We start from the raw sequence: 52,428 nt of genomic DNA, 5'->3' as shown, positions 1-52,428 counted from the left end.
ACGTGGCAAAATCACCAATTAGTAAACCCCTCTTGGCACACACAAATTATTAGTAACCCACTCTCGGGAACCTGTGAGAACCTGCTGGATCCCACCTCTGCCTGCGAAGCTATGCATGTGTTGCAGGGAATTTTTTTTAAAAAAGAAGCGTTTTTGTGCAAAGGCATGAAAGCACCCCAGATTGTTTCCATGGTCTCCAAGCACTGTCTGAATGGGTAAAGTCGCACCTGCGAATGGGGAAAAGGAAATTGGGTGCCTTTATAGTCACTGCAACCTGTTAAACAAATGTTGTGCAGAATCCACCATTGGCTATCAATCAACAACTGGAGGGGGGGGTCTTTACCCATACCAAGTGATCTAATCACTAATTTGATGGAATCTTGTTTTAAACTAATTTCCCTTTGTAGCACACTCCCCTAAAAAAAAAAAAAATCAGTGACAGTGATCAGTGGCGATGGACCCAGCAACGACATTACGACATTATCAATGCTCTAGGAATCTCCCACATCTCTATGGCTTTTGCAATAGTGACTTGGGGAATTGTGACAAGCCAGGATCTCACTTTCTGGATCTAATTTTCCATCCCATTCTGCTCCAAGCAGTGGCAGTAAGAGCACAGACCTTGAAGACAGGAAATTCTCTGTCATAGTGGGCAACACAGAAGCTTTCGTTACAAGTATAAAGCATCAGCCTGCTAGATGTACATCTCAATCAATGATTCTTGCTTTATTTTGCTTTTGAAGATTATCCTTCTAGAGTTAGATCTATTGCACTTGCTTTAAAAGCATAATACTGGTTGTCGCTGAAGGGTGGTGAACGGCAAGGCACTTTGGGACGAGCGGAAAGAAAACCTATTCCTTTGCATCGAAAAGTCTCAGGACATCTCGAAGATCAGCATCTTTCAATTCACGCTGATAACTGAAGAGACAGCACTTCCGCATTTCAGGAGCCTCCAGGGCTTCCATTCTCTGCAACCGTGACGGAGGCAGGCTACACAGCTCCATCCAAAGAGATCTGTGACATGGTTTTCATTCTCCAGAGCAGCACAGCGGCAGGAGGGAGAAACATGAGGAAACTCATTACCAGCACTGCAGCAAATATGACCAAGATGATTGTCCACGGAGCCAGGACAGTCTGCACCATGGCTCTCTGCTCCCGTCTCCCTTCTCAAGATACGAAATGGATCTGTAAATAGGGAAACACACAAGTTGAGGAAAAACACACCCGTCTTTCAGATTTGGAGACCTGCCAAACCCTGTTGTTTTGTCTTAGTACAGGGGTAGGGAACCTGCGGCTCTCCAGATGTTCAGGAACTACAATTCCCATCAGCCTCTGTCAGCATGGCCAATTGGCCATGCTGGTAGGGCCTGATGGGAATTGTAGTTCCTGAACATCTGGAGAGCCGCAGGTTCCCTGCCCCTGTCTTAGTAGCTTTGGAAGCTTCGTATTTCTGAAAAATCACGGCAACCCTTGGCTGTTTCTACACAGGGGTGAAGAAAGATGTGGCAGGGGCGACTTTCACACACACTATCCCAGTGGCATGGCTAGGGCGGCCAGGGGGACTACCGCCGTGGGCACCACTGCCCTATGGTCATGTGGGGAGTGCACTGCAGGGCGGCGTCCTCTCTCTGCAACTGAACCCCGACCCTGAACTCCCCATGGTGTTCAGGGCAGGGGGTGCAGTTGAGTGCTGACCAATGGGGCGGGCTCTACGAGGGTCAGCTGGGCTCACCTCAACCTCAAACTCCACGTGGGGTTTGGGAACAACACAGGCCCAGTGGCGTAATGCCCATTGGGCAAGGTGGGCAGCTGCCCAGGGCACCACCTTGTGGGGGGCATCAAAATGAAGGATTCGTTTTTGGGTATTTTTAGTGGTTTTCAATTTTTCAATTATTAGCTCCTATTGGAAAAAATGGGGGATGGGGCACCCCCTTTTGCAGTCCATAACTTTGGACTCCTTGAACCAAACCTCACCAAACCTGGGGGGTAGCATAAGGACAGTCTCCTAATGATACGCTGAAATGTTGGAGCTGATATGTCTAAAAATGCACCCCCTGCTGGCACCAATGTCCTGGTGCAAAAAACATTTGGTTGTGGTGTAGTGGCCGCCCATGCATCCAACCTTTGGGGGGGGCATTCAACTCAAGTTTTGCCCAGGGCTACAGTTCGCCTCGTTACGCCCCTACACAGGCCCATTTGATTCTGGCCTCAGCTCACACAGGTCCAGCTTTAAACCGGGCTAGCTGTGACCAGGGTGGAATCCCCACGGTCAATTAATCACGTGATACTCACGCAAAATATCCAGGTTTCAGCAAGAACTTCCCACTGCTCAACCACCGAACACAGGTTCATCCCGGTTCTGGCGCTCCCTCGCCCCCTTATCACATGTTTTTTAAGAACCTGCACGAAGGTGCACCTTTTAAAAACACACATGCCGAATCCAGATCGGTGGGGAGGGTTGGGGTTTCAATCTACATTTGTTTTTCCCACCGTAGGGAGTGACACGGAGCCTTTCAGCCAATCAGAGTGCGGTGGGCTGTGGACGAAGTGCGTGCAGCCCTTTTTTGTTGTTTCACGCCAGTGGAGGCTACATGGAAACGTGGCTGTGTGAAATGTGATTTCTGTGCCAACTGTAAACTAAAATTAGACTTTTGTGCCAGCGAGGCTGCGTGGGTAAAGAGTGCTGAAGCCGCGCATAAACGTCGCTTAGCATGAAAAAATGGCTACCATCCTATCTACGCATGCACATGGTGACGTAGCTGCGCAAAAAAAGTTTTTTAAAACATTCCCGCCCCAACACAGTGCAATGGCCAATCAGAACGAGGAAGAAAGAGCCACTGAGCAGACCGCGCGTTCGATCGCGCAATCGTGGAGATTGCTGCACTATTTGAAAGCGTGATAGACCTGGATGTCCTCATCACACACACGCTGCAGTGGGGAGGGTGAAACCCTGATGAAAAGGTGTGGTTTCTTTTGAAACCTGGTTGTATCTGGATTTAATTTCTCAGTGGGGAAATGGCCCAGGATCAAACTGAGCAGGGGAGTTGGCCGGCTCCAGTTTTATACCATTAGTTCTGCCCCTCAGGTGAGTTCAGGAGGCAGCGTACAGCAGGGGGAGTGAGCCCCAGGTGCCATTTTATTCAGTTACACACTATCCTTGAGTCGATCACTGCTGGTACTGTCCTCCCCCCACCTTCTTCTTTTTTTGATAAACACACTTTGTTAATAGTCTGATATTCCAGAACTGAGCATTGCCATTTTAAAGGTATTGATAAACTCCAATCACCTCTCCAGATTGACTGCAGGCAGAGCAGAGGTGGGATCCAGCAGGTTCTCACCAGTTCCCGAGAGGGGGTTACTAATTATTTGTGTGTGCTGAGAGGGGGTTACTAATTGGGTCTGCTTTTCCGTTAGAAATTCCATTAGGTCCAAAAATCATAAAGTCCTGTTGTTTCCTATGTGGCTGGGTAGCGAAGGTAGAAAACGGGATAATTCTCCCTGTTGGGCTGTTTTAAAAACATGTTTTAGAAATATGGTAAAGTTCCTTGTTTAAGGAAAGTATCCTTCTTTTGATTTCTAGAAACAAAATTAAGTATTTGAAAGTATTAAGTATTTGACAGGCAGTCAATTAGAGGCGAAGCAGTTGTTTCTGTTGGCAGTAGACGATAGGACTTGTATAATGAGTTTAAATTATGGACAGAAAGATACCAGCTGGAAATTAGGAACTTTTTTTTTACAGTAAGAATTTTTTACAGTAACAGAGAAATTATTAATGCCCTGCCCTCAGAATGCCCGGCCACGCCCCCGTCGTGCCCCGCCTAGCCCTATTGGCGCTACGCCACTGTTTGAATCCCACCACCATGGGAACCTGTTACTAAAATTTTTGGATCCCACCACTGCACCTACCCCATCACTTTTGATCTTCAGAAAGCAGTTGAAGACGACATTTGACTACTTCAGTTTTTATTTATTGGCAGTCCTGATTGAGATTTTAGAACTCAGGTGAGTTCAGGAGGCAGCGTACAGCAGGGGGAGTGAGCCCCAGGTGCCATTTTATTCAGTTACACACTATCCTTGAGTCGATCACTGCTGGTACTGTCCTCCCCCCACCTTCTTCTTTTTTTGATAAACACACTTTGTTAATAGTCTGATATTCCAGAACTGAGCATTGCCATTTTAAAGGTATTGATAAACTCCAATCACCTCTCCAGATTGACTGCAGGCAGAGCAGAGGTGGGATCCAGCAGGTTCTCACCAGTTCCCGAGAGGGTTACTAATTATTTGTGTGTGCTGAGAGGGGGGTTACTAATTGGGTCTGCTTTTCCTGTTAGAAATTCCAGCTTTTAGGTCCAAAAAATCATAAAAGTCCTGTTGTTGTTTCCTTTATGTTGGCTGGGTAGCTGAAGGTAGAAAACGGGATAATTCTCCCTGTTGGGCTGTTTTAAAAATATGTTTTAGCAATATGGTCAAGTTCCTTGTTTAAGGAACGTGTCCTTCTTTTGATTTCTAGAAACAAAATTAAGTATTGGAAAGTATTAAGTATTTGACAGGCAGTCAATTAGAGGAGAAGTAGTTGTTTCTGTTGGCAGTAGATGATAGGACTTGCTATAATGAGTTTAAATTATGGACAGAAAGATACAAGCTGGAAATTAGGAACTTTGTTTTTACAGTAAGTTTTTTTACAGTAACAGAGAAATTATTAATGCCCCGCCCCCGGAATGCCCAGCCACACCCCCATTGTGCCCCGCCCAGCCCCATTGGCGCTATGCCACTGTTTGAATCCCACCACCATGGGAACCTGTTACTAAAATTTTTGGATCCCACCACTGAGGCAGAGCCATTCAGATAGAGGCTCCACCTGCAGCTGGAAAACTGTTTTGGTTTTCCCTGTAAGTCAGAGCAAAGGAACCCTTTCTTTGCTCTATCTTAAAGGACAGGGCCTGGAAGCCATGATCAGAAAGACCACAATGCCTTGGGAAGCTCCAGGGGTGTGATAAAAAGAGTTCCTTCTTGCTTTCTTTAGCACTTTAGCTTTTAACTTTCAAAGACCTCCATTTTCATGAGTTATGTTTTTAAAAGTAAGGATAAGAAATCCGTTTTCAATAAGCATTTGCTGTGAGTTTCCAGAAATTCCACATTTCAGAGGTCGGTGGTTACTTCCTAAGGGAAGAATGAGAGCGCTTTGGTAGAGCTCCAAGCAGGGCATTGAGAGGCCTTCTCAGATTCTACAATTGGCCGTCATTTCACCTCAAGAGAAAATGAAGAGGGGAATTATGAATTCTCTTCAACAAGTCATGCGTAGAGGATTCTGGCAGCTGTGCAGTCAGTCTGTGGGAACAAATCCTGTGCGGCCGACCGAAATCTGCTTGAAGATGTGCTTCTTGGTAACACAGTTGTTGGGAAACCCCATTACAGATGGGGGTGGGGTGGGGGAACTTTACCAAAGGAGCATTCTCACGGGCAAAATGGGTAAGTCTGTTCTTGAGAAGGAAAGAGCTATTTGCAAAAAAGATCAGTTTACAGCCTAGACCAAGAATTCACCTTGGCAAATTGGGAGACATCGACTTGCTTGTGTTGGACCACCGCCAATCAAACTTATTTTCTACATGAGCTTTGGCATGTGTTCGACACCATCTCCAGTTGTATAATGTTCTGCAATGTTGTGCTCATTGGGTGAGATTTTCCGGGAATTGGATTTTGCACTCCTCATGTGTCAGTCTGTGGTCCACCAGGGGCGCACTCAGAGGTGGGATCCAGCAGGTTCTCACCAGTTCCCGACAGTGGGTTACTAGTTATTTGTGTGTGCCGAGAGGGGGTTACTAATTGGGTCCGCTTTTCTGTTAGAAATTCCACTAGGTCCAAAAATCATAAAGTCCTGTTGTTTCCTATGTGGCTGGTTAGCGAAGGTAGATAATTCTCCCTGTTGGGCTGTTTTAAAAACACGTTTTAGAAATATGGTAAAGTCCCTTGTTTAAGGAAAGTATCCTTCTTTTGATTTCTAGAAACAAAATTAAGTATTTGGCAGTATTAAGTATTTGACAGGCAGTCAATTAGAGGAGAAGTAGTTGTTTCTGTTGGCAGTAGACGATAGGACTTGCTATAATGAGTTTAAATTATGGACAGAAAGATACCAGGTTGAAATTAGGAACTTTTTTTTACAGTAAGAGTTTTTTTACAGTAACAGAGAAATTATTATGGGTAAGCAGCAGTGGTGTAGTGGCTAAGAGCAGGTGCACTCTGATCTGGAGGAACCAGGTTTGATTCCCAGCTCTGCCGCTTGAGTTGTGGAGGCTTATCTGGGGAATTCAGATTAGCCTGTGCACTCCCACACATGCCAGCTGGGTGACCTTGGGCTAGTCACAGCTTCTCGGAGCTCTCTCAGCCCCACCTACCTCACAGGGTGTTTGTTGTGAGGGGGGAAGGGCAAGGAGATTGTAAGCCCCTTTGAGTCTCCTGCAGGAGAGAAAGGGGGGATATAAATCCAAACTCTTCTTCAAACTCTCTATTAATGCCCCGCCCCCGGAATGCCCGGCCACGCCCCCGTCGTGCCCCGCCCAGTCCCATTGGCGCTACGCCACTGTTTGAATCCCACCACCATGGGAACCTGTTACTAAAATTTTTGGATCCCACCACTGGTCCTGCCCAATGGAGAGCTAGCAAGTAACTTCGCAGTGAGGGGGTTTCCCTTGCATACTCTGGCAGGGCAGGCTCTTGTGTTGTCTGTACATCCCTAGTTGGCACCACTTCAACACTGGTCCCTCCCTGGCCGTTGGGTCCTCCTCAGCCATTAGCTTAGGCTGCTCAGGTGCCTCCCCTGAAGACTGAGTCAGAATCAATGAGCTAAAGGGAGGGGTATCATGACGCTGGAGGGAGAACTTGGTCCAAGGGGGAAGGCTGCTTTCATAACCCCCAGCAGTTTTTCCAACTGGAAGCACCTTCAGGAAACCACTATAGCAGGTATTTATCTATCTATCTATCTATCTATCTATCTATCTATCTATCTATCTATCTATCTATCTATCTATCTATCTATCTATCTATCTATCTATCTATCTATCTGTCTGTCTGTCTGTCTGTCTGTCTGTCTGTCTGTCTGTCTGTCTGTCTGTCTGTCTGTCTGTCTGTCTGTCTGTCTGTCACCATCATCATCATCATCATTAATTATTATTAATTATTATTAATTATTATTATATTATTATCATTATTATCATTATTATCATTATCATCCTCATCCTCCTCATCCTCCTCATCCTCCTCACCCTCATTATTATCATCCTCATTATTATTATTATTATTATTATTATTATTATTATTATTATTATTATTATTATTATTATTATTATTATTATTATTATTATTATTATTATTATTAATTCAATTTAATACACCTGTCCTACCCCCGAAGAGCTCAGGGCGGTTCAATCAATACAATCAAACACGTAAATACATTGATAATTTCAATTAAAACAATAAATAAATTAAACATTAAAATACTAGCAGCAGTCTGTGTAATCATCAGTATCTGTACATTTCTGTAAAGGGCAAATAACTCTCCAGGGCAATTTCAGGACAGGAAATTGGCACGGAAGAGGGCCTGTGCATCACTCTTCCAATCCAAATCGGCCACTCACGTTAATAGGAATGAAGTTATGTGCTCCGAACTCCAGGTGCGCATCTAAGCGGAAGGCCCTGCGGTTGTCCCAGGGGTTCTGTCATGGGTGAATCAGCCCAGGGGCCTTTCACTTCTCAAGCGGGAAAAGTCCCCGTAAACCAGTTTTCTAAATTAGGTGAACAATATTGTTCGGAGCTGTTGTCCTTTCAGCGACTCTAAAGGTCTCTTGGACTGGTTTTTTTTGCCACTGAGTAATGGCCTCAGGCTGGGAATTTACAGAGGTCAACCATAAAAAGGATCATAAAGAAGAAGAAGAGTTTGGATTTATATCCCCCCTTTCTCTCCTGCAGGAGACTCAGGGGCTCACAATCTCCTTGCCCTTCCCCCCTCACAACAAACACCCTGTGAGGTAGGTGGGGCTGAGAGAGCTCCGAGAAGCTGTGACTAGCCCAAGGTCACCCAGCTGGCGTGTGTGGGAGTGCACAGGCTAATCTGAATTCCCCAGATAAGCCTCCACAGCTCAGGCGGCAGAGCTGGGAATCAAACCCGGTTCCTCCAAATTAGATACACGAGCTCTTAACCTCCTACGCCACCGCTGCTCCGCCTCCTACGCCACTGCTTATATTGTTAATGGAAATGAGCAAATCATCTGTGACAAGTTATACATGGCTGTGTATTGCAAATTTGTTCTTTTGTTCCAAGCATTTCTGTAGTGCTTTCTGCCCAACAGTGCCCCCAAGGCAGCAAACATCGAACAGAAGCAGAGGCATATCGGGAGGGGAAATGGTGCCTGGGGGCAAAACCTGCTCAGGGAGCCCCCTGCCCCCCCTTGTGGCCCACTTGAGCCCCCCTCAACCTTCATCGGCAGTGGCCCTGCTCCACCACCCCCATTCAGAAGTCTTCACCTATTGGTGGAAGAGAATGACAATAGGAGAGAGAGAAGTCTTTTTCATAGAGTTGCCAGTTCTGGGTTGGAAAATTCCTGGAGATTTCAGGGTAGAGCCTGAGGAATGTGGGGGAGGGGCTTCTGTGAGGTATAATACCATGGAGTCCACCTTCCAAAACAGCCATTGTCTCCAGGGAAACCGATCTCTGTCCCCTGATTATTTATAACCCCAGGACAGCTCTAGTCATGAGTCTGGCAAACCTACCCTTTCCCCAGAAGGGTTCTGTAGAATCGCTCACCAGGACATCCTTTCTAGCAAATCAAATATGTCATATTAAACAACGCCTGACAAACTGGCCTTACAAGCCGTTGACGCAACCTTTCAGAAAACACGTAAAAACCATCCATTTCCCACTAATTTCAGGGTGAGAGTTCCTCGTTCAGTCTCCAGTGAGGATGTAAACACTGCTATTTTACTACCCCATCATTGTGCGGCTTGCGAAAAGTGTTGGAGCAACAGGTGTGGATCGACAAGAAGTAGGTAAGGAAAAGGTGATGGCCCCTGCTCCCTCATGTTCTTTTGCTCTAGCAAAAAGCCCCCTCCCCAAAGTAACTGTGCATATTGTCAGGCTCTCGAACGTGGAAATAACAGAGACCGTAGGAAAGTCCCAAAGCAGTTTATTTCTACAACGCGTAGAGTAACAGATAAAGCTGAATCTAAGCTTTCTGCTTAGATCCCGCAATTATATCCTTCAATCCCCCCCCCCATTTGATTCCCACCAAATGGGCTTCAGAGAGAGAGCATGACATTTGCACTACAGAGCTTCAAGAGCCCTGGGAACGTTCGCACCTTCTCGCAGGAGGGCTGGCGCCGGGAAATTGCCAGGGAGGGGAGGGGGGAGCCGGAAAGCATTTACAGGAAACATTTGCAATCTCTACACAGCAAGACATCTACACACTGAGACATCTACACACTGACAGGCATGAGCCTGACACATATAATATTAGTGAAGATATTGCATGGAAGAAAGTCCCACTGAAATCAGGGGGATGCCCCTGGGAAAATGTGGAGCAGTAGCTCAGTTATGCTTGGGTCATACCTATATTGTGGGGCTGTAGAAAGAGTGGTGAACTACGATCTGGGAGACCTTGGGCGTTTCCCCACTTGCCACGACCCCCCTATGCCGCGCGCTGCTCTTAGCGCGTGTCATTTCTGGCGCACGCCCAGGCTTCCCCACAACCCTGCACTCTGCGCAGGGTCATCAAAAGGCACCGTTTGGAAGAGCGCCAGGAATGACGCGCGCTGAGGGACGCGACAGCGTCAGCGTCAGGGCAGCTGCGTTGTCGCCGCCCCAGTAGTGGGGAGTGCCAGGGGACCCCGTGCTACTTGCCTACAGTAGCACGGGGCAGAAGGTAAGTGGGAAAACGCCCCTTGATTTGAATCCCCACTCAGCCACGGAAACTTGCTGGCTGATATTAGGCCTAGTTATACCCTCACAGACTAACCTGCCTTACAGGGTTGTTGAGAGCATTGAATGGAAGAAGACGAAGAAGAAGAAGAAGATGAAGAAGAAGAAGGAGGAGGAGGAGGAGGAGGAGGAGGAGGAGGAGGAGGAGGAGGAGGAGTTTGGATTTATATCCCCCCTTTCTCTCCTGTAGGAGACTCAAAGGGGCTTACAATCTCCTTGCCCTTCCCCCCTCACAACAAACACCCTGTGAGGTGGGTGGGGCTGAGAGAGCTCCGACAAGCTGTGACTAGCCCAAGGTCACCCAGCTGGCATGTGTGGGAGTGTACAGGCTAATCTGAATTCCCCAGATAAGCCTCCACAGCTCAGGCGGCAGAGCTGGGAATCAAACCCGGTTCCTCCAGATCAGAATGCACCAGATCTTAGCCACTGCTCTTAGCCACTATGCCACTGCTGCTCCTGGAGAAGAGGAGATATTTGATAATGAAATATTTGGGGATATGTTTATTGATGCTGCTGTTTTGCTGTTTTGATATTTGTTGGTTTGATAGCTGCTGTTTTGATATTTGATTCGTGTTTCGATGTTATTTGCTTGTCGTTCGCCGCCCTGAACCCTACGGGGCAGGGCAGGGTCTAAATCGAATAGATGAATGAAATTAAATAGATGAAAAAATAAGAATGTAAGGGTGAAAAAACCACAGATTCACTCTTTAAAAATAAGTTATCATTCCCAATGTTCTTGAGCTGTTCCTTCTTTAATGACTCTCTCACATACACCTTCAACAACTTGGTCCACTTTACAGTAGTGCAAATTTTAAGATTCATTCAACAGCTTAATCATCTCTAATAAATTCTGAGGTTTGATAAGAGTATTTGCACTGTTGCCATTGACTAAAGCAGAGGAGGTGAAAATAAATAACTCTTTAAAAAAATAACGTATGTATCTTTTTTTAAAAAAATAACGTATGTATCTTTTTTATCAGATCTGGCTGGACGGAAAGCTAGTTTGCTCAGAGTATTTATTGCTCTCATGAAGCGTGTGGCAAACATTGTTATCTGCCTTCTATCTTTTCAATTCTGAGCCGTTCTGTTTGCTGGAAACAGTTTTCTTTCATCAAGCATTGACTTTCGCAGGGGGAAAAACACCTCTGTTTTGCCTATTAAAAGGCAATAAGATAACACGGCAAACAGAAAGACAGTCCAAGAGAAAGACAGATTGAATTTCCAAGCTTAGTCATGTTCTCCAGACGTACATCAACAATTATTTTGTTAGGGTTCTCTGCTTGTTTTGCAGCTATTCCCTCTGCAAGCCATTCTACCCTTTGCTTGCGGGCATGCTTAAAGCGGATTTGTACGTTGGTGTCCTTTTCTGTATTTGGCCCATAAGGAGATAATCATGGGAAATGGTGCAGAAGCCCCAGGGCAACAAAAGGACACTTGCTCTAGGCAGTGGCGTAGGAGCAGCAGTAGGAGCAGCAGTGGTGCAGGAGGTTAAGAGCTCGTGTATCTAATCTGGAGGAATTGGGTTTGATTCCCAGCTCTGCCGCCTGAGCTGTGGAGGCTGATCTGGGGAATTCAGGTTAGCCTGTGCACTCCCACACCCTCCAGCTGGGTGACCTTGGGCTAGTCTCAGCTTCTCGGAGCTCTCTCAGCCCCACCTACCTCACAGGGTGTTTGTTATGAGGGGGTAAGGGAAAGGAGATTGTGAGCCCCTTTGAGTCTCCTGTAGGAGAGAAAGGGGGGATATCAATCCAAACTCTTCTTCTTCTTCTTCTTCTTCTTCTTCTTCTTCTTCTTCTTCTTCTTCTTCTTCTTCTTCTTCTTCTTCTTCTTCTTCTTCTTCTTCTTCTTCTTCTTCTTCTTCTTCTTCTTCTTCTTCTTCTTCTTCTTCTTCTTCTTGTGGCAGGGACTGACCACGTAAACCACCTGCTGCAGGCTTCTGGTTTCTGGTCCTCTTGTACTAAATACAGCCCCTTCCCAATTTCAATGGCAGTCATCAGTGGCATAGTGTGGGGGGGGGGCAGAAGCCTAGGCAGAGGCTTCCTGGGGTCACATGGGGGGGCTTTGAAGGGCCACCCTCCTGCAACTGTGCTCTGCCCCCAAATCCCCTTTAGAGTTTGAGGCAGGGGTGCAGTTGAATGCCAGCCAACGTGGCTTGCCCTGCCCCCAAACTCCATGTGACATTTGGGGTGGGGGCACTGTTGAAGGTTGAGGAGCAGGACTTGCCCTGCTTCCAAGTTCCTTGAGGAGTTCAGTGGCAGGCCGAGCTCCACTGGGCACCATTCAGCTGCACCCTTCCCGAATTCCATGGGAAGTTTGGGGGTGGGGCACAGTGAGAGGGCGCAGGGCACAGCTGTGAGAGGGGTGCAGTACCCAGGGTGAGCCCTGAGCACTGTTTTACAGAGCTATGCTGCTAGCAGCTGTCTCATACTGTACCCGCATCCCTGGCCTGGAATTCCTCCATCCCACCACTGGGATGCTGTAGCTCCAGTTCTGGATGCTACCGAGTGTCAGGCTCTCGAACGTGGAAATAACAGAGACCGTAGGAAAGTCCTAAAGCAGTTTATTTCTACAACACGTGGAGTAACAAAAGAAAGCTGAATCTAAACTCTCCAGCTTAGATCCAGAGATTATATCCTTCAACATCCCCCCATTTGTCCCACCCCAAATGTGCCTTACAGATTCTACAACATTTGCACTACAGAGCTTCAAAGAACCTGGGAACCGTTCACACCTTCTTGCAAGAGAGCGGGTACCAGGGAGTTGCCAGGAAGGGAAGAGGGAAATAGAAAAGCAGTTACAGGAAAACATTTGCAATTCTTACACATCAAGACATCTGGGCACTGACAGGATTCGTCCTGACACAGAGAAGAGACTAGAATTGCTTCCACAAGGAAGTTTTGCTCTGGCTTGGCTTCCAAACAAAAGTGGGTTTTTATGGAGCATCCGCACAGCATAGTCTTTAGACACCCGCTATCCAGACTTTCTCCTGCTTTCTTCCTGTCTTTCCCCAACCTGGTTTGATACAGTCGTTCCATACATTCAGAATAATGCACTTTCAATCCACTTTCGCAATTGTTTGCGTGTGGATTTTGCTATTCCTCACAGCTGCAAAGTGCATTGAAAATGTTTTGAAAGTGCATTATTTTGCATGTGCGGAAGGGGCCAAAGTGTGTCCATGCACCATGTGGATAGGAAAGGCGATCCCACTGGTATCATTTTTCTTATTGCAGTCCCCCGTAGCCACTACTAAAATCAGTAATTTCTGCATTGCCATGACTGCAGTATTTTATTTATTTAAACGTTTATTTGCCATCTTTCTATTTCACACAACTCAAAGCAACTTACAAGGTGCTGTACAAAGTGGCTTACAAGGTGCTAGAAAAGCACATATAAGACCTCATATTAAAATCTCAAGTAAAAACTAAATTGGCTGTGTTACCATGGTCCAGAAAACCCACAACAGCCAGTTGATTCCAGCTGTGAGTACCTTCGACAATTCAAACACTAAATTAGTCAAATGCAGACCTAAATAAAACTGCCTTCAGCTGCCTTCTGAAGATCAAAAGTGAAGGAGACCGGTGCCCTTCCCTGGGGAGGTTGTTCTATAATTGTGGGGTTGCCACTGAAAAGACCCGTGTGTCCCGTGTGCCCACCAGACGCACGTTTTTGATTGGTGGAACAGTCAGAAAGATCTCTTCCAGTTATCTTAATTCCTGGGCAAGAACATCTAGGGACATCTGCTGAAATCCCCAATTTAAAAACCCTCCAGTACCACAATGATGGGAAAATGGAAACTGTAGGAATGTGTGTGAAACAATAGAAAGTGAAGGGTTTAAAAGATGTCCATCCCGATATGTGTCAGGGGAATGCTATCTAGGTGATTGAGATATATTTCCAGAATTGTACAGTCTCTTGAAATAACGACTTGCTGCTGCTATAAAGATATATGTAACCAGCCTGCTATATGTATCTTTTCTTGATCTTTGCTTTATGGCTTCACATGCTTGTAGACAACTAGGCTTCCCTTGGTCCTCCTGTTCCGTGGGAACTATGTTACACCTGTTATCTCATGGGGCAGGAAGCCAGGTGGCTCTCTCTTGCTATCTGCCACCGACCTTGGGGCGCCTCAGCTCCAAAGGCTGTTTTTCACAAACTCTTGGAAAACGGGAGGGGGGAGGGTTTCTAGGGAGGATAAAGGGGACTGTGAATGCCAGCTGCGTCAGAAGTGGCTTTACCAGTGTCGTGCTTCAATGCCTATTCAATAAATGCTACTGATCAATACTTCAGAGTCTGTTTATTAGCTTAAGGTTCCGAGACCTAACGATATGAGGGCTTCGGGTTTTTTGGCTTTTTTCAAAAATTTGGCCATGCTGGCAGGGGCTGATGGGAATTGTAGTCCATGAACATTTGGAGCACCATAGGTTGACCACCCCTGCCTCAGATCATGGTGCTTTGTTGAACAGACAATATTTGATTAATCTTTATAATGCCTATGTAATTTAGGACAGCATTATTCTTTTGATCATGGGAAACTGGTGAACTGATGGCACAGGTGATATTTCAAGAGGAGACCTCCTGACTTCCAGCCGCTAGGCTGTTCCCGCTTATCGACAATGATTTTGAATCACCTCCCTGACCTCCAAAAATTTACTTTGTAGACTTTTGTTTGCTGTATCCTTTTCGCTGCCCCATGCTAAAAGAGAGATGAAGACAAACTGGAATGGGTTTCTAGGGGGGCAACAAGGATGGTGGAAGTTCTGAAACACAAGATGGTTGAGGAAAGGCTGAAGGTATTGAGCTGCCTAAATAGCCCAGTTTAGCCCAGGCTTATCAGAGCTTGGGAGCTAAGCAGCATTGGCCAAAGTTAGAACTTGGATGGGAGACCACCAAGGAAGACTGGCATTACTAAGTGGAGGAAGGCAGTGGGAGACCACCTCTGCTCATCTGTTGCCTGGAATGCACTGTTGATGGGGCCACCATAAGTTGGTTGTGGACTCCGTGACATGTTCTTCTCCTTGAAGGAACTCAATATGTTTAGCCTGGAGAAGATGTTGACCAATCTGCATATATCTTACAGAAACCGGATCTAAGGATCCACCCAGCATCACAGTTATATGCAAGTTTCTAATTCTCCTCAGTTCCTGCATGAGTGGTGCACAATTCAGATCACATCTGTGGCTCACACTTGGCTTTCTAGACTGAAGAGGTCTTGTGGGAGATTTCTTGACCCGCTGGGGAAAAAAACTTTATGTACACATGTTGGTTTGCCCAACAGGCCAAAGTGTGTTGCCAAAAGGCCATTCACACTGTTCAAGCACTTGAACATCTTGTCATATTGGATACTAAAGACTTGTTCTCTGTTGTTCACAGATGGCAAGACTAGATTTGAGGTAATAAAGTTATAAGAGGGTAGACTGAGGTAGAACATTAGGAGAAATTAAGGTGGATTCCATACAGCACAAATATAATGTCTTTAGGATGTTATAAAAAGCGTTTTGGGGAAGAACTTCAGACAGTTCTCTTCTCCAAAATGAGTTCAGCCCATTATATTTCTCTGAACTCAGATTTTTCAAAAATTGCTACACTGGCGATCTTTTTCCTCCAACCCGGGTTGAAGACTGTGTGAATGAGTGAGTGAATGCAAAGCAGGCAGGAAATGCTTTATTTCTCCCATCCAGACCTCTTACTTCTGTTTCTGCAGCTCACACCCACCACACCATTTTGTGTGCTGCAGCAGATTCTCTGTGAAGATTCCCCACAGAGGTTTCCTCTGCTCACAGTTCATCCATTTGCTATTTCACTGCAAAATGTAGATGAACAAGGTTTGTTTTGCCTAACGATCCCCTGTAGGTGTCATTTTTCCTGTTTCTGTTTTTTGTTTTGAGGAGAATGTCTGAGAAGCTACAGGGACACAATTAAAGAAGCTGAAATATGCACACGTTTGTGCTGCAGTAGCTTCGCAGACATCCCCCTCAAAACAAAACAACTACAAAAAAGAAAAAAAAACGACAAGTGCACGGGATCGCTAGGCAAACCACACTTTATTCATCTACTTTTTGCAGTGAAATAGCAAATGGATGAGCTGCGAGAAGAGGAAACCTCCGTGGGGAATCTTCGTGGAGAATCCGTAACAGCAGAACAGACTGTGAACCTGGCAAGAGTTTTGTGCAGCAGGGAAATAAAATATCTGTTTTTTTCTGGTAATGCTAGGCTCATTCCGCACATGCAGAATAGTGCACTTTCAAACTGCTTTCAGTGCTCTTTGAAGCTGTGCGGAATAGCAAAATCCACTTGCAAACAGTTGTGAAGGTGGTTTGAAATTGCATTATTTTGCATGTGCGGAAGGGGCCCTTGTGCTGTGGGAACACAAAATGCCCAAACTGGTCTTTTTATCACATTCTAAAGATGTCAAATTTCTGCCGTGAGAATCCACCCATGAGAGTTTGATAATAAAACTGAGTTTCCCGCAGAACGGGTGGACTCTTCTTCACAGGAAATTTTTGGGCAGAAACTAGGTGGCCATCTGATGGAAATATTCCAGCTTTTGATTTCCAACATTGCATAGGGGATGGATAGTTGGTGGCCCTTTCCCACTGTAGGACTGTAGGACTCAATACCATTTTCAACCCAGGGTGTATTTTCAACAGCATAAATTGAATAGAATTTAGAATTGCCAAGAATCGTTTCAAATGTACAGTGAGGTGTTTTGAAACATAACCACACACATCCTTTAAAGCTAATAGAGAATAAGAAGAAGACATTACAATAAGCAGTGTCGTGGAAAGCGGTGAATCACTAGCTGTTCCACGGCTGTAACAGCACAAACATCACTTTCTGGTGCTGACGGGGAGGATACAGAAGAAACACAGAAGAACTTGTCCCAGAACAATACATCTCAAAGTCTATGATCTACGTGATCCTCACAAGGTATTTTTAGCCGCAGGCAGCAGATAAGGAAAGACCACATTTCCTTCAGACACGCTGGCGTGGCTGCAGAGAAATTCCTGCCATGCTCTTCCCAAACCACACATCACCGTCTCAGCTATTATGATGCACCAATTCACCACTCTACAATCAGTACGATTGGTTTTTTTTTTTACAGCGCTACATGGGGGGACGTTCTTTCAGTACACAGAAGAATCAATGTTTTCACAATCATTTGGCTTACCGAGAGCCGCATGCTTTGGACGGGATGTCTACTGTTGAGCCATTTGCGAAGCCGGATTGTATACGCACCATTAGTCAACTCGGCGGAAAGGTGTGAGGTGTATGTTTAACATTCGTGCAGAAGGTAGTCCTGGAAACTTTGCTCAGCCTTTCAAAACTTCTTCTGGATAAAAAGTCAGCTCTGAATGCCTTTGACTATAATCCAGACACGTTTCTTCGAAACCTGGCATTTTAGGAAAGACAGAATTTCCCTTCTCGCACACTCGCTGCGGACAAGAAAAGCATTTCACTGTACAATTTACAAGTCCGGTCTTTCTGGTCTTACCTGCTATTTAATAAAAACTTGTCACTTCCACATACTGGGCTCCTGCGGGTTTCTGTTCATGGCTGTCAAGCGGAAACACATTTTTCTCCCCTCGAAAGGATCTGGGTACAAGCTCTCTAATAAAGCTGTCAAAGCCAGGAAGGGAGACTAATCTGTAGAGCACCAGAGATCAGGCGCTTGCTGACATGACAGTCCGAACAGGTAAATAATAATGTACCACCTCCCACACTGGATTTCTTAAAGTGACACAGCCCTTTTAAGGAAACGGCCACAGAGACTTCCAATTGGTTTCGCTCTGTTTACTTTATAAATCTCATGACCTTCAGAAGGCAAAGGTTTTGGAGGAAAGACAAATGAGGGGTTTTTTTTGTGCATCTCCAGGTAATATCCACTTGTCTCAGTTTGGGTGCACTAGATATCATTGTTGCTACTGTGATCAAGAGCATGATGTGCCTTTTGCTCTAATTATTTCTCAGGACAAGTTAATGCTAAAGTCAACTGTAGACATTTCCAGTGCTTTTGTTTTTTTTATTTTTTAAAGGACCCACACTCATATATACATTTGCACTGATTTCCACCAAACCCACATAAGAACAAGCCAGCTGGATCAGACCAGAGTCCATCTAGTCCAGCTCTCTGCTACTCGCAGTGGCTCACCAGGTGCCTTTGGGAGCTCATATGCAGGATGTGAAAGCAATGGCCTTCTGCTGCTGCTGCTCCCGAGCACCTGGTCTGTTAAGGCATTTGCAATCTGAGATCAAAGAGGATCAAGATTGGTAGCCATAAATCGACTTCTCCTCCATAAATCTGTCCAAGCCCCTTTTAAAGCTATCCAGGTTAGTGGCCATCACCACCTCCTGTGGCAGCATATTCCAAACACCAATCACACGTTGCGTGAAGAAGTGTTACCTTTTATTAGACCCAATTCTTCTCCCCAGCATTTTCAATTAATGCCCCCTGGTTCTAGTATTGTGAGAAAGAGAGAAAAATTTCTCTCTGTCAACATTTTCTACCCCATGTATAATTTTATAGACTTCAATCATCTCCCCCCTCAGCCGTCTCCTCTCCAAACTAAAGAGTCCCAAACGCTGCAGCCTCTCCTCATAGGGAAGGTGCTCCAGTCCCTCAATCATCCCCGTTGCCCTTCTCTGCACTTTTTCTATCTCTTCGATATCCTTTTTGAGATGTGGCGATCTCCCTCCCCGGAAGCTGGGAATGCTCCCTGAAAATGTGGTTGTACTTAGTACTGGTGAATATACTGCCACACTCACACACAACACACAGACCCAGGCTGGTCAACTACCAACAGATATAACCGGGTTTCATCATGTACTGATGAAAATGCAGCCCAAAGCTCCTGACTAGCTGGTCAAGGGTGAATGTATAAATGTTCAAAAGCATTGGCAAGAGGATTGCCCTTGGTGGGACTCCACCTACCAAGGAGTAGTGACTTGATATCCTCTCCCCGAGTGCTACCCTTTATCTCCAGCCTCGGAGAAATGAGGTGACCCATTAGAGGACTGTCCCATGAAATCCAGCACTGGTGAGGCGCTGAGTCAACAACTCATGGTCGACCGTGTCAAATGCTGCTGAGAGACTGGGTAAAACCACCAGCGCAGACCTGGGTAAAACCACCAGCGCAGACCTGCCTCAATTCGACTGTCTACAGCCGTGGTGGCGAACCTTTGGCACTCCAGATGTTATGGACTGCAATTCCCATCATCCCCTGCCAGCATGGCCAATTGGCCAATTGGCCATGCTGGCAGGGGCTGATGGGAATTGTAGTCCATAACATCTGGAGTTCCAAAGGTTCGCCACCACTGGTCTACAGGGATAATCTATCAGATTAAGCAGCACAGTCTCCATTCCATGGCAGGCTGGAAGCTGGGCTGAAATGTATTCAGAGTTGTTGTATCCTCCAGGAAAGTCTGTAGTCATCTCTTTGGTTGACTGAAATGTGTTCAAAATGAACAACTTGTTGTTTTAATGGACACCTTGTTGTTTGAATGGACAATAGAACACCTTGTTGTCTATGAGTCACACTTCTGCTTCATTCCATGTTTCTAGTCCAACTTTTTGCTCAAAATTTGATTTCACTTTGTTTCCCAATTTTGTGTTCCAGTCACCAGTGATTATCAACACATCTTGCTTCCTCTTCGACATCTGTAGTTGGGTATAAGCTTAAATGATGGTTATGTTAGGATTCCATGAAGTCTGATTAATATTCCTTCAGACTGTGCATTATAGCTCCTGATTTCTTATGGCACGACTAGCCTCACTATTAGATCAAACCAATTTCTTCTGTGTTTGTCCTTCCCTGATTAAAACACTGTAATTTTGGGACTGAAAATGTCCTAACCCAGCCCACTTCAGTTCACTTGCTCTGAGGTCTTCAATGCTTAAACTGTTCTTTTCTCTGGTTGTGGTGGGTTTTCTGGGCTGTGGTGGCCATGGTCTGGTGGATCTTGTTCCTAATGTTTCGCCTGCATCTGTGGCTGGCATCTTCAGAGGTGTATCACAGAGGGAAGTCTGTTACACACTGTGAAACGTTAGGAACAAAATCCACCAGACCACGGCCACACAGCCTGGAAAACCCACCACAACCAGTTGAATCTGGCTGTGAAAGCCTTCAACAATACATTGTCCTTTTCTCATTTAAAATTTTTAAGGATACCTTCGTTCCTATTTCTCACATTCCATGTTCCTATTATGTTTATTTATTTTATTTATTTATTTCTATACTGCTCCTCCCCTTCCAGGCATTGCAATGAAAAGCTCTGGACTTTCCATTTGCATTCATTTGTTACCTGAAAAAGTGGGAGACTCTCCCTTTTGGAATGTGGAATTAGCAAGAGCAGACTCATGGCTTAGCTAAAGGTTGGGCAAGCTTGAGATCTTGGTTGCTTATGTTTACCAAAGCCAACTTTTGCAAGAAATTCTACAGGAGAGCAATTACAGTTTAACAATTTTATTAAGGGATAATGGGGGTCAACAAGCACACAATAATTAAAACAGCAGAACACACACACAGTCCTAAGACATAAGCAGTGTTGAGTCAATAGATCTGAGTTAGATGAGGGAATGGGGGAGTACGAACTACAGTCACCTGATCGGGGAGCAGAATGATCCAGTGAATAGAGCTGAGTGGCCCGTGCTTAGCTCTGGTAGAAGAACAACGCATTGTGGAACAACATCACAGACAAAGAGGTGTCCAGAGATATTGAACAAGGACTACTAAGAGAGGGGGCTTCTTATATGGGAAAAAGGACCCTTAGGGTTATGCAGTGGCTGTAAGGATGGCAGTTTTGCCTGTTTCTCTCCCAGCCACCTGGCCTTGATAGAATGCTTCCATCCGGGCGACGGGCCAGAACCGGCGGCAACAACCTTGGTGGACGGCTTATCTTGCTGTCCAGGATGAGCATTCCGTTCCCATGAGATGGGCCTGGATGGCCAGGGAGGGGGAAGGGATTGAGTACGTTATAATCTGTAGTTTGGGCGGGAGGTCTCATTCCTGTCATGCCGTGTGTGTGTGCTTTCTAAGATGTCTGAATAAATGGTCTTACATCCAAAAGCCTTTTATTTCTGCTCTTTGGAATTCCTTACAGTGGCCCTTAATTTCCCAGGACAGTCCTGCCTTTCCAGGGAAAGACAAAAGGAAGACATCAACCTTAATGGTTGATTCATTAATCTAATGGGTTGAGGCATCTGCTTGATGGTCCAAGCTCAGGAGTGCCTGAAAGGGGGATGGTAGCTGATAAAATTGTAGCTATAGAACAATGCCAGTGCAAATGAGGCAGTCATTAGAGTGGTTAGTCAGAGGAAGAAGCACTGGGTTAATACAAAACTGGGCAGGAACACTCAGGGCAAACACTAATATGTCAATTGTCTTTGACTTACATGTGTATAGTCCAGGGCTGAAGATGGAAACACTCTTCAGGGCAGAATCATTGTGCTCTCTTAATCCCTTCAGGAAGGGTGTGAGATAGTTGCTTTGCATGGCAGATGTGGGTGAAAGCAAGTCCAGACAAGCTTTTACTTACTATGTGTCCTTGTGGGTACACTGAGTCAATGCAGAGAATGGACTTCCCATTTTGGTACTGCACTGCTAGGTATCCCAAGGGTTGGCAGAATGGGTAGGGGCATTACTGTCTTAAAACACAGCCTTCCACCCACCCACCATGGGTTGGTCTGGTAACACATTCACATCAACAACTGAACCCCAAGGCAGGCTCAGAAGTACTGGGCAGAACAGATGGGCCAGACCAGTTGTCCAGACACTCTGGACATTGAATACTGGGGGAGGGCCTATTTTAAAGGGGAGATCAGGCCCTGTAGCCATGCTTAATCTCACAGGAAAAAGAGGAGTCCTACCTTTCTGAGGAAAGACAAGGGACAGACATCAACCTTAATGGTTGGGTTGTTAATCTAATGGTTGAGCCATTAGCCTGATGGGCCAAGATCAGGAATGCCTGTAAAGGGGGAAAATAGTTTATGGAATTACAGCTATAGAATAATGACAATGAAAATGAGATCATTGTTAGAGAGATTAGTCAAAGGAAGAACTATTACACCACTAGGCAGGAACACTTGGGGCAAACACATTAACAAGTCCTTTGTCTTTACAGGGTGTATGATCCAGGACTGGAGTTGGGAACACCTTCCAGGCAGGGGTATTGTGTTCACTTAACGACTGCCTCATTTGCATTGTGATTGTTCTATAGCTGTAATTCCATCAGCTACCTTCCCCCTTTCAGAAACTCCTGAGCTTGGACCATCAAGCTAATGATTCAACCCATTAGATTAACAACCATTAAGGCTGGTGTCTGTCTCTTGTCTTTCTCCAGAAAGGCAGGACTCCTGTTTGTCCTGGGAGATTAAGGACTACTCTGCATAACCATGAGGGCTCCTTTTTTCCTTTTGAGAAGCCCACTTTCTCAGTAGCCAGTGTTCGATATCTTTGGACACCTCTCTGTGATATTGTTCCAGAACACATAGTTCTTCCAGAGCTAAGCGTGGGTCACTCAATTCAGTTCATCAGACCATTCCACTCCAAGTTCAGGTGACTAGAATTCTTACTCCCTCATTCCCTCGTCTATTCCAAACCTATCCCCTCACAACTGCTTATATCCTAGGACTGTGTGTGTGTTTTGATTATTGTGTGCTTATATACCCCCTCATTATCCCTAAATAAAATTGTTAAACTTTATTTGTTCTCCTGCGGAATTTCTTGCAAAAGCTGCATTCTGTAAACAGAGAAGTTTGGGATTTATACCCCACCTTTCTCTCCTGTAAGGAGACTCAAGGTGGCTTACAAATTCCTTTTCCTTCCTCTCCCCACAACAGACACCTTGTGACGTAAGTGGGGCTGAGAGAGTTCTGAAGAACTGTGACTAGCCCAAGGCCAGCTAGCAGGAATGTAGGAGTGTGGAAACACATCTGATTCACCAGATAAGCCTTTGTTACTCAGGTGGAGGAGTGGGGAATCAAACCCAGTTCTCCAGATTAGAATCCACCAGCTCTTAACCACTACACCACGCTGGGTCTCATAGGAAACCAAGATCTCAAGCTTGCCCAACCTTCCTTCCTTCCTTCCTTCCTTCCTTCCTTCCTTCCTTCCTTCCTTCCTTCCTTCCTTCCTTCCTTCCTTCCTTCCTTCCTTCCTTCCTTCCTTCCTTCCTTCCTTCCTTCCTTCCTTCCTTCCTCCCTCCCTCCCTCCCTCCCTCCCTCCCTCCCTCCCTCCCTTCCTTCCTCCCTCCCTCCCTTCCTCCCTCCCTTCCTTCCTCCCTTCCTTTATATTTATTGATTGATTGATTGATTGATTGATTGATTGATTGATTGTATTTTTATACCGCCCTCCCCCGGAGGGCTCAAACAGACAATAAAACAAAATAAAATTAAATTAAGACTTAAAATGCAGACAATAAAACAGACAATAAAACAAAATAAAATTAAATTAAGACTTAAAATGCAGCATTTTGCTAAACCGAGAGTCTGCTCTCGCTAATTCTCCACTTTAAAAGTGAGAGACTGACACCACTTTGGCTAATGCAGCGACAGAGTGTACGTTTGCCGTAAGTGGGGCAGGGGGCCCAACAGGTGTTTTTCCTGGTAAATCCAAGGGTCAGTCTGCCCTTGTGCATAGGCATGAACATCCCCAGAGTCTGTCATCAGTTATATTACATAACGCTACAAATCATTTTAATCAGCATGGACACACAAAAGAAGTTCGCTGTGCTTGACAGAGAACGAATCAACTGTAAATACTAACACAGCTGCCAGCATGTCGGAACAGGAAAGCAGTCCTATTTGATAATGCAGCAAACTGCCCTGAACAAACAGACATAAATCCCTGAGCAAGTAAACCATTCAGGTGCCCCAGACAGCAAGAATACAGTGATATATGTGCTGTGGAACAAAGCTGCGTTGGAATGGCAAAAATGCTGTGCCACAGCAATCTGTGCCCAGCACAGGTGGGAAAATCCTGCCATTTGGTTGGTGCCGAAGCAGACCATGTTGGTGCCGAAGCAGACCTTGGTGAGTTCCGCAGGGCCTGTAAGACTGTGTTGTTCCACTGGGCCTTTGGAGTGCCCAGCCGCTGATGTGGTGCCCCTCCCACTGCTCTTTGCCTGGCACTTTACATCAGAGCCCCTCATATTGAGGGGCCTACCGTCCCCCTTTTTTGGGGGGTAGGTTTTAATTGTGGTTTGGACGTCTCTTGTTCATTTGTTAATTGTTTATATGACCGCTGTTTATATGAAATTTTAAGATGTTTTACTGATGGAGCCTATGTATTGTATTTATAGGATTTGCTCCTGTTAATGTTTTGAATTACGTTGTTCACCGCCCGGAGCCCTTCGGGGATAGGGCGGTATAGAAATTGAAGTAATAAATAAATAAATAAATAAATAAATAAAATAAAACAAACCTTTCCACTGATCTATGTTTAACTCACATTCCGCTAAGGTTGGCACATAGGTGATTGTAAAGCATTAAAGATGTGGTTGTTTTGCCCACAATTGCACTTTCTGTATATTTCCACATTTTCATTTTGTTTAAAAAAAAAAGGGGGGGGGGAAAGAGTTATGTGATCTGAAGAGAAACCAGCCTCTTTCATTTTGGGTTGGCAGAAAGAGGGTTGTAGAATGCTAAAGCAGGGCTTTTCATGGGCTGGAAATGAAGAAGTAGCTCCAGCATGAGAGCCAGCATGATGTAGTGGTTAGGAGCAGTGGACTCTAATCTGGAGAACTGGGTTCGATTCCCCAGTCCTCCACATGAAGTCTGCTGGGTGACCTCATCACAGTTCTTTCACCCCCATTTAATGCACAGGTTCCCTGTTGTAGGGAGACGAAGAGACTGTAATCATAAGCTGCTTTGAGACTCCTCAAGGTAGAGAAAAGCTGGGTATAAAACCCAACTCTTTTATTTCTTACTGATTGCAGGTGCTAGCAGAGGCGTAGCTAGAAGGGGGCCGGTGGGTGCGTGTTGCACTGGGCTTGTGCCTGGGAGTGGGGGAGCAGCAAAAATTTCAGGTTTGTTTTTTGTATTTTTAAAGTGTGTTTCAGTTTTTGGCCTGCAGGGGGTGCAGTTTTTAGGCTAGCAGCATACACATTTCAGAGTATCTTTAGGAGACTCTCCAGATGATACCACCCAAGTTAACTGAGGTTTGGTTCAGGGGGTCCAAAGTCATAAACTCCCAAAGGGGGTGCCCCCATCCCCCATTGTTTCCAATGGGAGCTAATAGGAGCTGGGGGCTACACTTTTGAGAGTCCATAACTTTGGACCCCCTGAACCAAACTTCACCAAACCTGGCTGGTATCATCAGGATAGTCTCCTAAAGATACCCTGGATTGTGTATGCTGCTAGCCTAAAAACTGCACCCCCTGCTGGCCAAAAACTAAAAACCACTAAAAATACAAAAAACACAAATGAACATGGGGGGGGGGGGCAGCAAAACTCAGATTTTGCACCGGGCGCCATTTTCCCTAGCTACGTCTCTGGGTTCCAGGTCATTGATTGAAAGAGGAGAGGGGAGGGGTTATGCCAGTCTTTCCCCTGATGCTTTCTTCCAAGGGTAGCCAATCTTCAGGTGATAGCTGGAGGTCTCCTACTGTTACAATGGATCTGTCAGGAGTTATTTCAGTTCTTGGGATTCTGACAGGATCTTGATGTGACAGAGATCAGTTCCTCTGGAAAAAAACACTGCTTTGGATTGATTCTATGGCATTATATTCCATTGAAATCCCTTCCCAAACCCCACCCTCCTCAGGCTCTGCCCCCCCCCCAAATCTCCAGGACTTTCCCAACCTTCAGCTGGCAACCCTATTTATCACTACTTCAGATTACCCCTCTTTAAGTAGCATTTGTTTGCATGGCACTTGGGTACAGAGACACAAAGACATGTATGTTTCTCTCACCCAGAGGCATAACTGGGCCAAACTGTGCCAGGTACACATTTTATATTTTATGCCCCCCGTGGCGCCCCCATGGTGCCTCCTGTGGTGCCCCCATGATGCCCCCCGTTGTGCCCCCATGGCGCCTTCCCCCTTCTTGCACTTACCTTCGTTCCTTTCCTTTTTGAGAACTTTTTCAGGCTGCAAAGGCCTGTTCTCAGTAAAAACGGCCTGATGGGGAGACCTTGTGAGCCCCAAGGTCTCCTGGGAACTGTAGTTCCTCAGGGTGTTTTTACTGCGAGCAGGCCTTTTGCAGCCTGAAAAAGTTCTCAAAAAGGAAAGGAACTAAAGTAAGGGGGGAAAGGGGGGAGCCATGGGCGGGTGCTGCAAGGGGGAAGGGGGGTGCCGCAGGGGGAGGGGGAAAGGGGAGGGGCCTGGGGGCGATTTCTGTGCCCCCAGGCTTGCGCCTGGTGCACGGCGCACTCCCTGTCCCCTTGGAGCTTCTCCACTGCTGTCACCCCGATGGGGAGTGGGGGAGTCACAGGTGGGGCTGGCAGGAAAATAACAGGGAGGGAAAGAACTAACTGGCACTCTCCACTTCACCCTGTTCTCTTTCTCTAAATGACAACTAGCTCTGTGTATTCTGTGAAATGACAAATGGCTGTGGAGAAATCAGTCAACTGGCCTTTGTTAAAGCGTTTTCTCAACAAACACGGTAATCTTTTTTTAAAAAAAACCCTGTTCCTGTGGGTTTAATAGGCAGCCTGAAGAAGGTTTTCCCAGCACAATGAACAGGGATTTGAAAAAATATTTTTAGTAGATCAGACTGCTCTTAACTAGGAAAGAACGGGCCCAACAGAAAACACAGTATGCTAAAAGGGATGCATCCAAAAAGCACAAACCCCTTTGCTTCGCAATGTCTACTACTCCTATTTTGATGATACTATTTCCCACCTCCCCTATCATCACAGAGATCATGGCTCGCATTTCCCTAAAAACCAAAAAAGAATAGTAGCAGCCTGCACAATATTGATATAAAGAATATCAATGGTCGATTCCGCACTTGTGTTATTGACCTAAGTTTGAGCTGCGTTCGACCTAAGTGCTCCGCACAACCACTGGGATCGACGTGGTTTTGTACCAGCTTCGCCCCGTGTAACGGTCCAATTTCCGACTCCAGTTGGGAACTACTACTTTTTCAGGGAACCACGCTCAAACTCAGCTCGATTCCAGTAAAGTGCGGAGTCTCTGGTGCCAGGAGTCCCCCATTCAGCCAATCACAGCTGAGTGTTTCGAGCATGCGTACAGCTGGCCAATCAAAAAACGCCACCTTCGTCCCTCCATTCCTGTAGCAGTTTTTTAATAACGTGTGTGGGGATAGACGGAACATGGCTGTAGAACAGTAGCCAATCGGAACGGAGTGCCGAAGAGGCACAGGATGATTCCGCCCTCCGAGCTGGGATCAAGCTGGTTGCAGTGGGGAACAACAATGGCTTCGACCTAGGTCAGTACCCTTCTCAGGGAACTGGGTCGAACCTATTTTACTCGTGTGTGGAATCGCCCAATATTACATTTAAAGGCCAAACCCCACCCCCAACCCCCAACCCCACCCCGCCCCGGCAATCTTTATTCTTGGCTTGGGTGGGTGTGCGACCCAAAAGGAACAAACCCCAAAGCAAGAGGAGACATTGAGGGTTTCCTACTCTCACTAATAGTGGGGCTTCCAGGATCAGCGGAGCCGTAAGTGTGAGCACATCTGTACAGAAATCTCTACCGCAAAGGAGATGCTCCCTCACTGTGTGGCAGAGCAGCAGTGCATATTCAGTCACAGTGAGTTGCAACGAATCCTTCTAAAATACATTTGTGACTTTTGCGTGTGTTTGTGCATTGGTGTGTTTTGCATTTTAACCCTGACTGTATCAAAGAAAATTACACCTTTCTAAGCAGAGACAATTACATCTTTGCTCCAACTCGGCTTGGGAGATACCTGAAGATTCAGGGGTGGAGCTTGGGAGAGGTAGGATTTGGATTGGGTAGGAATTTCCATGGGTTTTAATGTCAGAGACTCCACCCCCTGAAGGAGTCATTTTCTCCAGGGGAAATTCTTCCTGTAGTCTGGAGAACAGCTGTAAATCCAGAGTCCACCTAGAAGTTGGTTACTGTAACTTTAAGAGAAACACGACCTGCAGACATTAGCAAATCAATCTGCTATTGAATTACCAGAACAGAGAGATTTCAGGTCAGGTGAATTTGAACAGATCTTTGGATTCTACTGGATTGCTCAATGTATAAGATGAAAATCCACTCCCATAGCTCACTGATGTCATCATACCCATGTATATGTAATGTTGTCAGATGGATTTCATGCCAGTAATCAAAAGCTACAAATTCTTAATGTATTGTCGAAGGCTTTCACGGCTGGAATCACTGGGGTGCTGTGGGTTTCTGGACTGTACGGAACATCTCTACGGGGAGAAATTTGAACATCTCTACAGGAGCAGCAGTGGCGTGGGAGGTTAAGAGCTCGTATATCTAATCTGGAGGAACCGGGTTTGATTCCCAGCTCTGCTGCCTGAGCTGTGGAGGCTTATCTGGGAAATTCAGATTAGCCTGTGCACTCCCACATACACCAGCTGGGTGACCTTGGGCTAGTCACAATTCTCGGAGCTCTCTCAGTCCCACCCACCTCACAGGGTGTTTGTTGTGAGGGGGGAAGGGCAAGGAGATTGTAAGCCCCTTTGAGTCTCCTGCAGGAGAGAGAGGGGGGATATAAATCCAAACTCTTTTTTTTCTTCTTCTACGGGGAGAAATTGTTCCAAGACACACGGAAATATCAGATCCTCTGAAGATGCCAGCCACATATGCAGGCGAAACGTCAGGAGAGAATGCTGCTAGAACACGGCCATACAGCCCGGAAACCACACAGCACCCCTACAAATTCTTAATTTATATGTGTCCAGATACAAAATTACTTCATCTCAAAAAAGGCAGCATGTTTAGACATAACACAGTCTTTATCAGCAATAAATCAAAAGAAAGACAAGTTAGATGCATCGTATTTTATTGATTTCCCTTTACTGGCACAGAATAATCAATCATTAATCAGTCTCTTCACAAGGAACCTTCAATTATGTATTAATTTCACTTCCCCCTAGCCCTTCCTTTGAGGACTGCAGGTCAGTAAATACGGTCCTTTCCCTTATTTATCCTCACAACAGCCCTGTGAGGTAGATTTGACTGAGAGAGAAACTGGCACATGTTCACTCCATGAGTTTCATAGTTGAGTAGGTAGTCCTACCCACTAGGCATTATACCATGCAGGGTGTCCGCAATGACACCCCTAGGACAACCCCCGAGGTCTGTGATTGGGTGTGACTTAAAATTCACAGACAGTGAGGCGGGATTTGCTGCATATTTTGTCATTCCAGGTGCCATCCAGATACATCTCCACACACTTCTCTGCCCCTTTCCCCTTTGGCTCGCCCTCGTACCAGTTGGTGTAGTTCAAAGGAACCCCATTCAAGAACTGGAATTCCCCAGGAACGTGCCCTTCTGTAAAGCCCAGATAAGCGTACGTGTTGGCCCTGATCACGAAGCTCTTGACAGCGTTGTTCTCCTTTTCGTTCCGTGGGGTCGCAATGGTCCCGTGAGCTGCTTTGCAAATCTTTACCGTGTTGTCAAAATCATCTGCTACCTCCGTGCTGGCGAACAGTTTCCCCCCGACGATGACAATCTTTCCGTTCAAAGTCAAGGCTGAAAAGCAAGACGAAAGATTCTGAAAAATTTCATTAGACATCCTCACTTCTTGTTGGGCCCCATCTAAGAGGAGGGAGATTCGGGACGGGCTTTTCTTGGTATACCAAGACCAAACTTTGAACCAGCTGTCAAGCCCAATGCAGCCGACCACCTGCTTGAGTTTCTCCCTGCTTTTACACACTTTGTCTGATTCCGCACGGGGCAAATATGGCAGGTGTAGGGTGCGATACAAAGGAACAACTTCGGACAGGCCTCATTCCCCAAACGAGTTTGTCCCATTTTATTTCCCTCAACCCGGAATTTTCAAAAATCTTTAAACCAGCGATCCTCTTGCAAAACCCAGTGTAAGGTTTCCAAGGTTCAACCTTGGAAAAGTTCCTGCTGGAGTTTCTGGTGGAACGTCCGGGAAGGGGAATTTCACTGTTGTGGTTATCTTGCTTTCGCTCGCTTGCCTGTGTGTAACTGTGTGAGATTCTGTATGAGAACCTGAATTGTTGATCTTCTTTTGGCGGGAGCTTGCCTGAAGCCCGTATAAGCGGCTGTTTGAGATTTGGGGGGTTAGTTCTCGCATTGCCTGTGCCTGACTAAGAATGCCAGCTCAATAAAGAACTTAACATGGTTACTTTTGACTGGACTTTACTGGTTCATTACACCCAGGTTGGAGCCACTCCTGAGCAAAAAGTCAGGCAGGAGGCGCTTTAGCTCCCTCCCTTGCTCCATGCTGTGTGCCATCGGTGAGAATCCACCTGCCTGCCGTTCTGCGCAAGTTCCCCAGCAGGTCGTGGGTAGATTCTCTGAGGGCCGCACAGGGCGCAAAGTCCCCCAAACATGTTTTCTCCCTGTGGCAGCAATCACGACCAATCCACAGCAACACATTCATTATTGCCCTGACATTGCAGAGAGGACTTTTTTGTATTATTTTGCACGTTGCACATGCACAGCTCTGCAGGCGCAGCCGATCGTATTGTGAGATGATCGTCATGGCTCCGGGGATTCATTTCTGTATCAAGAGACAAGGAACAAGGTTGGCCAACCCCCCCCCCAAAAAAAACTTGCCACACAACAGGGCTTGCACAAGGAAGTGTTAATACCAACAACGACTAATGTGCATATATGCAATATTCACAAAATAACATAATCAAGAATGAAATCGTTCCATGAGTCCATGAGGTTCTCCCGACCATACTTCTATAAATATTTCATTCACCGTCCAATGGAAAAAAGGCGGAATCTGGTGGAATCGCGGTCCACTCGCCACACCGCCAAATGGCACCGGTTCAAGAAACAGCAACCTGCCGCCAAATTGTACAAGTTCAAAGGAGCAGCAAGGTTCAAAGAAGCAGCAGCAAAAGCGCACTTCAGCGTGCAGGCCATTTGGCGGTGTAGTGAGTGGACCGCGATTCCACCAGATTCCGCCTTTTTTCCATTGGACTGTGAATGAAATATTTATAGAATTACAGTTGGAAGAACCTTATGGACTCATGGAATGATTTCATTCTTGATTATGTTATTTTGTGAATATTGCACATATGCAGTTTAGTCATTGTTGGTATTAACACTTCCTTGTGCAATCCCTGTTGTCTGGCTAGTTTTTTTGGGGGGGGGTTGGCCAACGGGGGCGCGGCCGGGCATTCTGAGGGCGGGGCATTCCTGGGCAGGGCTGTGGCAAGGACGCAGCCGCTGTGCCAGTCCTTGGGCGGGAAACAAATGCAGCGCGAGGCGCGGAGAGTACTTTTGCCACATACGCTGGTGCACCTCCTGCTAGACTGCTTCAAGTTCTGCGCGCTACTGCTGAGAGGAGGGGCGTAACTAAGGCAAAAATCACGTGGCAAAATCACCCATTAGTAACCCGCTCTCAGCACACACAAATAATTAGTAACCTACTCTCGGGAACCTGTGAGAACCTGCTGGATCCCACCTCTGGTTATATGGCCGCTGGCATCCCACCAAAATTACTCCAGATGTGGTAAACCTTCTGCTCCTAATCTTGTTCTTACAGAAAAGGGATGGGGCGAATTCAAATGGAAAGAAACAGGAACTTTGCACGCTGTACTACTTTGGACACTGTAACACTAAGCCCAATCTCCACTTTTGTGAAACAGTCAGCGTCAGATGCTACCACCTTTATTACAGAGCCTGATCATTTGCAAGAGTTCTGGTTGGTGTGGCAATATTTGTTCTCAGATCTGGACTATTGTCTGGAGAACAGAGTGGACTTGGAGAATATCCGTGCTCTAGAAGTAACCGGATGCCGTGGAAGTTGAAGGTGCTGGGATTTAAAGTTACTTAACCAGGGGCAATCTAGCCAAGGAAACCTTTTGCACCCTTGCGTGACCATAAGGGTTGTTAAAGGTACAAGATCGTGCCTTCTTTCTCCACATGCAAACCCAGATCTCACTGAGGTTGTGGACTTGTGTGTGGGTGGAATAATGTACTTTAGACTGCAAATACCCCATAATTTCATTGTAGTCCATAAAAAAGGCCCATACATGCAGAAAAGTATCTGTCTAGATCGGAGAAGGGTTCTAGCCCTAACTTTCTCCTTGTCTTGCCTCCTTTCTAAGCATAGAGGAGTCTTCCCTTGTGGGAGAGCATTCTGCCTTGGGAGGTAAAATGACACCAAATACAGACCAAAAAATCATGTGACGCACGTGTGCTGCACAGTGGCTTGTGTATATTACAATTATTTTTTACAGTGTATAAACATACATAAAATGAAATTGCTATTAATAATCTCTACTCTCATTACAGATATCTCCGATGGAATCTGTGTGAAGCCAAATGATGAATTTACATTCTGCACGTGCTCAGATGCTACACATAAACTACCTTTACCGGTAGTCAGGCCAAAAGGTTGAACAACTGTCTTTCTTACAGTGGTAATGGGATGTGCAGTCCAGTTGCATCTGACTGACAGAGACCCTGTAGGGCAGTGGTGGCGAACCTTTGGCACTCCAGATGTTATAGACTACAATTCCCATCAGCCCAATTGGCCATGCTGGCAGGGGCTGATGGGAATTGTAGTCCATAGCATCTGGAGTGCCAAAGGTTCGCCACCACGGCTGTAGGGTTTTCAAGGCAAGAGATCAGCAGATGTGGTTTGCCTAGCAACCCTGGAATTCCTCAGCAGCCTCCCATACTAACCTGGGCTGACCAGTTTAGATTCTGAGATTTGAAGAGATTAGCCTAGCTCAGGTCAGGGCTGTTTCCCTTTAATCCTCTGAAGACGCCAGCCACAGATGCAGGCGAAACGTCAGGAGAAAATGCTACTGGAACACGGCCATACAGCCCGGAAACCCCACAACACCCCATCTCTGCTTCTTTTTCTAACCCCTCATTTGAGACTTACAATTTCTTCAAATGAACTGTAGGCAAGGATGAATTGCAAATTAAATAAGGCATCACCCGCTGACCAACGAAATGGCAGAAAGCTTTTTAAAAAGTTGTTAAAAATGTACCTTTTTCCAGCCGGGTAATTCTGTGTTCCAGCGCCCAGAGTTTGTTTTGCAGATTAGGGTCCTCATATGCAGATAGGCCTATGAGCAGAATTAACAGTTGGTTATTTTGCAATTGATTTCTTAACTCAACTCATTTGTATCCTACTCTGGCCATACTTAGGTGGATCAGGTTGCACCATAATGTAAAACTCACTGGATGAGATAATCTTTCTAGACTTCAAATGTGTGCATTTGATTATCCAACCCAAATAAACAAGTTTCAATATATGGAGTGACCCTGTTATTCATCTGATGGTTAATAACAATGGAAAGATATATCATTAAATTGTGGCCATGATTGTATCACTCTGCGATCGTTATTATTCTGTTTGCCCATTTTCATTTGCTCCTATTATTAATTGTACTGTTTATTACACCGATAAAAGGTTTTTTGATTTGAGTTAAGTGTTATTGAGGATTCTCAATTAACAAAAGAAATCTGTCATGATAGACAAGTTTCTACAGAACACTGTTTTGTCCACCATTACTATAAGGTGACCAGACGTCCTGCTTTTGGCGGGATAGACCCGACTTACACCAATCTGTCCTGCGTCCCGCGGGGTTTTGTACCTGTCCCGATTTTGCCTTCTGGGGTGCTCCTGGTTCCCGCCCTGTCACAGGGGAAGCGAGGAATTAGCGTAAAGGCGAATAGTGTATAACCTCCCCACACTCCACTACTGACGCCAGGAAGGCGCACTGCCTTTTAAAGAGCGGCTCCGGTCTCCCTGCCCTGTCATAAGGGCAGCGAATCCAGAAGCTTGCCCAAAAGGCGAGTTATTGCTCCTCTGCACGTACCAGCGCATCAGCGCACCACCCTACCCGGTTTGAAAAGGTGACAATCTGGTCACCTTACATTACTGCAATCTGGTGGTTTCTGCACAGCACACTAATAATCTGTGTAATGTGTTATTAATAAACCTGGTTCCCCATTTGCCTTCACACTGGAGATTTCACCCCTCTGTGAAGCAATTGCAAACAGTCCGGGTTGCTGTGGCTCATTTCTCCAAAAAAAAAGGCTAGTATAGCGATTTTTGTAAAACCTGGGTTGAGGGAACTATAATGGGCTGAACCCGTTTTGAGGAATAGCCCTGTGCAAAGTTATCCCAAAATGGGATATATAGCTTCCCCAACCCATTATATTAGGGCTTTGTGAAAACCACCTCTGTGTAAGAGACTTTAGGAGATGCATTTTAAAGGACATACTCTGATACAGTGATGACACAAAGGCCTATTTCCCAGTGGTCACAGCTTATGTGAACATTGGAATCCAAAACCACTTTTGTGAGATAAGTTCATCAAATAAAATGTTAAATACTTCCAAGTAGCAATCTTTGGCTTGCTCTCACTCTTGTGTTTTACAGTGTTAAGGGACTGATAATTTGTGGGCTTGTCCTAAGATCACATAATTTTGGTGGGTTTGAGAACAGGGACCAGAGACCGCTGAATGAGATGTTTTAGTTGCTCTTCCCATTAAAGGTTGTTTCAAGCCCATTCCTTATTGTGGTAACCTATTTCTGAAGATTCAGAAATATTACAGTTTCCATTACAGAAATTCAGGAGGCAGACGTGGCATAGATTCTTTATGTCCAGTTTATTCCAGGTGATACGAAGAGTAACAATGTAAAGCAGGATCTGAGCTACAGAGCTCAGATCCAGGACTTATATCCTTTAATCCCCCCCCCCATTACGCCCCACACCAAATGTTCACTACAGTTTCTACTACAAAGCTACAAAGAACCTGGGAACCTTTCACACCTCTTTGAAGATGGGCAGGCGCCAGGAGATTGCTAACAGGAGATTGCTAGGAAGGGAAGAGGGAAACAGGAAAACAATTGCAAATCACACACAGCAAGACATCAAGATACTGACAGGCATGGTCCTGACACATTAAGGGTCAAAAGTTTGAAAACCATGGATCTACCCCATCATCTAATGGGAGTCTGGATGGGCTGAGATTTCAGAATTAAAGGGCCCTTCATGATGTTTGGCTGGTGGAAGTCATAGTATTATAATTAAGTGCCGTCAAGTCACAACTAACACATGGAGACCCCAACCACAGAATGTTGAAGGTAGGAAATGAAAAGAGGTGGTTTGTTATTGCCTTCCTGTCTTTCTTAACGGTCTTCCATTCATGGCCAACCCTGCTTAGTTTCCCAACTCTGCTAAGCTTAGGCTAATAGGAGCTACTCGAGCAGCTAGATGATTTAATTAGAGCTGCAAATACTTCAAAAAGTTCAGAGCAAGTGAAATAGGCTGTTAAAGTGTATGCTGCTCTCTAGTGGTTCAGTGATGTTACAACAGCTCAGTGATGTTACAACAGAATGCACATTTTGCCTTAGCCAGGGGTCTGCAACCTGAGGCTCCAGAGCCGCATGCGGCTCTTTCGTCCTTGCACTGCGGCTCCATGTGGCTTGGGTCCTCTCAGCCTCCTTCGGAGAGTCGCCCTAAGGGTTAATGGGAAAGAGCCTCTGTTCCTAGAGAGGCACAGCCTGAGACAGTCAAAAAGTATTTGCGGCTCCAAGTGTTTTCTTTTCTGTGGAAAACGGGTCCAAATGGCTCTTTGGGTGTTAAAGGTTGCTGACCCCTGCCTTAGAGCTAACGTGCAAGCAGTTTTTTTCCAGTTCAGGAACATTTTCTCAAGGGCAGGGATTCTATTTTATCATAGAATCATAGAATTGGAAGATACCAGAAGGGCCATCAAGTCCAACCCCCTGCAATGCAGGAACACACAATCAAATCACTCCTGACAGATAAGAACATAAGAACATAACAACTAGCCTGCTGGATCAGACCAGAGTCCATCTAGTCCAGCATTCTGCTACTCGCAGTGGCCCACCAGGTGCCTTTGGGAGCTCACATGCAGGAGGTGAAAGCAACGGCCTTCTGCTGCTGCTGCTCCTGAGCACCTGGTCTGCTAAGGCATTTGCAATCTGAGATCAAGGAGGATCAAGATTGGTAGCCATAGATTGACTTCTCCTCCATAAATCTGTCCAAGCCCTTTTTAAAGCTATCCAGGTTAGTGGCCATCACCACCTCCTGTGGCAGCATATTCCAAACACCAATCACACGTTGCGTGAAGAAGTGTTTCCTTTTATTAGTCCTAATTCTTCCCCCCAGCATTTTCAATGGATGCCCCCTGGTTCTAGTATTGTGAGAAAGAGAAAAAATTTCTCTCTGTCAACATTTTCTACCCCATGCATAATTTTATAGACTTCAATCATATCCCCCCTCAGCCGTCTCCTCTCCAAACTAAAGAGTCCCAAACGCTGCAGCCTCTCCTCATAAGGAAGGTGCTCCAATCCTTCAATCATCCTCGTTGCCCTTCTCTGCACTTTTTCTATCTCTTCGATATCCTTTTTGAGATGTGGCCATTGGGCTTCTCTTTAAAAACCTCCAAAGAAGGAGACTCCACCACACACCGAGGTAGTGCATTCCACCGTCAAACAGCTCTTACTGTCAGGAAGTTTTTCCTGATTTTGAGGTGGACTCTCTTTTCCTTCACATTGAACCCATGACTCCTGGTCCTAGTGTCTGGAGCAGCAGAGAACAAGCTTGCTCTTGCACCAATATGACATCATAAGAACATAAGAACAAGCCAGCTGGATCAGACCAGAGTCCATCCAGTCCAGCTCTCTGCTACTCGCAGTGGCCCACCAGGTGCCATTGGGAGCTCACATGCAGGATGTGAAAGCAATGGCCTTCTGCGGCTGTTTCTCCTGACCACCTGGTCTGTTAAGGCATTTGCAATCTCAAATCAAAGAGGATCAAGATTGGTAGCCATAGATGGACTTCTCCTCCATCAATCTGTCCAAGCCCCTTTTAAAGCTATCCAGGTTAGTGGCCATCACCACCTCCTGTGGCAGCATATTCCAAACACCAATCACACATTGCGTGAAGAAGTGTTTCCTTTTATCAGTCACTAGACTAAATTCTTCCCCACCCCACCATTTTCAATGTATGCCCCCTGGTTCTAGTATTGTGAGAAAGAGAAAAAATTTCTCTCTGTCAACATTTTCTACCCCATGCCTAATTTTACAGACTTCAATCATATCCCCCCTCAGATGTCTCCTCTCCAAACGAAAGAGTCCCAAATGCTGCAGCCTCTCCTCATAAGGAAGGTGCTCCAGTCCCTCAATCATCCTCGTTGCCCTTCCCTGCACTTTTTCTATCTCTGAAAATGTGGCGGTACTTCTATCCTTTTTGAAATGCGGCGACCAGAACTGAACACAGTACTCCAAGTGCGGTCACACCACGGCTTTATATAAGGGCATGACAATCCTTGCAGTTTTATTATCAATTCCTTTCCTAATTATCCCCAGCACAGAGTTTGCTTTAGGGAAAACACATCCCTTCAAATATCTAAACATGGCTATCATGTCACCTCTTAACCTTCTCTTCATCCAACTAAACATACCCAGCTCCTTAAGTCTCTTCTCATAGGACATGGATTCTAGACCTTTTACCATTTTGGTTGTCCAAGATCAAGTCCAGCTCAGTAATAATGACAATTAATAATCCATGATTCTTGTCTGATTCATGACTTTACATTAAATAATACGCTTGTTGATTCTAAAATATGGTCTCATTTATGTCTAGATCATACACGCTATCCCCTGCAGTGGTGGTGGGAAACCTTCAATAAATTTAAGATGGGAGCTTGATTTCTCTTCTAGATCTTCTAGGTCTAAAAATTATGGACTGTGCAGTTTTATGAACTCCGAGAGAAAAATCTTATATCTTGACTGACTATAATGGTACTGAAAATAAAGGGGTAAAGAAAAGTATACCTCATCAGAAGCTGGAAAGCAGGGAGAAGATACTGTTGTGTAAACATTTCAAATTGGGCTGTGCTTCGGGGATACTTATAAACATAAATATTTAAAAGACACGTGTGAATCCGCTTAAGTACTAATTGGCAGGGATGCTGACAAAACATGGTGTTGACAGCAATACATTAAAAATTAAGGGCAAAGCACCTCTGTGGTCAACATTCTTTTCAACTGCGCCACGTTCTGAATTTTCTGATCGCAGATTGTGAGTCACTATCATGGGATTTAACTGGCGGTGTCCCACAGGGCTCTGAAATCACCCGTGCTTTTTATTATTTATGTTTGATCACAGCAACCAGTCAACCCTAACTTTGAGAGTGGGTGTCATCAGTATACTGACAACATCCATCTACATATTTTTAATTAAACATCCAGATGTAGCCATCTCTTATTTGCGGCTGTCTTCCTCCCCTGTGGTTCCATGCCAAGAGGACCATTTAATAGATTTAGAATGGTGTGTATCTGCTTAGGGAAAACACAGTGAAATGGAACCCAGACCTGACAGGCGACTGTTAAGGCTGATGATTTTGTGCAGGCCACTTTCCATAGGATAACTTTATCCTTCTCTGGCTTGGTGAAAAGTCTGGGTGTCTTATGGAATCAATCCTTTCGTTTGAAAACCAGGCAGCATAGCAAAAATGCTTCCATCCAAGTTCATTTTGTATGGAAGTTAGTGTAACCCCCATGCTCAGAATGGGTTGACCCAGTAAGGGGTGGAGACTCAAAGCAGCAAGAGGCTGCAGAGCTCATGTAGTTTGGAGGAGACAAGGCTACCAGACTCGGACCTTGGTTTGTATAAGCCCTTAACACCTTGTTAAGGTAACTGCAATGTTGTTGGGAACTACTGGGAAGGTGGTAGTTTATTTTTGCTATGTTGTAAATGTTGGAGTTTATTGTTTCAGGGGTTTTTTATGTTTGTAATGGGTGAGAGTTCTCCTGGAAACCTTCATCGTGTTGAATCCTGTTCATCAAGCCCTTGGAGTCTTCAGGAGCCAACCCACTTGCAAAGAAGTATTGGACTTGGCAGTATCAGTAGACTGTAAATATAAGGACTTGAAAATGCAACCTGAACAGGACCTTGAAGTGTGATGTTAAATGTTGATGTTATATGTTGTATGTTAAGAAAATAAACCATTTTGTTTTTAAAATCTGTTGTTGCAAACTCATTCCAAGTTCTGCCCCACAGGACCCACAAGCTGAGGTTACATTAGCTTCTTTTCCCCCCAGCTTGGCTGAGCTAGCCATGCTGAACCTTGATGCTAAGCTACTGTATCTCATACTACATGGGGCTGTCCTTGAAGGCAGGTTTAAAACAATGATCAGTACAAAATATATCAACTTGGTTATCTGAAATGAACTGTTATGTACATATGACTCCTGTGCAACCTGCGGTTCTCCAAATGTTCGTGGACTACAATTCCCATCAGCCCCTGCCAGCATGGTCAACTGGCCTTGCTGGCAGGTGCTGACCTGATAAGGAATATGAATCCACCAAGCTATCTGGAGAGAGCCTTGAGTCATCATCCCTGTATTAGACAATCACTCCATGGTCTCCCTGTTTATTTTTTCGTTCAGCTCTCACTTTTGCTGGTTCCTACTTTTAAAACCCTTAAAGACCTGGGATCTGCAAGGTCAAATGATTACCTCTCCCAGTAAAGACCTTTTGCTGGCCTTTGATCATTTAACCGGAACACTGTGGCTATAATTTTCCCGCAGTGCAATCTCCAATCCCACTGCCTCAAACAGCTTCAACCCATCATTCCTAACTCTGGCATTGAAATCACCTGCTGTAATTACTTCAATGGAGGAAAATCTTTGGTTAAGTATTGTGAAGTATCCTGTGATCCCCTTATTGCCTCAGTAGGCCCCTCCGCTCCTCGGAGGAGGACCTACTCATGATCCCTGGCCCAAAAATGATCAAGCTGGCCTCGACGAGGGGCAGAGCCTTTTCAGCCCTGGCCCCTACCTGGTGGAACAGGCTCCCTAGGGAGATCAGGGCCCTGTGGGACTTATGGAGTTTCCGCAGGGCCTGCAAGACAGACCTGTTCCGCCAGGCGTTTGGCCAGCCTGGTTAAAAATACATCTACCATGTCATCTGGCCTCCCGTGGGCACAAGGGGGGGAGGGGGGTAGCCAGACGCTGTCCACATGTTTAAATGGGTTCTGTTTTTATGTAACTAATATTTAAATGATGCTTTAATGTATGTTTTAACCTTGTTGTGAACCGCCCTGAGCCCTCAGGGGGAGGGCAGTATATAAAATTAATCATAAATAAAAATAAAATAAATAAAACTGCAACCAGCACAGTCTTTGCACAGCCTGTTCGGAATTGAATGGTGTATTTCCTATTTGTAGACCATAATGGTCCCATTTTGGATGGAACACTTGTGCCAGTTGGTTATGGTTAGGCAGGGTGGTAATTTCTGCATCAAGCTTACTATCAGTCTAGAATGCTCGGCAGTGGCCACTTAGAAGTGATTTCTTAGCTGGCAAACAGTGTGACTTGTAACCTTCTATACCAGTGGTGGCGAACCTTTGGCACTCCAGATGTCATGGACTACAATTCCCATCAGCCTTTGCCAATTGACCATGCTGGCAGGGGCTGATGGGAATTGTAGTCCATAACATCTGGAGTGCCAAAGGTTCGCCACCACGGTTCTATACCAAGCTGTGTTAAAGACCATGTCTCTTGGAGTAAGATTATATTGAAACCCTTAAGCTCGAACACCATGAAACATCGGCCCCTTTTCATCCTCAAAAAATCCTATAAAACAGAATTGTTTAGGGGGAGTTTGGGGCTAGTCGGTTATTGATTGTCCTCGGCATCTGAGCAGCCATTTTGTTCAAAAAGGTTTGCAGCAAAAGTTCTGGATCTCAGAGAAAGGCTGGTTAGCAGTGTAGACATACATCAATGAATTCTTCATAGCGTCAATGCAAAAGGAATGATTTACAGGTTACGTAACTAATGGGACCATCCCTACTTAAGACAAACATTAAGAAGCCCTTTAAATATGATTCTCCATCACCTGGTTGTCCCGGATATCCTCTCTCTCCTTTTTCACCTTGTGGTCCTGGTAGACCTGGGGCCCCACTTCTTCCGGGAGGACCTTGGGGACCTATGGCAGAGAAACAGAAGCATGAAAACCCGGCAGTGCTTTACAGTTCTCAAGCATGGCTTTCAGCACCTGAATTTTGGCAAAAGAGCCCACTGTTTTGCAATATTTAGGTTCAAACAGGCTGCTTAGCAATAGGGAACGCTTGTCCGTGGCATTTATGCATGCAGTGCTTACTTTGTGGCTGTGTGGTTTGCAGTGGGTTTTTCCTGTGTTTATTTATTTTTTTATTTTTTATTTCCTTTGTTTATTTTTTTTATTTCAGCAGGAAAACCTACTATGAAGCAGTGGCGTAGGAGGTTAAGAGCTCGTGCATCTAATCTGGAGGAACCGGGTTTGATTCCCAGCTCTGCCGCCTGAGCTGTGGAGGCTTCTCTGGGGAATTCAGATTAGCCTGTACACTCCCACACACGCCAGCTGGGTGACCTTGGGCTAGTCACAGCTTCTCGGAGCTCTCTCAGCCCCACCTACCTCACAGGGTGTTTGTTGTGAGGGGGGAAGGGCAAGGAGATTGTAAGCCCCTTTGAGTCTCCTGCAGGAGAGAAGGGGGGATATAAATCCAAACTCTTCTTCTTCTTGAAGCATCCACTGTGAAGCATTTGGCCATCCCCTCACTTTCTTGTCCAATCTGTGCAGGAGGAACTGTTCTTGTTTGGGTGGGGAAAGCTGGGAGGAGTTAGGAAGCCCAAAGAAAAGGAAACACATATTGATTCCCTTTGCTTTTCATGAAAAAATGCACTCTGGGAATTTTCGGAAACTTGGCAGAGACCTGCAGGGAACTAGAGGCTGAGCCAGTCAAGAGTTCACACAAAGGCAGCAGTCAATTTCTAAAAGCTCTTTAAAGTGTGACTTTCCCCCCAATTGCAGGGAAAGCAAAGGAGATCCCAATGAGTCATCATCTCCTCAGGTTTTTTCTCTCTCTTCTCTTTTTTCCCCTGCCCATGCCACAGTACTTCCTATCACTCTGCTGGCCACCCTGCTGGCTGGCTTTTAAAAATGTTCATGTTTAAAGTTTATCTCTGGAGAGGTGGACTGGAGCAGGGCACCCATGCAATTGACAAGGCTTTCAGTGATCTGTTGCTAGTCAAAAGATACCCCACCACCACCGCAGCAGCAGGCAACCTCCCAAATGGAACAACGAAGAGGCAAGTGGAGGGAGACGAAATGGCAGATCAGCTGGGATAAGGAAACAAAAAACCTCAGGGAAAAAAAGAATGGTGTAAAAAGGAACACTGCAAAACAAAGTTAGTGAATTGACTGCTCCTTAGCTGCCCCCGGGCCTGAGGCAATAGAAGCCATGCTTTAGCTGAGGATTCCTCCGATGATTCTGTCTCCCTAGGGAGGAAGGTAACACATCAAACCTTCTCCCAGGAAAAGAAGGAGGGCAGTCCTTGTCACAGCATCTGAGAGAATCCCTCAGGGCTCTCTTTAGATCCCAAGGGCTTGGTCTCCCCTCCATGGGCAGTCAAGCCCAATCCCCAACTTCCTCCCAAGATGTGGGCATACACACCGAGAAAAACAAACAGAATCGGGACCACAGTCACCATTCAAGGGGTGTCCTCCAAGCTAGTTAAAAAGAGCAATGTGCCAAGAATTACGCTTAAAGGATGCAGAGGGTCACTGGCCACTAGGAGGAGCAAATAAGCAAGATACCCCTGCCCCCCCACACAAATCACCTGTCCGGTGGTGGGATCAAAAATTTTTAGTAACAGGTTCCCATGGTGGTGAGATTCAAACTGTGGCGTAGCTTTCCAATGGGAGCTGAAGCCGGAGACACGAAGCGAAGTGTGGCCGGACATTCCAGAGGCAAGGCATTCCTGAAGGGGGGGGTGGCAAGGATGCAGCATAGCCGGTCGCTTAGGCGAGAAGCGAATGCACACAGGTGCAGGCTGCCAGCGCATGATTGCACCCACAACTGGAACTGCTTCAAGTTCTGTGCGTTACTGCTGAGAGGAGGGGCGTAACTAAGGCAAAAATCACGTGGCAAAATCACCACTTAGTAACCCCCTCTCGGCACACACAAATAATTAGTAACCTGCTCTCGGGAACCTGTGAGAACCTGCTGGATCCCACCTCTGCACCTGTCCCCTACACAGAGCGGGAGGTTGGGAGGTTGCTTTCTCCAGATGTAAGCACATCTCCTGGTACAGCTACAAACCCCACTGTCTGTAAGGGGAGCCCTTTGGTTACCAAAATAGCCCATTTCCATCATTTGCAAAGAACAGACATAACGGGCCAAAGCTTTGTAAAACGTGCATTCCCCACCTACAAAAGACACACTTCAATGGCACCCAAACTGCTCTTCCAACGTTCGCTACAGTCTAAGCGACACAAAATGCTTGATGCATGAAATGCAGTGGTGGGATCCAAAATTGTAGTAACAGGTTCCCATGGTGGTGGGATTCAAACTGTGTCATAGCGCCAATGGTGCTGGACGGGGCACAATGGGGGCATGGCCCGGGCATTCCGGGGGCGGGGCATTACTGGGCGGGGCTGTGGCAAGGATGGAGCCACTGCGCCGGTCCTTGGACGGGAAACAAATGCACGCAGGCAGCCATGCACACCGGTGCACCTCCTGCTAGACTGCTTCAAGTTCTGCGTGCTACTGTTGAGGAGCAGAGGAGGGGCGTAACTAAGGCAAAAATCACATGGCAAAATCACCAATTAGTAACCCCCTCTCGGCACACACTAATAATTAGTAACCTACTCTCGGGAACCTGTGAGAACCTGCTGGATCCCACCTCTGATGACATGTAACAAATGTGCAGCCAGACACAGAAATATCGGGATAACTTGTCTTTTAAAAAGGACTTGTTCACTCTGTGTTGAGAGAGTGGACAAGGAGCTTCTGGCTTCCCTCTCCCGCCTTTTTCACCAGAGGAAAGGGATCCTGGAAAACTGTTCACCCTTGTTTTGCTGGCCCCATGGAAAAGCCTCCCACCTCCCTTTCCACTGGTGAAAAAAGGTATGGAGGGAAACCAGAACTTCCTTCTCTTCTTTTGCGGGGCTCCCTTGTCTGTCTGACTGAAAGCTGTGAAGAGGAGAGGGATTGGGCCAAAACCACTTTGTGCTGATGACATTTCTTGTGGCCCTCAGAGGGGAGGGGGGAAATGGAAAGAGGGGATAATTTCACCTGGTTCCTCCTTCCTCACTGCAGCCCCCACACTAAAGACAGCTTTGAATCACCAAGGGCTGCATTTGCCGCTCGGGGTGGGTAGGTGGAGCTGCGCCAGCTGCAGCTGCCCAAGTATGGGCGGAAGCAGAGCCCTGGCCATGTTCGGCCTGGGCAGGCGTCACCGGAAGGGGGAGGGCTGGCCAGAGCCTTTAAAAGGCCAAGCCCTCCTTTGGGCCAGGCCAGCCATGTGCTTCGGCCGGCTGGCGATTTGCCCACCCACCTCTCCCGTTTTTCACAGGTCTTGTTAATGCATGTTATTCCGTCATAGCCATCGGCGGTTGGCGCATGGGTATTGATTTGGAAAGGCAGGGGAAGGGAGCTAGGGAGCTTTCTCTCCCCCCCTTTCGAGAGGCTGACAGTGGCAAGAGGCAACCGCCCTGCCGAACAGGGCAAAAGGGGAACACCTCTTGCCAGGAGCATCCGCCTGGCAGAGGTCGAATCCCCACTACCGTCTTAGCCAGGTTTCAGAACACAAACTAACCAGGTTTGAGGGACGACCTCCCCGGTCGAATCCCCACTACCGTCTTAGCCAGGTTTCAGAACACCAGGTTTGAGGTCATTTGTGTTCTGAAACCTGGCTAAGATGGTAGTGGGGATTCAACCAGAGTCCCTCAGCGGAGTGAAGCTCCAGTACGGGGCAGCCACCCGCGGGAGCTTCGCCATGATGCAGACACGATCAGATCGAGACCCATGCTAGGCCTCCCGCTTCCGTTTTTGTTTAATAAAATGGCTATGGCCAATTCGATTTCGAATACCTTTAATGGCATATAAATAGTTCAACATTAACATTGCAAGATAATAACAGCCTTTACGACTTCTGACGAGTTAAAATAACACCGTTTAAAAATTTAGCCGCCGCTTCCAACAGCTCATAGTTGTGGCTGTTTAAAAGATATATGACCTTCTGTTTATCTGTAATGCCTTCATTTCCATGCAGGAAGGAAATTATGTGCTTCTTCCTACCTATCTCAAAAAAAGTACAATTCAACAGCATATGAGATACTGTTTCCACAGAACCCATGCCACACGGGCATTTCCTTTCTTTATGTGGAATTCCAAGGCGGCGTCCAAGGCTATGGCCAATTCAAAAGAATACCTTAGTTGATTTATCCTAGCTAAAGTGTTGTGTGGTTATTGGGAGAGGGTCCCACCCTTGGACGGCAAACAGCTTGTTGTCCTAGGAAATCCTGTAACCTCTAGATAATTCTTTCCAAGGTTTCAGACTACTTCCGAGAGAAGGGGGAAGAGTGAGAAAGAATTGCATTATGAGTTTCCTTTTGCGCCCACTATACGCTTCGAACCACAAGCAACCCGCTTCCATATCTTTTTTCAATTCTGTAGCATCTGACTGCACAATTATCTCACGCTGCTATGAACAACCTCTTGCTGTGACCACACACAACAAAGCAGAGGAAGAAGAAGAGTTTGGATTTATATCCTCCCTTTCTCTCCTGCAGGAGACTCAAAGGGGCTGACAATCTCCTTGCCCTTCCCCCCTCACAACAAACACCCTGTGAGGTAGGTGGGGCTGAGAGAGCTCCGAGAAGCTGTGACTAGCCCAAGGTCACCCAGCTGGCGTGTGTGTGAGTGTACAGGCTAATCTGAATTCCCCAGAGAAGCCTCCACAGCTCAGGCGGCAGAGCTGGGAATCAAACCCGGTTCCTCCAGATTAGATACACAAGCTCTTAACCTCCTACGCCACTGCCAAGGATGCAAAATTAAGAAGAAACCCCCAAAAGTTAGAAATCTGGAGAAGAAGATGACCGAAAACCTACAATACAGCCCCTGGGAATGCGGTGAATAAAAACATTTTGTTTATCCTCATGTTCTGCGCAATATTTTTGAGGTAAATTCAACCGCACGTGCCAAAACTTCTGACACATTTCATTTCCTTTTGCGTCTTTCTGTTCAACTTCACCAATTCTTTGATCAATTCGAGACTTACCTATGGATCCCACACACCTTTGTTCGCCATGGCCCGTGGCTAGAAAAACGACGACGAGAAGAAAAAGCCGGGAAGACTGCATCCTTTTTGATCAGCTGAACAAAGAAAACGTTTTCACCAAACAAAATGGCATCGACATATTTTATCGCATTCTCTGTACAGGAACTTTGTTGCACCCATCTGGTTCACACTTTTGAGCGAACACAATTAATAACCTGATTTTAAATCATAGTGCCCATAATTCTACTGCTGTAATTGGTTTCAAAGGACAGGATGTCAACAAATGGGACTTTAGCTCCCAATTTTATAAAAATTTGCGTTACCTTTGAGTGTGTTGTAGCTACTCACAAGAACTATTTCTTATTATCTGTCTCTTAAAGGTGATTTCTAATTTCCCTCCTCTCATTCTACTGAACGCTATTTCATATGCTCGCTTGGCAGAAGCAATGCTCTTGATAATTTATGATATTTATTTAGTTACAAAAATTTTATCCCCCCTTTCTGCTTTTACAAGGTCCCCCAACGCAGCTAACAATTTCAAACATGCATAAAACAAAACAGTAGTTTGAGGAAAAACATTACAGTCTAATCCTATGCATAATTACTTGGAAGTAAATTCCACTGATTTCAATGGCATTTACTCTCAAGTAAGTGTACAGGCTTGGGAAGTATAACTCTAGAACATAAGAACATAAGAACATAAGAACAAGCCAGCTGGATCAGACCAGAGTCCATCTAGTCCAGCTCTCTGCTACTCGCAGTGGCCCACCAAGTGCCTTTGGGAGCTCACATGCAGGATGTGAAAGCAATGGCCTTCTGAGGCTGTTGCTCCCGATCACCTGGTCTGTTAAGGCATTTGCAATCTCAGATCAAAGAGGATCAAGATTGGTAGCCATAAATCGACTTCTCCTCCATAAATCTGTCCAAGCCCCTTTTAAAGCTATCCAGGTTAGTGGCCATCACCACCTCCTGTGGCAGTATATTCCAAACTCTACCCTGCATAGAGAAGTAAACTAGAATTACCTTCTTAGTCCAACGAATAGTATTGAAGAAAAGGGTCAATTTATAGGGTGGCTTCAGTGGATATATGTGGTCATGCTTATTTGCTACTTGGCTATGGCTGAGTTTCCCTCCTCCATTTTATTTACATAGTCCCTTCATTACGGAAAAGATTTTACAGAACCAGAACGGGCATCAGACAATATTGACTTCCTTTCTCATCGAAATAAGATCTCGAGTAATGGATAAAGCTGCCCTTGGGCAGGACAATAGACCTTCGAAAAATATGTTTCTCTTGAGAATTGTGGACAAACTATTAAATTTCCATGGGACTGAAATTCAATTCATCAATAATTATACGTTCAGTGCCATTTTCAGTGCTGTGGAAGGGAAAAAAAATTAATCCAAGCCAAGACAATTCACACAAGCGACAAGCTGTTCTCCGTATGTCTCTATACAAATAAAGTACACATCATTTGTACATATGATTTCCCCACAGCTTCACAGTAGACATGCTGAAGACTAGAACTAAGAGATTAGTGGTAATCTGACACGTTTGACCCAGAACAGGCAATACAGAAGGACATACCGTCTCTTTGATACCTGAGGCATAACAAAGGTAAGAACTTACATCTCTCTTGATCAAGCACATAGCCTTTTGTCCAGAGAAATTTGTTCTGGGCACATTTGGCCTTGGATAGAAATGTATTCATTTATTTTATTTACTTCATCTATCCCAAAGGGCAGTCAAAGAGGTTGTTATCCTTGCCTTTATTTTTCCCCCTACAACAACCCTATGAATTAGGTTAGCCAGTGGTGGCGAACCTTTGGCACTCCAGATGTTATGTTTTGGACCACAATTCCCATCAGCCCCTGCCAGGATGGCCAACTGGAGTGCCAAAGGTTCGCCACCACAGGGTGAGGCTGTGATTGTGTGACTCGTCCAAAGCCACCCAAAAACTTCCTTGGCAGAGTGGGGCTTTGAACCTGGCTGTCCCTAGCCCAACAGTCTAACAACAAACCACACAAGAAGAAGAAGAAGAAGAAGAAGAAGAAGAAGAAGAAGAAGAAGAAGAAGAAGAAGAAGAAGAAGAGAAGAAGAAGAAGAAGAAGAAGAAGAGGAGGAGGAGGAGGAGGAGGAGGAGGAGTTTGGATTTATATCCCCCTTTCTCTCCTGTAAAGAGACTCAAAGGGGCTTATAATACCCTTTCCAGTGGTGGGATCCAAAAATTTTAGTAACAGGTTCCCATGGTGGTGGGATTCAAACTGTGGCGTAGCGCCAATGGGGCTGGGCGGGGCACAACGGGAGCATGGCCTGGCATTCAGGGGCGGGGCATTCCTGGGCAGGGCTGTGGCAAGGACACAGCCACTGCGCCGGTCCTTGGGTGGGAAACGAATGCACGTAGGCGCAGGCTGCCACGCACGCCAGTGCACCTCCTGCTAGATTGCTTCAAGTTCTGCACGCTACTGCTGAGAGGAGGGGTGTAACTAAGGCAATAATCACATGGCAAAATCACCAATTAGTAACCCCCTCTCGGCACACACAAATAATTAGTAACCTACTCTCGGGAACCTGTGAGAACCTGCTGGATCCCACCTGTGCCCCTTTCCCTTCCCCCTTCACAGTAAACACCCTGTGAGGTAGGTGGCTGAGAGAGCTCCGAAGAACTGTGACTAGCCCAAGGTCACTCAGCTGGCATGCGTTAGAGTGCACAAGCTAATCTGGTTCACCAGATAAGCCTCCACAGTTCAAGTGGCAGAGCGGGGAACATGCACGTAGGTAAGGGGGGGTTCTCGGGTTTGAACCCCCCCATTCATGTCCGAAGCTCCGCCCTCCCGTTTGTGGGTTTTTAAAGCATTTTAGTGCTTTTTTGGTTTTTGGCCTGCAGGGGGTGCATTGTTTGGACTAGCAGCACCAAACTTTCAGGGAATGTTTGGAGGACTCTCCTGATAATACTACCCAGGTTTGGTGAGATTTGGTTCAGGGGGTCCAAAGCTATGGACTCCCAAAGGGGGTGCCCCCATCCTCCATTGTTTCCAATGGGAGCTAATAGAAGATGGGGGCTACACCTTTGAGGGTCCATAGCTTTGGACCCCCTGAACCAAACTTCACCAAACCTGGGATGTATTATCAGGAGAGTCTCTTACTGATAACACCCAGGTTTTGTGAAGTTTGGTCCAGGGGGTCCAAAGCTATGCACTCCAAAAGGGAGTGCACCATCCTCCATTGTTTTCAATGGGAGCTAATAGAAGATGGGGGCTACACCTTTGAGGATCCATAACTTTGGACCCCCTGAACCAAACTTCACCAAACCTGGGTGGTATCAATAGGAGAGTCTCCTAAAGATACCCTAAAAGTTTGGTGCTGCTAGCTCAACAATTGCACTCCTGACAGCAGGCACCCCCCAAATTTCCCCAGATTCTCGTTTTAAATCCACCCTCTTTGGCATGGATTTAAAGGGAGAATCTGAGGTCCTCAGTTTAGAAGAAGAAGAAGAGTTTGGATTTATATCCTCCCTTTCTCTCCTGCAGGAGACTCAAAGGGGCTTACAATCTCCCTGCCCTTCCCCCCTCACAACAAACACCCTGTGAGGGGGGTGGGCTTCAAAGAAATCCGAACTGTAAGCTGTGAGAATTATACCAAGGTCCACCCAGCTGGCATGTGTGGGCTAATCTGAGAAATGCGTGAGCTAATTAACTTTAGAGGCTAATCTGAATTCCCCAGATAAAATTTTTCACAGTTCAGAGTGGCAAAGCAGGGAAACCGGTTTCCTCCAGATTAGAGATACACCTGCTCTTACGCCACTACGCCACATTGAAAGTGATGCTGTTTCAGGGTGGGGGATAATCCACCCCAAAACAGCATCACTTTCAATAGGGGCCCCAGATTCTGCCTTTAAGGTGGATTTAAAAGGAGAATTTGGGCTCTCTAGTTTAAACGCCATTGAAAGTGATGCTGTTTGGGGGTGGATTCCAGCATCACAGCTGCTGCCCGGGTGGGGTGGGGTGGGGGCGCAAAACTCAGATTTTGCACCGGGCTCCAAAGGCTGGCAGGAGGAGACAGGGCAGGGGAGTCTGCTATCCCCGACCTCCGAGAGCTGCTTTTATAAGCGCTAGGCCAGGGGGCTTGGGGAGGCGTGGCCATGCCCTAGGGGCGGGTGGGGGTGTGGCCCCCCCAACCCCCCCATAAAAAATCTATACCTACGTCCCTGGCGGGGAATCAAACCTGGTTCTCCAGATTGGAGTGCAGCTGCTCTTAACCGCTACGCCACGCTAGCCCTCTGACAAAATGAATATGCCACCAATAGTCCCTCTAATCATGCACGCAGGTAAGGGAGGGGTTCTCGGGTTTGAACCCCCCTATTCATGTCCGAAGCTCCGCCCCTCCGTTTGTGGGTTTTTAAAACATTTTAGTGCTTTTTCAGTTTTTGGCCTGCAGGGAGCGCATTGTTTGGGCTAGCAGCACCAAACTTTCAGGGATTGTTTGGGGGACTCTCCTGATAATACTACCTGGGTTTGGTGAGGTTTGGTTCAGGGGGTCCAAAGTTATGGACTCCCAAAGGGGGTTCCCCCATCCTCCATTGTTTCCAATGGGAGCTAATAGAAGATGGGGGCTACACATTTGAGGGTCCATAACTTTGGACCCCCTGAACCAAACTTTGCCAAACCTGGGTTGTATTATCAGGAGAGTCTCTTATTGATACAACCCAAGTTTTGTGAAGTTTGGTCAAGGGGGACCAAAGCTATGGACTCCCAAAGGGAGTGCACCATCCTCCATTGTTTTAAATGGGAGCTAATAGAAAGGCTACATCTTTGTGGGTCCATAACTTTGCACATCCTGAACCAAACTTCACCAAACCTGGGATGTACTATCAGGGGGGGTCTCTTATTGATACTACCCAGGTTTTATGAAGTTTGGTCCTGGGAGTCCAAAGCTATGGACTCCCAAAGGGAGTGCCCCCATCCTCCATTGTTTCCAATGGGAGCTAATAGGAGATGGGGGCTACACCTTTGAGTGTCCATAACTTTGGACCCCCTGAACCAAACTTCACCAAACCTGGGTGGTATCATTAGGAGAGACTCCAAAAGATACCCTGAAAGTTTGGTGCTTCTAGATTATCAACTGCACCCCTGACAGCAGGCACCCCCCAAATTTCCCCAGATTCTCCTTTTAAATCCACCCCCTTTGGCATGAATTTAAAGGGAGAGTCTGAGGTCCTCAGTTTAGAAGAAGAAGAGTTTGGGTTTATATCCCCCTTTATTTCCTGTAGGAGACTCAAAGGGGCTTACAATCTCCTTGCCCTTGCTTTCTCACAACAAACACCCTGTGAGGTGGGTGGGGCTGAGAGAGCTCCGAAAAGCTGTGACTAGCCCAAGGTCACCCAGCTGGCATGTGTGGGAGTGCACAGGCTAATCTGAATTCCCCAAATAAGCCTCCACAGCTCAAGTGGCAGAGTAGGGAATCAAACCCGGTTCCTCCAGATTAGAATGCACCTGCTCTTAACCACTACGCCACATTGAAAGTGATGCTGTTTCAGAGTGGGGGATAATCCACCCCAAAATAGCATCATTTTCAATGTTGTTTAACTGGGGACCCCAGATTCTCCCTTTAAGGTGGATTTAAAAGGAGAATTTGGGCTCTCTAGTTTTAACACCATTGAAAGTGATGCTGTTTGGGGGTGGATTCCAGCATCACAGCGGCTGCCGGGGGGGCGGGGCGCAAAACTCAGATTTTGCACCGGGCTCCATTTTCCCTCTATGCCTCTGCCCAGAGGGGAGGGGCAGGGGAGGGGAGGGCAGGGCAGGAGAGTCTGCCATCCCCGGCCTTGGAGAGCTGCTTTTATAAGCGCTAGGCCGGGGGTGGGGCTTGGGGAGGCATGGCTATGCCCTAGGGGCGGGTGGGGGTGTGGCCCCACCCCTGAACCCCCCCCCCATAAAAAATCTATACCTACGTCCCTGCCTCTAATCCAGATATTCCCAAACTTTTTGAGTTGCAGAGTACTTTTCGGGAGGGAAATTCATCACGGAGGACTATGGTCACCCTTATGCCAACGGCACATATGTGCCTTTTTTACTGTTTTTATTTAACTCTATTTGTCAAGTTGTTAGTCTTCTATCATATTTATAGCAAAAATGTTTATTGGCCAGGTATGGGAAAGGGCATAAGAGCCTTCTGCAAGTCTTGTGAAACATGCCAGGCAGGCAAAGGTGGCTGTCCTGATGCGTGGATTCTGCACCACACAAATATGACATCTTCAGAATGTTA

General features: G+C 46.2%; 1 protein-coding gene and 1 long non-coding RNA gene across 2 annotated transcripts; both read right to left on the bottom strand.

Annotated features, from left to right (window-relative positions):
- Window positions 1–701: 701 nt before the first annotated feature.
- LOC125437378 lies at window positions 702–17,638 on the bottom strand. Its single transcript, XR_007245202.1, has 2 exons — window positions 17,460–17,638; window positions 702–1,185 (listed from the first exon to the last, which is right to left on the bottom strand). It is a non-coding gene; the product is annotated as an uncharacterized LOC125437378 (long non-coding RNA).
- An 11,255-nt stretch (window positions 17,639–28,893) lies between these two features.
- LOC125437377 (pulmonary surfactant-associated protein A-like) lies at window positions 28,894–47,226 on the bottom strand. Its single transcript, XM_048504843.1, has 5 exons — window positions 47,187–47,226; window positions 46,164–46,258; window positions 40,957–41,046; window positions 33,064–33,141; window positions 28,894–29,602 (listed from the first exon to the last, which is right to left on the bottom strand). Exons 2-5 carry the CDS (start codon window positions 46,243–46,245, stop codon window positions 29,226–29,228), a joined length of 627 nt encoding a protein of 208 aa, XP_048360800.1. The 5' UTR covers window positions 46,246–46,258; window positions 47,187–47,226; the 3' UTR covers window positions 28,894–29,225.
- Between the last annotated feature and the right edge of the window lie 5,202 nt (window positions 47,227–52,428).

Source organism: Sphaerodactylus townsendi, linkage group LG08 (genome assembly GCF_021028975.2).
Source record: "Sphaerodactylus townsendi isolate TG3544 linkage group LG08, MPM_Stown_v2.3, whole genome shotgun sequence".
Taxonomy (NCBI): domain Eukaryota; kingdom Metazoa; phylum Chordata; class Lepidosauria; order Squamata; family Sphaerodactylidae; genus Sphaerodactylus; species Sphaerodactylus townsendi.
This window is presented reverse-complemented; position numbering and strand designations above follow the sequence as displayed.

Coding starts and splice junctions, on each gene's coding strand:
- LOC125437377 (XM_048504843.1), bottom strand. CDS start 46,245: ATGCAGTCTTCCCGGCTTTTTCTTCTCGTCGTCGTTTTTCTAGCCACG. Junction 41,047..46,163: donor AAGGTGTGTGGGATCCATAG/GTAAGTCTCGAA, acceptor TCTCTGCCATAG/GTCCCCAAGGTCCTCCCGGA. Junction 33,142..40,956: donor AGGATATCCGGGACAACCAG/GTGATGGAGAAT, acceptor TTCTGCTCATAG/GCCTATCTGCATATGAGGAC.